Source organism: Delphinapterus leucas, chromosome 6 (assembly GCF_059928025.1).
Source record: "Delphinapterus leucas isolate spDelLeu-1000000601 "Yukka" chromosome 6, BTC_Dleu_Yukka2, whole genome shotgun sequence".
NCBI lineage: Eukaryota > Metazoa > Chordata > Mammalia > Artiodactyla > Monodontidae > Delphinapterus > Delphinapterus leucas.
Window position 1 is genome coordinate 87254773 of NC_143134.1, and position 72089 is coordinate 87326861.

The window sequence follows — 72089 nt, forward strand, 5'->3', positions numbered from 1 at the left end:
CACTTTTGCTACAATTCACTTGCATTCAATCTGGTGGGAGCTCTAATCAAGCAAATTATCTGGGTGAAGCAATTTATGAAACAAGAAATAACTTACAGTCAAACTCCACTTCTTCCTTATTTCTATTTATCTTTCCCTCATGGACTGATGCAATTATCGCTCAGCTAGGGACTAACATAAATATTGATCAAAACAGCAACACTACCAGATTACTGCTTGGTGCGGCTTCAGTTCAACTTACATCTCCTTACTGCCTTTCCTCATGCAAAGGTTAACTTTTCTCTCATTTCTAAGTTCCTTTTTGCTTCAGTTTTTCTCTCAGGACAATCTAATTTACAATTGACCCAATTGGATTGATCCAAAGCCACATAATTTTCCCTCCAGCGTCACAAAATCTATTGTTGAAAGTAGACATTTATACACTGTTATACACTATGTAAACCAAAGGAGCTGACTTAATTAAGGAAAATCAGGAGGAGCTAATTTTTCAAAATGTGGGCTGAGCACATGCATTTGTCTTCTCTCTTTTCTCTAAATCTGCAATGGCAACTCCTAAAAGTGACAGAAGCCAGCATGGAGACGTCTGCCGACGAGAGATTAAAGAAATTCTTGGCATGTGGGACCTCTAGAAATGTGAAATAGATTGGCATCAAATTTTTCATCAGAATAAATACAAGCTGAAGGCAGCAATTCTGTCCCTCAGACTTTGAAAGTAAAATGATTTAGAACCTGTAATTCTAAACCCAGCCAATTTTTAGATGGATTCTGAGAGCAAAATGGAGTTCTTTTCAATAAGACATCATCTTAAAATGTTACTTCTCTGGCTCACTCATCTCTGCCCTGACAGGCGCCCACTCACACGCTGCCTGCTGTGCTGCTCTGCCCGGCCTCAGCGCTGCCCGGGCTCAGCCACCACCTTCAATATCTCTGTATGCCCATTATGTAAGTTTAAGAAGCATATTGGGAGACCTTCAAGATGGTGGAGGAGTAAGACATGGTGATCACCTTCCTCCCCACAAATATATCAAAAATACATCTACATGTAGAACAACTCCTACAGAACACCTACTGAACGCTGGCAGAAGACCTCAGACCTCCCAAAAGGCAAAGAACTCCCCATGTACCTGGGTAGGGCAAAAGAAAAAACAGAGACAAAACAATAGGTACGGGACCTGCACCTCTGGGAGGGAGCTGTGAAGGAGGAAAAGTTTCCACACACTAGGAAGCCCCTTCACTGGTGGGGACGGGGGGGTGGATGGGGGGAAGCTTCAGAGCCATAGAGGAGAGTGCAGCAACAGGGATGCAGAGGGCAAAGCGGAGAGATTCCCACACAGAGGATCGGTGCCAACCAGCACTCACCAGCCTGAGAGGCTTGCCTGCTCACCCGCTGGGGCAGGTGGGGGCTGGGAGCTGAGGCTCAGGCTTTGGAGGTCAGATCCCAGGGAGAGGACTGGGGTTGGCTGCATGAAGACAGCTTGAAGGGGGCTAGTGCACCACAGCTAGCTGGGAGAGAGTCCGGGGAAATGTCTGGACCTGCTGGAGAGGCAAGAGACCATTGTTTCGGGGTGCATAAGGAGAGGGGATTCCTTCCCTGTGTGCCCACAGAAGGTAAAGCACCGCCTAAGCGAGCTCCAGAGATGGGCGTGAGCCACAGCTATCAGCTTGGACCACAGAGATGGGCCTGAAATGCTAACGCTGTCACCACTGCCACCAAGAATCCTGTGTGCAAGCACAAGTCACTACCCCCACACACCACCACCACCACCCCCAGGAGCCTGTGCAGCACACCACTGCCAGGGTCCCGCGATCCAGGGACAACTTCCCCAGGAGAACACACGGCGAGCCTCGGGCTGTTGCAGTGTCACGCCAGCCTTTGCCACTGCAGGCTCGCCCTGCATTCCAATTATGACTACCGTACCCCTCCCTCTCCCCGGCCCGAGTGAGCAAAGGAGCCCTAATCAGCCACTGCTTTAACCCCCTCCTGCCTGGGCGGGAACAGATGCCTGACAGCAGCTGACATACAGAGGCGGAGCCAAAAGCAAAGTTGAACCCCAAGAACTGTGCAAACAAAGAATAGAAAAGGAAATTTCTCCGTGCAGCCTCAGGAGCAGAGGATTAAATCTCCATAATCAACTTGATGAACCCTGCATCTGTAGAATGCCTGAAAAGATAATGAAGGCTCCCAAAATTCGGGTGGTGGAGACTTTGGGAGCAACTGTACACTTGGGGTTAGCTTTCTGCATCTGATTTGTTTTTCGTTTTTATGTTAATCTAGTTTAGTTTTTAGTCCTTATTAACATTGGTGGATTTATCGTTTGGTTGCCCTCTTCTTTTTTTTTTTAATCTTTTATTTTTTTATTTTATTATTTTTTATTTTTTTCCTTTTCCCTCTTTTTGTGAGTGTGTATGTGTATGCTTCTTTGTCTGATTTTGTCTGCTTAGTTTTACTTTTACCATTTGGTTTGGGGTTCTATATGTTATTTTTTTCTTTGTTTGTTTCTTTGGTTGGTTTTTGTTGCATTTTTTCCTTTTCCTTCTTCCTCTCCTTTCAAGGCATGTGGCTGGCAGGGTCTTAGTACTCCGGCCAGGGGAGTTTCAACAGTCAGTCCAAAGACAAAATCACCAAAGGGTTAATTTGCTGAACATTTAGGAACTTTTTTGAAGCTTTTTTTTTAATGTTTTTTCAACTTTTCTGAGGTATACTTAACATAAAAATTTGCATATATTTAATGTTTACATTTTGATGAGTTTGGACATATGCATATATCATCACCACAAACAAGGTAATAAGGGGGGGAGGGGAAATAACACTTAGCATGACATCTACCCTCTTAACAAGTTTTTAGGTGCACAGCACCCTGTTGTCAACTATGGGCACCATGTTATACATCAGATCTCTAGAGCTCATTCATCTTGTATAACTGTACCTTTAAGCCCTGTTTTCCCCACTCCTCACCCCCTGGAAACCACCATTCTATTTCCTGCTTCTCTAATTTTATATTTTCTCATATAAGTGAAATCAGGCAGTTATTTGTCCTTCTGTGACTTAGCATAATATCTTCCTGCCCTATTCATGATGTTGCAAATGGTAGGATTTGCTCTTTCGAAGCCTTTATTTTGCTCTAACTACTCACCCTTTATTTGATTTGGTGAGCTTTCTTTTAAATGCAACCCCCTGGGGTGTTTTGCTGACTGAAGCTCTTCCCTTCTACTGTCTTGGTCTGAAATACTTTGCCATAGCAGTTTTGCCATAGCAGGGGCAAGGACAGGACATGAGTTGGAACAAATAGAAAAGCCAGTAAACAGTGTTAATGGGAAGCCCATTTATTTGTTCCTTTATAAAATGCTAAGAGTGAAAGCAGGAGCAGGATAGGGGCAAAAAAAAAAAGAGCAAATATTAAGCTTTCATAAGGGGAACAAAAATTCCCTGAAAGTCAACTGTTTAATGATTTCAGCATTTGGCAAGTTGATCATCACATTAGATCAGTAAGTCAGTAGGCTCCAACTAAAATATCTTCAAGAAAAAGAAAAGGATTTTAGGAAAATACAAAATGAGTAAGAAATGAGGTTATTTAGGGATATGATGAGAAAGGTGTATGTATCATCTTCCAAGAAAAAAAGCAAAGCAATCAGAAACTCCATGGGAGGAAAATGCCATACAGAAAAACTATAGAGCCAATATGAATCTGAAATTCAGCATGGCTTTAAACGATGTATAAAGTTAGAAAAAAAAGGAAAAGAAAATCCATTTGATCTGCACATAAGGAACATTCTTGGTTGATTGGCATGAGGTGAGGGATGGCGTGGCACTGGAACCATTAGAAAAGGAAATTTGATAATAGCACACCATTAGAAAATACAAAAAGCAGAGGGGGTGAGCTTCAAGTATGATCAGGACATGCCTCCACTTTTCTGTAATTCTTGCTGCTTTTCCTTCCTCTGTCAGCTGAACTTTAATGCTGGTTTCCTCCTCAACTGCAAGATGTTTGCCTGTATCAATGGAGCCTCATGCTTCTTGTTCCTAATTGCGGGAGGGCAAGAGGGGCTTCCTACAGTCAATGAGCTTTGCGCTCACTGGACCATCTCTGGACCAGTCCTCATGACCAGATGCCGTGTGTTGATTGTTTTTGGTATGAATTATCTGAATAGAACAGAAGTTACTTGAGTGAGGACAAGTCTACCCAAACAACAGGCTGCTGTGCCATGAGGGAGGGGCAGGATGGGTTTGGAGGAGGCAAGCACAACATGCAACAAACCCTATTACTTTCATAGCTTTAAAGCTTTGTAGAGACTTGCCTTTTCCTTCAGTTTACCTTTAGGGTTTAGAGCTGCACTGTGCAACACAGTAGCCACCATCCATGTGTGGCTATTCACATTCACATTTTAATTAATGGAAATTAAATGCAATTAAAACTGGTTTCTCAGCTGCATTAGCCATATTTCAAGTGCTAAAGAGCAAAGCTTAACTAAAGCTACCATATAGGACAATACATATTTTAGAGATTTCCATCAGCACACGAAGTTCTAGTGGACAGGCTGGAACATGAAGTGCTCTGTCTTGAGGATGCATATTTTCTATGGAGTATCCTCCTTAGATATGCTTTAGCCATGACTACAATGTTTGTTTCCTCCCAAAACTTTGTAGCATCAATGAGACACAGGTTTTTCAGCTTTGGTTAATATTTCTTTCTTTTGTACTTACTTCTTCAAGGGAAAGCTTCCATGGATGACTAGACAGAGATTAAGAAGTAGACTAAGTATTTAGCCTTTCAGCACCCCTTTCTTGGTTCTCCCCTTATCCAAATCTCTCCTTACATGCCCCTTCCTCTAGACTGTGCTCCACTCCACGATTTCCTCCTCAAGCAGTAGCTGATACTCCATGAGGCAGCTACCATATAACTTAGATTTTATGGTGCATATCCTCTTTATAGTGAAATTGATCTTAATGTATTTATGTGTCTGAGTAGTGGTTGGAGGCTTGGCTCAAGCATGGTGCAAAACTCAGTTTTTAACAAAGAGTAATAGGGGGTGGGGGGTGGAGTGATTTAAAGGTTTGCCAGGTGTTAAATCCTCTAAGAATTAATGAGGTAATAACTATCATTTACTGAGCACTTAATATGTGCTAGGTACTTCTTTAACTTTTTACCTATAATATTCCATTTATTATTCCCCCAAATTCTTTGAGATGATTACTATTATTTTCCCATTTCACTGATAAGGAAGTTGAAGGGCTGAGAGGTTAATGAGTTTTCTATAGGGTCACAAGGCTATGAGATGACCCTATATAAATGGGCCAGAATTTTGATTCAAACCCAGGCAGGCAGCCTCTGTGGCTTTATCACCTTGCACTGGCTTGAGGAAGTCATCCAAAATTCACAGCACCAGCAGCTGCATTGCATCCCAGTCTAGGCTTTAAATCTTTGCTCTACCTGTTTATTACAAAGCAAACACAGACAGGGGGGTTCTCAGGTTAGTTGGTTGGTCTTATGAATCCCCCAAAGCCGAAAAGATCCTAAATAGTAAAAGTTTGCTTAAGAGTAGGAAGTCAGAGTTAAGCAGGAACTGATAAAGCAGAATTAGTGGTAAAAATCTGTTCAACATTTATTTAAACTTCTTTATTAATTTAAATCTTGCCCTATATTGACAAATTTGTTCTACAACAATAATTAGAGATTGTCAGTCGTTTTCAAAGAGTCTTATTTTTCTAGAAGAAAAAAAATTGACTGGATCATACGCTTGTACTGGAGTTTACTAACATAGTGATTCTCAACCTTGGCTTCCCAGTAGAATCCCTTGGAGAAGCTTAAAAATTTCTACTGCTTCAGATTCTGTGTGTGTGCGTGTTTGTGTGTGTGTGTGTACATGTGTGTGTGTAGCATTTCTCATAACTGACTGAGCTTAACATCTAAGCTGAGAGACTAAGCTTAGGTGGGATCTCCATTCTTGTCTTTGTTTGAATGGGATGTGAACTGCTTTTGGTAAATTAGACATTCAGCACTGCATGAGCCACGTCATGCAATGACGTACCTTGGTGAAAGTAAAGCCATGTTTGTGAGCCTGTGCATAGCTTACATCCCTGCCACCACGGCCACTTTCGTCCATTGAGCAAGCACTGGGTGACTATGACAAAAGGTTGACTGATATCCACTGAGAATATCATATTATCTACCCGGTTATAATCCTCTCTACAGTGATTGCCTTTTGGTGGACATTCATATGGAGCACAAATACCTTCAAAATCTGTGCCCATTTTATAAGATCATGACTGTCCACAGATCAGGTTTTTGGCTTTGAGAGCTAGCATTTTCCTCTTACATGCATCCAGCAATACTCTAATAGGCTGCTCATCTAGTTGTTTCTGGAAACACTGTTATCAATTATCGTCTTCCAAATATCTCTGTAGGTTAAAAAAATTGTGATTACTCACATGTGTTTGCTGCCCCTCGTGGTATATGTGCCACCTTCTCTTTGGTGATTAGGTACTGCTGTTGGCCTCTGCTACTCTGGGTTCTCCTCATCCCCATTGAAATCAAGGAGCCTGCATAGAGGGGTATACCTAGCCTGCAAAAGAGAGTAGACATAGAGCCTTTCAAGGATCCAGCTGCTCCTTCCACTAATGCATTTCCGAATGCTTTAGTGAAGGGAGTGCCTTCTGGACTTTCTCAGGGATCATACTTGGGAGGGGGTAGGGTGCAGATCACACATGACAGAGTCAGACTACTGTTTGGATTCTCTCCAAAGCCTTTGGATTTTCTCTTCTATAACATGATAGGGAAGCTCTGGAATCTCAGTTTCTTTAACCATAGGTTTATCATGAAATCCAACTTTCTGTCTACCAACCAATTAGCTATTAGAGCTGCCCAGTGTTGTATCCTGTCATTCTTGGTCTAAGACCCTTAGACTCCATTTCTGCACATTTTCTACAGGTTTCTGCTGATACATACTAAGAAAGTCTTTCAATTCTTTTGATACGTAAACTGTCTTCTCCTGGGCCATAGTGTGTTCCTGCCTCCTGTAGCGTGGTGATATTTGACTCTGGCTGTAGGTCTGGTAGCAACAGGAAGTGGTTGTGGTGTATCTTGAGGAGAACAAGACATCTTTCCCCAGTGAGATTGCCAGAGGCTTTTCATGCAAAGGAAGGCTAGTTTCCTCAGACGTTGGAAAGCTGGTAAGAAAAGCTCAGAATAAACTTGGGGGTCAAAATTACCAGTTTTTTCTGAACCCAACAATATAGGCTCATTCTAAGATTCAGGATCTCATTATTTTCCAATCCACATTCTAACTTTCATATAAGAAACCTTACAAGATTCTGAATAAAATTGTTGTTGTAATTCAACAACCTGTGCAACTAAATTATGTGTTTGATTTTCAGCAATATTAACTCTGAGTCTACAAGAAATTAGAGAATGTTTAGGGCTATCGTAGAAACTCTCTGGCTCTCACACTGTGACTTGAGCTGACTGTTAAGGGACCTGAGATTCTCAGGTTCTTTCTGGTGTATTCAAGTGCACTTAAAAATATCCACCCCACACCGCAGTCCTTGCAGTTGTCATTACTGTCGTAATTGTTATGTGGACCAACCTCTTGGGCTTTCAAGGCATTTGCTGCAGTGCACACTTCATCACGATCTAACACTGCTGATGGTTTTATTTATTATGATATCCCTGCATGCCATGGGTTACTGGTGTCCCATTTCCTTCTGGCAAAAAGCTCAGCACTGTACTCAAGCCAAAGGGCACAAACAAGCCTAATCCCCAAATCACATCTTTCCAAGTCTGCATCCTGGGATCACTCTCCTTACCAACTCTGTATCATTCAAAGTCCAAACAAGATAGAAATCACACAGTAACTTGAACATGGAAAGTTTAATACAAATAACTGTTACTTGTAACAGGGGTGTAACTATAAAGGGGTAAAGAAAACTAAAAAACGCCCTAGGCTGAGCAAGAGTACCCAAGGAAAGAACAAACTCTGAAGGGGGATGATCCTCTTCAAGTCTGGCATTCAGACCTTGTTGAGAAGGAATTGTTGCAGGTAATGGACAGATGGACCAAGACTGGTAGCTGGATATGTGGATGGAGTTATGGCATTGGCATCTTCCTTACCTGCAAGATGGTGTGAGACTGTGCACACATTGTCTGTGTCACAAGGGCCATGAGAAACAACCTTCCAGGGTACAGGTTGGCTGAGGCAGAGGACTGTGCCCACAGAGGGAGTTGAGGCATCAGGAGCCTCCTTATTGTCTGGGTGGCATGAAGTCTGGGGCACACAGTGTCCACCTTGGTAGAGTCTCAGCCTGGAAATCACCGGGCCAGGGATGGTGTCGCAAATTCATCTCAGGTACACAGTTGGGTAGAGCATGCTGGCTGTCTCCATCAAACATGCCACTGGAAACCGTGCAGGAGAACTAAGAAGAGTCCCTTTCTCCTTCACTGTCTCTCCACTGCCCTCTACTGGCAAAGCTTATCGTCATGCCCACTGTAAAGGAGGGATGTTTAAGGGGTAAAGCTCCATTATCACACAGCAGGTAACAAAGGCTGATTTTGAAGCTGAAAGACAATAAATTAGTAGGTGGCCCAACTAGTTATATACCATTTGCTGAAAAGAAGAATGACAATTATAATTGTTTAATTCAAGAAAACACTTGAAACCTAACTGAGAGAAGTTAAACCCAGAATCCTCCCAAATTTTCTAACAAGCTGTTTGCAAAATTCTAATTGTAAAATTTCAGCTGATGAAATAGCCGGATAAATTTACTTTTTCTTTATTTAAGAGAAAATTGTCTATGTTTCAAAATAGTTGCAACAGTCTCTTAATTCTCATGTCGTGGCATTGCAAAATCTGAAGTTTTTTTTTTATGATTGTATATGATTGCATTTCACACAGAGAAAGCAATAGGACCTGATTATAGACAATGAAGCCTTTGATTACAGGCTAATTATCAATGTGGCCTGGTCACTTGCCAAACCCTGTCGCTCCAGGACTGATATGCCTCTCAACTTCATGTTTATAGTGGTATACAATGCATTTCACAAATTATGGGAAATGAGATTTCTATGACTAGCGGTGAAGGAGATTTTTTGCTACTCTCTTAGCAAATCTCAATTACACAATACAGTGTTATCAACTATATTCACCATGTTATACATTAGATACTCAGACCTTATTCATCTTATAACAGAAAGTTTGTACCCCCTTAACAACCTCTCCCCATTTCTCTCACCCCCTAGCTCTGGCAACCACCATTCTACTCTCTGTTTCCAAGTTCAAACTTTTTTTTTTTTTTTAAGATTTCACATATAAGTGGTAGCATACAGTATTTGTCTTCCTCTCTCTGGCTTAATTCATTTAGCATAATGCCCTCCAGGTTCATTCACTTCATTGCAAACGGCAAGCTTTCCTTCTATTTTTAAGGTTGAATTCCATTGTACATACACACCATATTTTCTTTATCCATTCATCCATTGACAAACACTTAGGTTGTTTCCATACCTGGTTATTGTGAATAAATATGCAGTGAACATAGGAACACAGATATCTCTTTGAGATAATAATTTTGTTTCCTTTGGAGGTATACTCAGAAGTGGCATTGCTGGGTCATATGATAGTTCTATTTTTAGTTTCTTGAGGAAACACCATACTGTTTTCAATAGTGGCTGTATCAATTTACATTCCCAGCAACAATATACAAGGGTTCCCTTTTCTCCAAATTCATGCCAACATTTATTATCTGTTGTATTTTTGATAATAGACATCCTAACAGGTGTTAAGGTGATATCTTCTTGTGGTTTTGAATCATATTTCCCTGGTGATTACTGATGTTGAGCACATTTTTGGTTGGCGATTTTTATGTCTTCTTTGGAAAAACATCTATTCAGGTCCTTTGTCCATTTTTTAATTGGGTTGGTTTTTTTGCTTTTGAGTTGTATGAGTTCCTTATATATTTTGTATATTAATCCCTTATTGGATATTTGGTTTGCAAACATTTTCACTCATTCTATAGATTGCCTTTTCATTTCATTAATGGTTTTCTTTGCTGTACTGAAGCTTTTTAGTTTTATGTAGTCCCACTTGTCTGTTTTTGCTTTTGCTGCCTTTGTTTTTGGTGTCAAATCCAATCAGTTATTGCCAAGACCAATGTCAAGGAGTTTACTTCTTACGTTTTCTTCTAGGACTTTTATGATTTCAGGTCTATGTTTAATCCATTTTGAATTGATTTTTGTTTATGGTATAAGATAAGGGTGCAGTTTCATTCTTTTGCATATGCATATCCAATTTTCCTAGTATCATTTATTGAAGGAACTATCCTTTCCCCAATTGTATATTCTTTGTGTCTTTGTTAAAAATTAATTGACCATATATGCATGGGTTTATTTCTGGGCTCTCTATTCTGTTTCATTGACCTATGATGTCTACAGCTTTGTTCTTTCTCAGGATTGCTTTGGCTATTTGGGGTTTTTTGTGTGTGATTTTATATCAATTTTAGGATTATTTTTCCTATCTGTGAAATATTCCTTTGGAATTCTGATAAGGAATGTATTGAATCTGTAGATTACATTTGGTAGTATGGACATTTTAACACTATTAATTTTCTAATGTATGAATGTGAATAGCATTCCATTTATTTGTCTTCTTCAATTTCTTTTACAAATGTTTTATAATTTCAGTGTACAGATCTTTCACCTCCTTAGTTAAATTTACTTCTAAGTATTTTATTCTTTTTTGAAGCTATTGAAAATGGTATTATTTTCTTAATTTCTCTTTCTGATAGTTTGTCATTAATGTGTAGAAATGCAACTGATTTTTGTATCTTGATTTTGTATCCTGTAAACTTTACTGAATTCACTTATCATTCCTAACAAATTTTGGTGGAGTCCTTAGGGTTTTCTATACATAATATCACGTCATCAGCAAACAGATAATTTTGGTTCTCCCTGTCTGTTTCAGATTTCTTTTGTTTCTTATTCCTGTCTGATTGCTCTGGCTAGGACTTCCATCATTATATTGAATAAAAGTGATGAGAGTGGGTGTCCTTATCTTGTTTCTGATCATAAAGGAAAAGCTTTCAGTTTTTCATCATTATGATGTCAGCTGTGGGTTTGTCACATATGCCCTTTATTATATAACATTTCTTGTATATCCAAGTTGTTGAGAGTTTTTATTATAAATGGGTACTGAATTTTGTCAAATGCTTTTCTGCATCTATTTAGATGATTATATGTTTTTTTACAGTCTTCATTTTGTTCATATGGTGTATCACATTTATTGATTTGCATATATTGAACCTTTCTTGTGTCTGAGGAATAAATCTCACTTAATCATGGTGTGTTTTCCTTTGAATGAATTGTTGAATTTGGTTTTCTAATACTTTGTTGAGAATTTTTGCATCTATATTCATCAGGAATATTCGCCTGTAGTTTTCTTCTAGTATCCTTTGTCTGGCTTGTATCAGGGTAATACTGACCTTGTAAAATGAGTTTGGAAGTGTTCCCTCCTGTTCTGTTTTTTGGAAGAGTTTGAGATTAGTTTTAATTCTTAATTAAATGTTTAGCTGAATTTACCAGTGAACCCATATGGTCCTGGACTTTTCTTTGTTTGGATGTTTTTGATTACTGATATAATCCCCTTACTAGTAATTGCTCTATTCAGATTTTCTATTTCTTCATGACTTAGTCTTTGTAGGTTGTATGTTTCTAGGAATTTATCAGTTTCTTAAAGGCTATCTACTTTGTTAGCATATAATTTTCATAGTAGTTTCTTATGATCCTTAGTATTTCTGTGGTATCAGTTGTAATGTTTCCTCTTTCATTTCTGATTTTATTTTTTTGAGTCTTCTTTCGTTTTCCTTTATTAGTCTAGCTAAAAGATTGTCAATTTTATTTATCTTTTCAATAAAAAGCTCTTTTATTGATATTTTCCATCGTCTTTCTAGTCTCTACTCATTTATTTCATTTTATTTACTTTCTTCCAATAACTTTGGACTTAGTTTGTTCTTCTTTTTCTAATTCTTTGAGCTGTAGAGTTAGGTTGTTTATTTGAAATCCATCTTTTTTCTTAATGTAGGAGTTCATCACTGTAACATTTCCTCTTAGAATGGCTTTTGCTGCATCCTTTAAGTTTTGGTGTTTTGTGTATCCATTTTTATTTGTCTCAAGATACTTTATTTCACTTTTGATTTCTTCCTTGACCCATTTGGTTGATCAAGAATATGTTGTTTAACCCCCACATATTTGTGAATTTTCCAGTTTTCTCCTTGTAATTGACTTCTAGTTTTCTGGCAGAAAAGATGATTGATGTGATTTCAATGTTACTAAGTTTTTAAGGCTTGTTTTGTGGCTTAACGTATGATCTATCCTGGAAGCTGTTCCATGTGTATTCTTAGAAGAATGTGTATTGTGCTGCTATTGTATAGGATTTTATATGTATATATGTATGGTATAGAATAATATAAAACTATAATATATAATTATAATATATAATATAATTATAATATATTGTAATATAGATATCTGTTAGGTCCACGTGGTACCTTTAGCCACCCACTTGTGAAGCATGCAGTCACATCCCTACCAGGGAAAGACTGGGAGATAAGTGTTTTTGCCAGTTCTCACTCTACTGAACCCTGGGACCATAGCTGTGCCAAGCACTTATGTGCCCTTTAACAGCTGTTTCTTTGTTTGTTGTAGTCCTTTGGGACTTGTAAATGCAAGCCGCATTCACTTTCAGAGCTAGGTGATTTGGGTGCTTGTCCCTTAGGTGGTAGCCTTAAAAGTTGGTACACAGAGGAAATTGTGCTGCAAATCCTTCACTCTGCAGGAAGAAGCTGGGAGTGGAGGTTCCCTCCTGATTATATGGCAGTGTGCCAGGGGTGGCTTTTATGGTGAGAGTGTGTCTCAGCATTTACTACCTTTTTACCTTTTTTGATATGGGGATTTTCTATCACCTGATGTGTAAGAGTCACTCAACTCCGGATTTCTCTCAGAGGGAATTGCTTCATGTGGCTGTACTCAGTGCATCCATGGGAGGAGGGAAATTCAGCAGCCTCCTGTGTCACTATCTTGTCTGGATCCCCCAGGTTACCTCAAATACCTTAAAGGACTAGAAACCTAAGAAGCAACATGTGAGAAATGATTTCATCAAATGCAAAAATTAATATCAACATATTAGTTGTAAGGGCTATCACTTGTATTGTGTCCTTTAATCCTGATGACTCCCCAGAAACATAAGTATTATCACTCCCATTTTAGAGATAAGAAAACTGAGATACAGGAAGGATAAATAACTTGCCCAGGTTACTAAGTCACAGAACCCAGTTGAAAAGCCAATTTACCTCCTTTGATGCATATATTTTTTTTACTTTGTTGCCTCTTAATAACAATTAAAACATGTTAAAATACTTACTTAACACCTAAATAAAATGTCATCACAGGCTACATAGGGAAATTACATCAAATGCCCATGCAACTGGAACAAATAAGATTTTGGTATGAGAGGAGTATATAATTATATGAGCAATTAACTTATTACCTATTTTATTCAGTGTGCTGTAACAACCCCCCATTTCTTTCTTTCTTTTTCCTTTTCCTTCTTCCTTTTTTTTTTACTGGCTCAGAAAGTCTAAGTACATAATGAACAAAATATAATTTCTCTCACGTTATTCATGGGCTCCTTCCTTCCGTGTAGTTTTCTAATTGTAACAGGGTCAGCTTCAATTTGCCATATGGAAACTTAATTGAAAATGAATGGATAATCCAGACCACTAAAAGGTCAATCCTATAAGGAGAGAAAATAGGGCAAGTTAATAATTTAACATCATATAGGATTTACTGCCTTTTAATTTTCTACACATGTATACTAGCCTTTCATAAGCACTAGCTCTGGTTTGAGAATTGCAAAGATCTTGCCTTTAAAGTGTTCTGTAAAGTAAACCACCGAAGAACTCTGAGGCTGTCTGCTCTTCTTCTAGGAAAGTGTTAATTAGATTTGATAGTATTATTTAAAATATTTGCTGAAACAGTGCATGTCAAGCATAATTCCAACAATAAAAAGTGTTAATGAAATAGATAGTTTTGTGAGTTTGCCCCCTTTTTGAGCTGTGCAACGTTGGGCTAGGAGGAATCAAGTCCTGTGATTTACAACTTTAAAAAAATGTTTTTCTAACAATAGGAAAAGTTGCAGAATCACCTTTCCTGCAGAATGAAACATGTTGACTCGAGGTCCACCTGTTCAGGACCAGAAAGCAGCTATGTATTCTTCAAAACTTGCTCCCTCTCCTATAGCACTACCCTTCTCCATCCTACCTGCCACATATGTAGATATAATTTAGTTGAAGCTTCAAAGTAGTTGTTTTACTAAAGAGTCCTATTAATTTGAGTGGGAGATGTATCAACCAAATTTATAACTCACTTTAAAATTCAACTTTATTAAAAAATAATTTACTTACAATAAACTGCATCCATTTAAAGAATAAAATTTGATGAGTTTTGACAGTTACACCGGTGAACCGCCACATTATCATGATACAAAACCTTTCTATCACCTCCAAAAGATTCCTCAGGCTCACTTATAATTCATCTTTCCCTTAGCTCACAGCTCCAGGAAATACTTGGTCTACCCTTTGTTACTTGAGATTAATTTGCATTTTCTAGATTTTCATATACTCTGAAGACTTTTGTTTCTGACTTTTTCCATCCATATGGACAGGTTTTTTTCCTACTGAGTAGTATTCCATTGTATGAATATACTACATTTGGTTTATCCGTTTGATTGTTGATGGGAATTTGGTTTGTTTATAATTGGGCCCATTATTAATAAAGCTTCCATGAATATTCACATACAAGTATTTGTGTAAACAAAAATTATATTACTCTTCTGTAAACACCTAGGAGTAGAATGGTTGGGTTGTATGGTAGATGTATACTTATTTTTTTAAGAAATGTCAAAATTTTTTCCAAAGTGGTTTTCCATTTTATATTCCATCAGTGGTATATGAGCATTTCAGCTGCTCCACATCTTTGCCAACACTTGGTATTATCAGTCTTTTAAATTTTAAGAAGTTTAATGATTATATATTGGTATTATATGGTCTTATTTCCTCAGTGATTAATAATGTTGAGCATATTTTTATGTATTTGTTGGCCATTTGTACATCTCCATTTTTATGTGTCTGTTCAAATTATTGAGTTGATTGTCTTCTTATTAATGAGTTGTAAAAGTTCTTTGTAAATTCAGGATACAACTTCTTTTTTTAGGTGTCTTCTTTGTGAATATTTTCTCCCAGTTAAGAGTTCTCACTGTTGACACCATGGAACCATTAATGGTTCCTATAACCCATTTTTGAGGCATATTATATGGCTGGCAAAGCAAAAGAAAAAAGTTAACAATGCGTTATTCAATAACATAATTTTAAAATATACATTATTCACTAATTAGCAGTGATTATCTTCTTCTCAGCCTAGGCTATAAACTATATACTTCATGGTCTGATTCTTCTTCTCTGAAAATAGTACATTATAGTTAATGCACAGGGATTTTCTTGACACTAATATCCTTGCTATTTTAATGTCTAGTTTAACACACACAGACCTGCACACACATAAACACAAACACACACACAATGCAATTAAATGACCCCAAACCATAATTTCCTGTTAAGTATTTGTCTTCTTATGTAAATGGACCTTTTTCCAAATGTGGAAATACCTGCTTAACAAGTGTCTTGCCATTAGCCCACAAAACAGGCATAGACATTTATTAGAAAAACAAAGTGGACTCGGCACTCATTCCCAGCCTGAGATGCTGAGCGTTAAGCTTGAACTCAGAAGAGCTTTTACAGCCAATTGACACAGCTCTGAAAATGGAGTTTTCCACTGGTAATGCCCGAGACCCTTGAGTACAGAACTAGGCTCTGTGGTAATAAGCATCTGACATTTTCATTTGCAAGTATTCATGTTTCGTTTTAGATAATGTTCCCCCTATTTACTTCTTCAGCAGTAATGCATCAAATATCCTACAGTGTAATCTTTCTCTCAGCACTTATCAATGAACTATGAAATAGTATTAAATAGAATTAATTAGAAGTTTTAATGAATCATGTCTGTCCTCATTTATTATACAATGTAATTTTCAAGGAGTGATTAATTACAAGTTACAGATGAGTGAATGGTTAATGTAGTTTGTTAACCTTACTAAGGAGTGACTGTACACAGCAAGCTGCTTCTCCTCTGTTTATTAGCACTTGGCTTGTACTACCATCAGTTGAAGTGAATGAAAAGGTTTTAGTGACTTTGCAATTAATATGCACTGTCAGCTAATAATTTACTCCCTTATTTTCTTTCCTGTACATTATATGAACATTGTTGAGATTCAAAGGCAGAATTTAGCTACCCTTATTTTGAAGTGTTTCTATGTAACTATTAATATGCCCATATCATGGCCATCTGAACTGCATGATTATTTTAAGTAGACCCTATTTAATACAAGGTAGCTTGTTTGAAATGAGTCTTCCTGTATATTTCCTTGAAGAATATACCAATTTACCACATTATTATTGTCATTATCTAAAAAGTGGTAGCTGGCTGCCTTTCATTTTCAGTTGTCTTACATGCACCCTTCAGAAGCAGAATAATGCCTAAGCTGACAAAAATATAGTAGCTAAATACAAAATACTTTTGTGGACAAGAAGTAATTGAGACTGGTGTATGGGAATGCCATAAGGGTTTTTGCCTTCCCAACAGCCACTCTAACATAAGACCATGGCATCCTTGGGGATGAGCCACCATCTTACAACATTCTAGTCTGTTTTTCCTTTAAAGGACTCATTAACAACTATGGTTGTATGGAGGTGGAAAGACGTCATGGCATGCCTCCCACAATACCTCCATTTGGTGGCTGAAGTGTAGAAACTCATTTTTGCTGTGCGAAGCAGACACTGGTGTTTTCTGTTCTGAATCTAAGGAAGTTTGATAGCTCTTTGGAGGCCCAGCTAACCTCAGTAGGAAAAATAACAATATTTAATTACATCCCTGTGATATTTAACAACTTTCATTATTTTCTCATAGGCATTATCATATTAAATCTAGGTAAAAATCTCATGAATGAGGAAACTATGATTAAAAGATGTTAACTGACTTATCCAGCACCCCTCAAGAAGTGAATGGATGAACGAAACATTCATTAATTTAACAACCATTTACTGAGCACCTAATATGAGATACCTACTACTCTTTTGTGGCCTGGATAAGACAAAGCCCTTTTCATCATAGACCTTAGATACCAATAGGGGAGACAAGAAATAAATGAATAAAGATAGTGATAAGTCCTGTGAAGAAAATTAAAAAGGAAAAAGGTTAGAGAGAAACAAGGCATGAGGAAGGTTATTTTAGAAAAGGCAGTCGGAGAAAGGCTCCTTGAAGAAATGTTATATTAGAACAAAACTGATGAAAAAGTCAGTTGTATGAAGAAAAATTCCAGGCAGCAAGAACAGCCAATTCAAAGGTCATGAGCCCTTTGGTATGTTTGAGGTAGATCAAGAGACCAGTGTGGCTGAAGACAGATATAGCTAGGAAGAGATGAAGTTAGAGAGATAGACAGGCAAGAGATCTTCTAGTTAGTTCCCTCGGGGGCACTGGCAAAGATTTTGGATTTAAACTCAAGAGAATGGGTGCTGAAAGGAACTTTCCAATTCAATTTTGCCCAGAATTTTTAGGACATGAGAAATGGAAGACAATGTTCTAGAACATCAGGTAGCATTTTAATCTCCATTTCTTGTTATAAGGAAGAAAAGTAGAAAAAGGAGTTTCCCCATGAGCCTAGAATTTGAAGCTATTAATATAAAAGTATACCAGCAATGTCCTGTCTTCCTTAGAGAACTGAACTTTCAGACAAGCAATGCTCTTTGAAGTCAGGGACTGTGTCTTACGCACTTTTCATTCTGTTTGGCACACAAATCAATGTCTCATGTTTCCAATCAGTGCTCTCTGAAATGAACTGAATGGCCTGATACGTATTGTTCTGCCCAACCTATGTCTGAAAAATCGTGATAGAATAGGCCATGTTATTTGAAATCGCTGTAACAGAACAGAAGGATCCAGAAAGCAGTCCTCACTTAGCACTTGGCTTCACAGTATATGCTATTGATCCAGGCATCCAGTTTGTCTGTAGTGGGGTATTGCTAATCCCTGAAGCAAGTGTATAATAATGCACTTATTTTGAAAACATTTTCTTTGCTTAAATCTACATTTTCTCACCTACCTCCCCAAGTAAAATTGTGACGATTCACTAACGTTAATTCTCAAAGGAATGCTATGGAAAATCTCTTCCTTCTACCACTCTCCACAGACTCTGAGAGGTGATGGGCTCAGATGAAGGAGCAATACCATTTTATGTTACAGCAATAGGATTTTACTCCGGAATCTCAATACCATAAACTTTTAAGAGTCAAATTTTTTTATCGATCCACTTTAAAGTGCATGCCTTTATAATCACAAAAGCAAGTGTAAGAGAGGAAAAAACTTTCCCCACTACTCTCTTAGGTTCAGTGACTGGAGCCTGCAAGGTTTATTACCCTGATGTGGTGATGGTTTTAAAGGTATACGTGTATGTCCATTCTGTTCTACTATTAGTAGACTGGAAGGTAAATTTCAATGTAATAAGCACACTATATGAACACAGGACTATGAAACAAGGGTCCAGCTTTTGCCAAGTTCTATTATATAGTAATTGACATAACTAAAGGGAAGAGAAAAATTGTTTTTAATTACAAGATATTATGCAAGTGCTAAACTGTATGCTGCCTTATGTAAACATATATTAAGTTTCTGAGAAGAGATATAAGTTAGAATGAAAGTTTGAGGAGAAAATTCACTAGTCAGTTCATAATTTGATCTTTGATAGACTTTATTTTTTAGAGGAGCTTTGGTTCACAGAAGAATTGAGCAGAAAGTAGAGAGTTCTCATAGACCCCCTGTTGTCTCCCCGCACATAAAACCTCCCCCACTATCAATATCTGGCACCAGAGTGGGACATTTGTCACCAGTCAGATGAACCAACATTGACAACTAATTATAACCCAAAGTTCATAATTTACATTAGGGATCACTCCGGATGATGTACATTCTATGGGTTTTGACAGATGTGTAATGGCATGTCTCCATCATTATATTATCATATGGAATAGCTTCACTGCCTTAAATCTCCTTTGTGCCCTGCCTATTCATCCCTCCTTCCCTTCAGCCCCTTGCAACCACTGATCTTTTTACTCTCTCCACATGAATCTGCTTTTCCAAGTCTAAATTTTATGAGTTTACAGATCAAGTAGTTCAATGAAAATTTAGCGTTCAGTTTGAGATGTGTTTTAACTGTAAAATACAGGTCAGATTTTAAAGGCTTAGTATGAAAACAAGGTAAAGTGTCCCAATTTTTCGTACTGATTACATGTTGAAATAATAACAGTTTGGCTACATTGAGTGAAATAATACATGTCCTTAAAGTTAATTTTGTCTATTTATTCTTACATTTTTAATGTGGCTACAAACATTTTAAAAACAATATGTGGCTTACATTATATAACTGGACAGTGTTCCTTTAGACTTATGATAGCTGAACTCCAGAAATATCATTAACTGGGAGATCAAGCATTTCTCAGACATTATGAGTAACCTGCCTTCCACTCTATTTCATTAAGTTAATATTAGAGAACAATTTAAGAAATTTGCCTGAGTAAATATGATCACCTATAGACTAAGATTAAATCATCATGGGTTGATATGTGGATTTAGTGAAACAATATAAATAAGTTAAACATTTTAACCATAAACATGGAACATGAGTCCCTGTTTTTATATGATACCCATGGGTCTTATAACCACATGACCCCATTTTGCCTATAAACATCACCCCTCACATTCCCTTCAGCTTTTTAGTGAACATCTTTTCCATGTGGGGTATTGATCTAAGAACAAATGCCAGAATTTTCCCAAGAAAATGGAAGTAGCCAGGTAGATCTAGTTTATTTTTATCATGAGTTGACAGCCTTCTCTCTTCTTTCTACCTCATCATACATTAAATATGAAATCAGAAAGAAGGAGGGAGAAACTGGAACTGCAAAGGGTTTTTGGAGAGAGAACAAGTGGAAGGTTGCACACCTGTACTCTCAGCTTTTCTTAGCTCTTAAATTCACTGATGCTTAAAGGGGGAAATAGCACTTAAAACTGCTATACTGGTACTCACGCTCAATCCGTAAGTCTGCTCTCATCTGTGCTTCTACGATGCTGGGGGTGGGGGCCGGTGGAGGAAAAGTGTTCTTTTCATGCTCACTCAACTCTCTCCCAGTTCTTGCCAGCATGTGACATGCAGGAGGACATGAGAGCATGAAAATCTTTGACTGAATTCTGAATGGCGCCTTACTGTTTCTACTTCAGCACACGTTCTTAGAGCACCTTTGTTTTGGTCTCTAAGTTAGATGATTTTCATTAGCTATTTGGGCTCATCTACAATAAAATAACAAACCCACTTGTAAATGGGTGCCAGGGTTTGGCTGTCCATAAAAGGAGAGCTAGGACTTATACCTCACAGTTTTTAAAAGAGCTGAGAAGGATATCTGACAAGTATCATTTAACATCTGTTACCTCCTTTCCTATCTGAGTAGAAGGATGGCATAGTATTCTTTACTTATAAGTTCTACTTTAAAGAAATTAAAGATTTAAAGAATTGTAAAGAGCACTTGAAGAGTGAAGTAAATGCAGCTCTGATTTTAAAGTTCTATCAAATTGAGAAGTCACTTCCTGTTTATCCACATACCATGTTCATTCTCACTTCATGATGCTTCCTTCTGTCTGGAATCCTCTTCCTACTGCATGCCTATGACTTGTCAACCACCTCCTCTTCATCCTCCATATTTCGAATGAAATGCCATTATCTCATGGAGGCTGGGTATAGTTTAAAGTCAAAATTAAAATAATGATTAGAATTCTTATTTCTTAAAACCAGTGAAAGCAGTAAGATGCTGGGAGAAAGTGATAAAAGTTTAATCATCTCTAAAATCCATGACCTTCAGGGTAACTTGGAGGTACCCCTTTATTACACTTGCAAATTACCCTACACTTCTTCATAGCACACAGCACAATTATAATTAACTTTTCAATACCTGTCTCAGTGACTAGACTACAGATAAAAGTAAAGAGGCTGTCAGCTCAGAATAAAAATAAGCTCCATGAGGGAAAATGTTGTTCTGGACTTTATTCCCAATACCCAACCTAGTTCCTGGAATATAGTAGGCACTGAATAAAGATTTATTGAGTGAATTAATAAATAAATGCAAGAATGAAGAGGTTATACTTCATGTTCATAACTAATGCTTTACCAGAAAGGATATTTTGGGAAATAGACCACAAGCCCGTACATATGGAATGATTGAAATCAATGAATAGAATATTTCCTTCACTTTTCAATATAAAGTGCTTCAATATCAAAAGTCTGTACATGTTCTTTAACCAACGGCTGAAATGTGCTCTTGTAAATGAGCTAGGTCATCATCTATATAGCAAGATGTAATAAACAAAACTCTGAAGTTAATAAATCAATCGTGTGTATGTTTAGGATATACTATTAACATCAAAAGAAAAAAAGAAGGATAGAGACCTTCAAGATGGCAGAGGAGTAAGACGTGGAGATCACCTTCCTCCCCACAAATACCTCAGAAATATATCTACATGCGGAACAACTCCTACAGAACACCTACTGAACGCTGGCAGAAGACCTCAGACCTCCCAAAAGGCAAGAAACTCCCCACGTACCTGGGTAGGGCAAAAGAAGAAACAAAGTCAAAAGAATAGGGACAGGACCTGCACCTCTGGGAGGGAGCTGTGAAGGAAGAGAAGTTTCCACACACTAGAAGTCCCTTCACTGGCGGAGACGGGGGTGGTGGTGGGGAAGCTTCAGAGCCACGGAGGAGAGCGCAGCAACAGGGGTGCAGAGGGCAAAGCGGAGAGATTCCCACACAGAGGATTGGTGCCGACCAGCACTCACCAGCCCAGGAGGCTTCTCTGCTCACCTGCTGGGGCGGGTGGGGGCTGGGAGCTGAGGCTCAGGCTTCAGAGGTCAGATCTCAGGGAGAGGACTGGGGTTGGTTTCATGAACACAGCCTGAGGAGGGCTAGTGCTCCACAGCTAGACAGGAGGGAGTCCGGAAAAAAGTCTGAAACTGCCGAAGAGGGGTGCACAAGGAGAGGGGATTCAGAGCACCGCCTAAACGAGTTCCAGAGATGGGCGCGAGCCGTTGCTATCAGCGCAGACACCAGGGACGGGCACGAAACGCTAAGGCTGCTGCTGCAGCCACCAAGAAGCCTGCATGCAAGCACAGGTCACTATCCACACCTCCCTTCCCAGGAGCCTGTGCAGCCCGCCACTGCCAGGGTCCCGGGATCCAGGGACAACTTCCCTGGGAGAACACACAGTGCGCCTCAGGATGTTGCAATGTCACACCGGCCTCTGCCACCGCAGGCTCACCCCGCATACCGTACGTCTCCCTCCCCGCTACCTGAGTGAGCCAGAGGCCCCTAATCAGCGGCTCCTTTAACCCTGTCCTGTCTGACCAAAGAACAGACGCCCTCAGGTGACCTACACGCAGAGGCAGGGCCAAATCCGAAGCTGAACCCCGGGAGCTCTACGAACAAAGAAGAGAAAGGGAAATCTCTCCCAGCAGCCTCAGGAGCAGCGGATTAAATCTCCACAATCAACCTGATGTACCCTGCATCTCTGGAATACCTGAATAGACAAAGAATCATCCCAAATTGAGGCAGTGGACTTTGAGAGCAACTGTAGACTTGGGGTTTGCTTTCTGCATCTAATTTCTTTCTGGTATTATGTTTATCTTAGTTTAGTATTTCGAGTTTATTATCATTGGTAGATTTGTTTATTGATTTGCTTGCTCTCTTCCTTTTTTCCTTTAATATATAGATATATGTGTTCTTTTTCTCTTTCTGTGAGTGTGTATGCATATGTTTATTTGTGTGATTTTTTTCTGTATAGCTTTGCTTTTACCATTTGTTCTAGGGCTCTGTCTGTCTTTTTTTTTTTTTTTAGCATACTTTTTAGTCCTTGTTATCATTGGTGGATTTGTTTTTTGGTTAGGTTGCTCTCTTCTTTATTTCTTTCCTTTTTTATTACTTTTTAATTTTTAATAATTTAAAAAAAATTTTATTTTAATAACTTTATTTTATTTCATTTTTTCCTTTCTTTCATTCCTTTTTTCTCCCTTTTCTTCTGAGCCACGTGGCTGACAGGGTCTTGGTGCTCTGGCTGGGTGTCCAGCGTGAGCCTCTGAGGTGGGAGAGCTGAGTTCAGGACATTGGTCCACCAGAGACCTCCTAGCTCCATGTAATATCAAACAGCGAAAGATCTCCCAGAGATCTCCATCTCAACGCTAAGACCCAGCTCCACTCAACGACCAGCAAGCTACAGTGCTGCACACCCTATGGCAAACAACTAGCAAGACAGGAACACGACCTCACCCATTGGCAGAGAGGCTGCCTAAAATCATAATAAGGTCGCAGACACCCCAAAACACACCACCGGACATGGTCCTGCCCACCAGAAAGGCAACTTCCAACCTCATCCACCAGAACACAAGCACCAGTCCCCTCCACCAGAAAGCCTACACAACCCACTGAACCAAACTTAGCCACTGGGGGCAGACACCAAAAACAACGGGAACTGCAAACCTGCAGCCTGTGAAAAGGACAGCCCAAACAAACACAGTAAGTTAAGCAAAATGAGAAGACAGAAAAATACACAGCAGATGAAGGAGCAAGGTAAAACCCCACCAGACCAAACAAATGAAGAGCAAAGAAGCAGTCTACCTGAAAAGGAATTCAGAGTAATGATAGTAAAGATGATCCAAAATCTTGGAAATAGAATGGAGAAAATACATAAAACGTTTAACAAGGACTTAGAAGACCGAAAGAGCAATAAAACAATGATGAACAACACAATAAATTAAATTAAAAATTCTCTAGAAGGAAACAATAGCAGAATAACTGAGGCAGAACGGACAAGTGACCTGGAAGATAAAATAGTAGAAATAACTACCACAGAGCAGAATAAAGAAAAAAGAATGAAAAGAGTTCAGGACAGTCTCAGAGACTTCTGGAACAACACTAAACACACCAACATTTGAATAATAGGGGTCCCAGAAGAAGAGAAAAAGAAAGGGACTGAGAAAATATGTGAAGAGATTATACTTGAAAGCTTCCCTAATATGAGAGGGAAATAGTTAATCAAGTCCAGGAAGTGAAGAGAGTCCCATACAGGATCAATCCAAGGAAAAACATGCCAAGAAACATATTAATCAAACTATCAAAAAGTAAATACAAATAAAAAATAAAATACCTAGGAATAAACCTACTTAAGGAGACAAAAGACCTGTATGCAGAAAACTATAAGACACTGATGAAGGAAATTAAAGACGACACAATCAGATCGAGAGGTATACCATATTCTTGGATTGGAAGAATCAACATTGTGAAAATGACTATACTACCCAAAGCATTCTACAGATTCAATGCAATCCCTATCAAACTACCAATGGCATTTTTCACACAACTAGAACAAAAAATTTCACAATTTGTATGGAAACACAAAAGACCCCAAATAGCCAAAGCAATCTTGAGAAAGAAAAACAGAGCTAGAGGAATCAGGCTCCCAGACTTCAGACTACACTACAAAGGTACAGTAATCAAGACAGTATGGTACTGGCACAAAAACAGAAATATAGGGCTTCCCTGGTGGCGCAGTGGTTGAGAGTCCACCTGCCAATGCAGGGGATATGGGTTCATGCCCCGGTCCGGGAAGACCCCACATGCCGCAGAGCGGCTAGGCCCGTGAGCCATGGACGCTGAGCCTGTGCGTCTGGAAGCTGTTGCTCTGCAACGGAAGAGGCCACAACAGTGAGAGGTCCGCGTACCACCAAAAAAAAAAAAAAAACAGAAATATAGATCAATGGAACAGGATAGAAAGCCCAGAGATAAACCCACGCATATATGGTCACCTTATCTTTGATAAAGGAGGCAAGAATATACAATGGAAAAAAGACAGCCTTTTCAATAAGTGGTGCTGGGAAAATTGGACAGCTACATGTAAAAGAATGAAATTAGAACACTTCCTTACACCATATACAAAAATAAACTCCAGATGGATTAAAGACCTAAATGTAAGGCCAGACACTATAAAACTCTCAGAGGAAAACATAGGCAGAACATTCTATGACATAAATCACAGCAAGATCCTTTTTGACCCACCTCCTAGAGAAGTGGAAATAAAAACTAAGATAAACGGGACCAAATGAAACTTAAAAGCTTTTGCACAGCATAGGAAACCATAAATAAGATGAAAAGACACTTCTCAGAATGGGAGAATATATTTGCAAATGAAACAACTTACAAAGGATTCATCTCCAAAATATACAAGCAGCTCATGCAGCTCAATATCAAGAAAACAAACAACCCAATCCAAAAACGGGCAGAAGCCCTAAATAGACATTTCTCCAAAGAAGATATACAGATTGCCAACAAACACATGAGCGGATAGTCAACATTACTAATCATTAGAGAAATGCAAATCAAAACTACAATGAGATATCACCTCACACCACAGAATGGCCATCATCAAAAACTCTACAAACAATAAATGCTGGAGAGGGTATGGAGAAAAGGGAACACTCTTGCACTGTTGTTGGGAAGGTGAATTGATACAGCCACTATAGAGAACAGTATGGTAAAAAACTAGAAATAGAAGTACCGTATGACCCAGTAATCCCACTACTGGGCATATACCCTGAGAAAACCATAATTCAAAAAGAGACATGTACCACCGCGTTCATTGCAGCTCTATTTACTATAGCTAGGACATGGAAGCAACCTATGTATCCATCGACAGATGAATGGATAAAGAAGATGTGGCACATATATACAATGGAATATTATTCAGCCATAAAAAAATGAAATTGAGTTATTTGTAGTGAGGTGGATGGTCCTAGAGTCTGTCATACAGATTGAAGTAAATCAGAAAGAGAAAAACAAATACCGTATGCTAACACATATTTATGGAATCTAAAAAATAAAAATGGTTCTGAAGAACGTAGGGGCAGGATAGGAATAAAGATGCAGACGTAGAGAATGAACTTGAGGACACAGGGAGGGGGAAGGGTAAGCTGGGATGAAGTGAGAGAGTGGCATGGACATATATACACTACCAAACGTAAAATAGATAGCTAGTGGGAAGCAGCCACATAGCACAGGGAGATCAGCTCGGTGCTTTGTGACCACCTAGAGGGGTGGGATAGGGAGTGTGGGAGGCAAGAAGGTGGGGATATGGGGATATATGTATATAGCTGATTCCCTTTGTTATAAAGCAGAAACTAACACATCACTGTAAACCAGTTATACTCCAATAAATATGCTTAAAAAAAGTAAAAAAGAAGGAGAAATGATTAAAAGCAGTTGCCTCTGGGGAGTGGATCTCAGGGTACTTCAGAGTGACTTCCTTTGTTTGGAAGTCCTTCTTTATTATTTTTAACCATATTTTGTATTTATTTGATGAAAAAAACAAAAGTCCTTATCCATTTTCTAATAACTCAGCCTCAATAATCAGTCACTCATTTCCCACTTAGTATCCTTTGCTTTATGGTACTAAATTTCATATTTTCCGTACTAAATTACAAGGTTATTGACACCACATTCATGTCATACACATCTTTATACTCCTCATGATATATACTGCAACATGTTCTACATAATATATATTAATATCTGTTGACTGACTAATGAAGATTGAAGGTTATCATTTTAATTCAAGTGAGTCATGTTTCTAATTTAATTTTCATTTATTTTCACACTCCCTAAAGAAGCTCATTTTTGTAAATGACCTCACAACTTTCGATATAGTCATACCTATTTTCCCATTAAATGAATATTGTAAGAACATATCATGAAGATAAAGGGGTTAATATATGACTTTCCATGTAGGAACACCTAAACATGTTGGTGTTCCAGGCCAGCAACATGATGACATTTCCAGGTGAACATCTAATGACCCTACATGATAACCCAATGTCAATAATAATAACAATGCTATAGAGCTTTTGAAGATATCTCAATGATTATCCATGAAATGGTTTACTATAGAATAGTACAAAGTTAAAATTAAAATAATGACTGGGGCTCTTATCATTTTTAAATCTAGTGAAAGCAGCAAAAGACTGGGAGAAGGTGATAAAGGTTTAATCATCTATAAGTACAAAGAAATGTGTCTATAGTCATGCTACTTGTTGCCTTTTAGAATCGTAGTTATCATGCAATCATAAAATCCCAGGGTTGAAGAGACCAGAAATGGTCATTTTTCCAATTTCTCATCCAGTGTGTCTTAACTTTTTGCTACAACATTCCAATAAATAGTCACCCTGCATAGCTAAACATTCTCTCCCAAAGAGACTGATGTTGATTCTAAATTGTTTTAACTTTTGGAAATTTTTCCCTTATACTGAGGCAAAAAAAAAAATCTCTATGTATAACTTTAATGGGTTGGTATTGACCTATTAAGGCCATCCAGAATGAATCCAACACGCACTTCCTGTTAGACACTTTCAGACATTTGAAGAACAGTTTTTGTGCTTCTGAGTCTTCTCTTTCCTTGTCAACTAAATAGAATATGAATCCCCACCCACTGCTGAAGCCTGCCCTTAGAAATCACATCCACCTGTCTGTATTCCCTAAATTACCGTTGCATTTCTGTCTTCAGGAATCTCTGTTACTTTGGGTTAAATTTTAGAGAGAAACATGAAAAGACCTGGAAAACATTAAGATCCTGGTAATAGCAGGAAGTATATTAGAAAGAAATCTAAACATTTGTTCTTGGGAGGAATTCCCAATGTGAGGCAATGATTTCCAAGGTCAAGAGTTTGGAACAAACCCAAGAAAACATTTACCCTTCTTCCACCTACTAGTTTGTCTGGAGGTTGGAGTTAATTTTTAAGTCCAACATCATAGCAGCTCTGAATCGCCCTCCAGAACTAAGGATACAGGACCCACAGCAGCAGGAGGCAGAATGAACAGGCTCTGTTTACACCTTTTCTTTTTTTTTTTTTAAGTCTTTGCCATTTTAACAGCTTAATTGTTGTTTCCCCTATTACAAGACTTAATTTTAAGGTATTCTTCATGGATAAAATTGTTGACCTTCAATGTCTGTTCCCCAGACTTTGAAAGCCAATGACCTTGTCCTTTGCCCCCTGTCTAACTGACACCTTTGCAAATGCACTGGGCCAGGGGTCTTATTAATAAATTTTCTTTCCATTACTTCATTGATAGCTGAATTTCATTAAACCACTCTTTTCACTTCAAGACAAAGGGATTTCTCATTGAAATAACAATATTTTGAGTGCTCATAGAAAACTGAATTTAAGAGTTCCATGCAATTACATTTTTTTTTTTACTCAACTCATATCATTATTCTTACCCTGAAGGTAATCAGTATGAAAACTGTCAAAATCTTTGCTTTTCTAGCTTCTAGCCTTCCAAAATTTTGGTCTTCCATTCAGGAGGTTTTAAAGCAAGGGATTCAAATTTAGGGAATTTAGAGAATGCAAAGGATTATATGGAAAATTCAGTTGTTCCTTGGACTTCCGTTTCTTATTTTGTTGGAAGCATCTCAGCTGTGGTCTCAGAACTGAAAGCATACAGGTTACTAAAATGGGTAAGAAAGAAGATGTGAGCGCTCATGGAAACCTTGGGCTAAACCAAAAGTGGGAGTCAAATTGAAAAGTGACATTGATGTCTTTCTTGCATGACTAAATTAAGCTCTAAAATTTTATTATTCCCAAGTCATCATCTATGTTCACATCCATTGTATTACAGCCACATTCTAGGTAATTGTCAAATTTCAGTTTGGCTTAATTTTTAAGCTGCAGGGGAGTTATATCAGATTTCAACCTAAGAGCAGGTACTTGGGAAAGGCAGAGCTGTCTTTGCCTGTGACAAGGAGAAAAATGTGGAGGGTTTAGAAACACTCCTATACTACTGCCCTGCTTAGTGCTGTGACAGCAAGCAGTGCTAACCATCAAGAAAGTCATCACAGATCTCAGGTCTGCGTCTCAGAATGTGCCCCCAAAAGTCTGCACCCATTCACTGGGGAAGCTTGTTATAAAATGCAAATACCTAAGTCCATTCAGATAAAAAAAAAAACTCAAAATCTTCAAATGGCTGACATCATGCAAAATTTCACCATGAAATCCCAGTCTTACAAGTCCCTTTATAGACTTAATCATCTACTAAATCTTTCCTTCTTTATATTTTATTTTCAATATTTCAGGAAATGATTTATCCCCACTCCCCTCACATACACGTTTCAAAGTCCCCACACAGGTTGCTATGCAGATAACAATGCAGATGTCAGTAGCTTCCTTTAAGAGATCTCAGAATGCAATCTATCAAAAGGCACATGCCCTGGGTTTTAGAGAGGGTGTTTCATTTCATGCTGATGAAATCATATACTGTAAATTCCTGACCTGGATAAGCATCACACAGTCTATAATGTATTCCTTCCTACTCTCATCTTCTGCACGTTCAAGTGTCTTCCACATACTTTGCAATCTGCAATCCAGCCCCTTTTCACCTACTTTGCAATCTGCAATCCAGTCCCTTTCCACCTACTTTGCAATCTGCAATCCAGTCCCTTTTCATTGCTTCTTATTGTCGTTTGCTTCTTTCTTTTTCTTGGAAATAAAAAAAAAACAATTGTTGATTAAAGTAATAAAGCTCCCATAAAATAGAAACTTCTGAATGATCTTCAACATCAGCATTGTAATTCTGACTTGTGATTCAACACTACTGCTTAAGTCACGTCTGTCGGTTTCTAAGTTAGCACAATTCAGCATTTGAGTTCCCAAGAAGTCATAAAATATCCAGAAGAACTTAACATCTGTAGATCTGTATGGTGTCTGAAATTGTGCTTCTGCAGACTGATCAAAAAGAACTAAACCTCCCCACTTCCTCAAGCCCCAGTCATCCTACCCTGCAACTTAGTCTGCCCTGCATATAAGCAGTGAAGTCAGAATTTGCACAAAAATATCTGCCCACAAGCCTGACACCCCTTTAGAGGCATTCCTTGGAATTAAGACACTATCACAAGTTATTCAGTTTCCTTTTACACTGCAGATAAAGAGAGGACATGGCAGGAAGGTCACACGTTAAGTTAGCAGGTTAACTGATTAGCTTGTTGTCACCTTGAGCTAGAAGAAGTGAGGCAGAGGATCGGTCAATTTTAATAGGGTACCAAAACCGGACATGGTTTATAAACTCTTCAAAGAAGTGAATACTTACCTTTGAAATTCTCAACACATCTAGCTTATCATTGGTCTTTGTATTTGTTGAAAAATACTTGGTGCAGAGAGCACCAAGAAGCAAACTGAGGTTATTTAATGTGTTTGCCAAAGGCTGGCTCTTCTTACCTTGGCTTCTTCTGCTTAGTTACCTTTGACCTCAGCTTACTGCCTATTGATGTGTTGCTTATTGTCTTGACATATCCTCCTTGTATTCTATGTGGGTGAGTTTAGATTTCCTAAAGTTTTGTTTCTGACCATCTTATCCAGGAGATAAGGAAAGAAGAGCAGATATCAGCCTCTGTGTGTTTGTGACAGTGGTGGTAGGGAGGAGAGAGCTCTGAAAATATTATTTATGATCATCTCACCTTGAAAAAAGAAATAAAAATCATTCCCAATAAGCTTAGGTTTACATATTGAGTGTCTTTGATTTAGTGTGTGTGGTACTTAATAGAGGCAAAAATAATTTTGTCCAGATCAGTACACCACAATTTGGCTTTTTTTAAAAAATCTAATATTATTTAATCTTTACTACTTAATCTTTTAATAGTCAATCTAATATGATTTAATCAAGTTAAAGCAGCTGGTCCATTAATGAGGTGCCAACACTTTACAGGGGCTTCGGGAGTAAATAAGCCAATAAAAAGGAAGCATCATTTTCAGTGTTCCAATAGACAGCTGATTGTGTTTTGACTGGAGGAGTGAGATGTGGGTGCAGAAGGAGAGAGAAGAGTAGGACATTATTTAACATTAAGTAAGGACTACACCTTATATCAGGGGATGGAAGGAACTGCTACAGCCAGCAAGTCCCTTTCAGAGGATGTGCTAAGACCCCACTAACCCATTTGGCTTTGTATTTTTGTTTTTTTGCAAGCATTGTAATAGTTTATTTTTCTTTAAGGCTAAGTTACTTTTATTTTTTTCCAGGATGATTGAGATATAATTGGCAAAAAGTGTATATATTTAAGGTGTGCAACGTGATGGTTTGATAGACATATACATTGTGAAATGACTATGATCAAGTTAATGCATGCATCACCTCACATAGTTACCTTTTTCTTTGGTGTGATGAGAGCAGTTATGATTTACTGTCTCAGCAAATTTCAGTTATACCATACAGCTTATCAACTAGAGTCACCGTGTGATGCATTAGACCCTCAGACCTTATTCATTTTATAACTGAAAGTTTGTAACCGTTTAACAGCCTCTCCCCATTTCCCCCACCTCCCCAGACCCTGATAACCACCATTCTACTGTCTGTTTCTATGAATTGATTTTCTTTTTTTTAGATTCCATGTATAAGCAATGCAGTATTTGTTTTTATCTGTCTGGCTTAATTTACTTAGCATTATTTACTTATAAGTTTTACCTTATAAACTACAGGTTTATCCATGGTGTCGCAAATGGCAGCATTTCCTTCTTTTTTAAAGTTGAATAATTATCTATCTATCTATCTACCTATCACATTTTCTTTATCCATTCATCCATTGATCGAAACTTAGGTTGTTTGCATACCTTGGCTACTGTGAATAATGCTGTAATGAACATGGGAGTGCAGATACCTCTTTGAGATAATGATTTTGGGTTTTTTTTGCATATATATCCAGAAGTGGCATTGCTAAATCATACACTAGTTCTATTTTTAATTTATTGAGGAAATGCCATACTGTTTTCCTAGTCGCTGTGCCAGTTTACATTCCCACCAACAGTGTACAGAAGTTCCTTTTTCTCCATATCCTCACCAGCATTTATTATCTCTTGTATTTTTGATCAAAGATATCAAAACAGATATGAGGTAATATGTCACTGTGGTTTTGATGTGCATTTCTCTGATGATTGGGCACCTTTCATGTACCTGTTGACTATTGTATGTCTTCTTTAGAAAAATGTTTATTCAGGTCCTTTGCCCATTATTTTGTTTTTATGCTATTGAGTTATATGAGTTCCTTGCATATTCTGGATATTAACCCCTTATTGAATATGTAGTTTGCACATATTTTCTCCCATTCCATAGGTTGCCTTTTCATTTCATTGATGGTTTCTTTTCTTGTTCAGAAGCTTTTTAGTTTGATGCAGTCCCACTTGTCTATTTTTGCTTTTGTTGCCTATCCTTTGGGTGTCACATCCAAAAAATCATTGCCAAGACCAACGTCAAAGAGCTTTTCCCTATGTTTTATTCTAGGAATTTTATCGTTTCAGGTCTAACATTTAAGTCTTTAATCCATTTTGAGTTTGTTTGTGGTATATTATAGGGGTCCGATTTCATTCTTTTGCATATGGATATGCAGTTTTACCAGCACCGTTTATTGAAGAGACTGTCCTTTCCCCATTGTGTGTTCTTGGCTCTCTTGTTACAGATTAGTTGACCATATATTCTTGGGTTTCTTTCTGGGCTCTCTATTCTGTTTAATTGATGGATGTGTCTTTTTTTATGCTAGTACCACACTGTTTTGATTATTATAGCTTTGTAATATAGTTTGAAACCAGCATTTGTGCTGTCTCTAGCTTTGTTCTTCTTTCTCAAGATCGCTTTGGCTTTTCGGGGCTTTTTGTGGCTCCATACAAATTTTAGGATTGTTTTTCCTATTTCTGTGAAAAATGCGATTATAATTTTGATAGGGGTTGCATTGAATCTGTAGATCATTTTGTAGCTCACTTTTCTTTGGGATTGAATAAAGCTAGTCAAGAAACAGAGGAGAGGAATTGGATAAAGCTAGTCAAGAAATGGCTAGAGAGACATCTCCCAAAGTAGTTCCACTGCTATCCACATTTGTTCTAGGGAAGAAAATGCCAGGATCCTGAGATTATCTCATCTGCTTAAAATTCTTCCTGGGTTAGAATGTGAGAGAAGAGAAATTTGGCCAGCTGTCCCATGTCCTTCTTTGCCCACAGCAACAATAACAATAATAAACAAATGTTTATTATAGGGATTGTGATAACATTTATCTGAAATATCTCTTTTACTCTCCCACATGTTGTAAAGGAGTTACTATTTTTACCCCATACAGTCAAAGAAACTGAGTCTTAAAGGGAGGTTAAGTATCTTACACTTGGTAACATAGCTGCTAAATGCTGAGGCTAAGATATGAATTCATGTACTGCTGAATCCAGAGGTTGCATGCTTAATCCCTGCACAGCACCACTTTTCAATAGACCCTCCTCCTCCATTTTTTAAATTCCAGGTCTCATGTGCTTTATTTGGTTCATCTGCAGAAATGGAACAGAGAGAGCTAGAATGGGCTGTTCATTTCTGAAGTTGCCTTAGCAGCCATGTGGAATCAATATGTCCTGCAGGAGGGTATCTCTCAATCTATAGATCTTAGAGGGGAGGGGCTAGTCCACTAGCAGTCTTGGACACAACAGACTTTGAGAATGGGAGTAGAGTATAGCCCATCCCAGGTCTCATCAATGCACCTCAGTTTCTACACATGAGAGAGAAATCATTAACAGCCAGTCCATTTAACTAGATAAGGGGTAGGTAGAGATTGGAGACCGAAAAGGCATGCTTGTTATGTTATCCTTCTTAGCTTTGCCTGGGTCTAGATCAGCTATCCCTGGATAGTTTTTGATTAGTCCTAGAAAACAGTCAACATCACAACATTGTAAATCAACTATATACTCCAATAAAAAAATGAATATAAAAAAATAAGGAGTACCTATCAATTGTGGGGTTTGTTTTTTTTTAAGTGTCTCTGAACTGTTGGCAACTTGGATGAACTTGGAAAGTTTTGTTTGTTTGTTTTGGTTTTTTTATTGGGGTATAGTTGTTTTTCAACGTTGTTACTTTCTACTGTACAGCGAAATGAAGTAGAGTTCCCTGTGCTATACGGCACGTTGTTATTAGTTATCTATTTTATACATATTAGTGTATATATGTCAATCGCAGTCTCCCAATCCATCCCATCCCCCAACGTTCCCCCCTTGGTGTCCATCCGTTTGTTCTCCACATCTGTGTCTCTATTTCTGCCTTGCAAACTGGTTGATCTGTACCATTTCCCTAGATTCCAAATATATACGTTAATATACGATATTTGTTTTTCTCTTTCTGACTTACTTCACTCTGAATAACAGACTCCAGGTCCATCCACACCTCTACAAATGACCCAATTTTGTTCCTTTTTATGTCTGAGTAATGTCCCATTGTATATATGTACCACATCTTCTTTATCCATTCACCTGTCGATGGACATTTAGGTTGCTTCCATGGCTATTGTAAATAGTGCTGCAGTGAATATTGGGGTGCATGTGTCTTTTTGAATCATGGTTTTCTCTGGGTATATGCCCAGGAATGGGATGGCTGGGTCATATAGTAATTCTACTTTTAGTTTTTTAAGGAACCTCCATACTGTTCTCCATAGTGGCTGTATCAATTTACATTCCCACCAACAGTGCAAGAGGATTCCCATTTCTCCACACCCTCTGCAACGTTTATTATTTGTAGATTTTCGGATGATGTGCATTCAAAAAAAAAACCAAGTAAATGGGAAATTGAGTTATTTAATGAGATTTTAAAATTACGGGGTTTTACATTAACATTCAACCTATATAGTATTGAATCCTTGCCAGAAAATAGCAGGTAATAATTTTACTTTTGTTTATGGAGTTCTTGCTCCAAGATCACTGCCCTGCATATATCACCAGAGAACCCTTTCTAAAGAATGTTAGCTCTCATTTGCTTAAAAGCCTTTCATGCCTTCTGATATTTTTTATTTAAAAGTAGCATTTTATTATATGTAAATTATCCTTTAAATTTATTTATTTATTCATAATTTTAATTTTTAAAAAATCTTTATTGGAGTATAATTGCTTTACAGTATTGTGTTAGTTTCTGCTGTATAACAAGTGAATCAGCTATACATACAGATATATCCCCGTATCCCCTTCCTCTTGTGTCCCCCTCCCACCCTCCCAATCCTACCCCTCTAGGTGGTCACAAAGCACCGAGCTGATCTCCCTGTGCTATGCGGCTGCTTCCCACTAGCTATCTATTTTATGTTTGGTAGTGTATATATGTCCATGCCACCCTCTCACTTTGCCCAGCTTACCCTTCCCCCTTCCCCTTGTCTTTCTGGTGGGCAGGACCACATCTGGTGGTGTGTTTTGGGGTGTCTGTGAACTTATGATTTTAGGCAGCCTCTCTGCCAATGGGTGGGGTTGTGTTCCTCTCTTGCTAGTTGTTTGTCAAGGGGTGTCCATTCCTGGACCTTGCTGGTCGTTGAGTGGAGCTGGGTTTTTGCATTGAGACGGAGATCTCTGGGAGAGTTCTCACTGATTAATATTACATGTATGGGGCCAGGAGTTCTCTGGTGGTCCAATGTCCTGAACTCGGCTGTCCCACCTCAGAGGCTCAGGCCTGATACCTGGCCGGAGCACCAATACCCTGTCAGCCACGTACAGCCAGGTACGTGGGGAGTTTCTTGCCTTTTGGGAAGTCTGAGGTCTTCTGCCAGCGTTCAGTAGGTGTTCTGTAGGAGTTGTTCCACATGTAGATGTATTTTTGATGTATTTGTGGGAGGAAGGTGATCTCCATGTCTTTTTCCTCTGCCTTCTTGAAGCTCCTCCTCCATGCCTTCTGATTTTAGATAAAACTCTTTGCCAAGGCTCACAAAGCCTTCCTCTCACCGGTCCTGTACACAACTCCATACTGTGTATCATGTATTACTACTTGCAAATTCCAAAACATGACTTACTCTCTCAACCCTTATGGCCTGCCTTCCATACTGATCCTTCTGCCCCCAAAGTGGTCCCTCAATTGTTCACCTGGTCAGTTCCATTCAACTCAACCTAAAATGTCGATTTGCATCTCCTTTCTCTGGGTCACTTCTCCAAATCATCTTACCCAGACTGAATGAAAAGTATGGGCTAGTGTTCTCACCATTGACTACAGCCCAGCAGGTGGTCAAGAGCTCAATTCTGCAGTCACACAGCAGGGTTTAAGCTGTCCTTTAGCCACTAAATAGCTGAGTCCACTTAAAGTATTTGTTGACCTCCCTATACCTCAGTTTCCTCATCTATAAGATGGATGTTAATCGTACCACACTCAAAGATTACTATAAAGGTTAAGTGGAACAATATAAGTAAAAAACTTAGCACAGCACCCAAATCATTCTAAGTTCTCCATAGATGTTAGCTAATAATCACCAGTTAGTAACACTCCAGTGTTTTGGCATATTTACTGTCATACCTCGCACTAAACTGTGAGCAAGTTGAGGCCGGGAGCCAATCTTTTGTTTCTATGTTCCCTTGTGCTTTGCACATAGTAGGTGCTTCATAAATATCTGTTAAATGAGTGAAAATTAAAGATCATAAAGCTGATCGATGAATGAATAAGATGCTCATGCTTAAATATACCAATTATTTAATTATTGTGTTAAATATGTCTAGGGTTCTTTAAAATTCTCCAAAGGAGGGTTCACCTGTTTCAAGTTTGACTTGTTACACTGAGCAGAGATCACATCCATAACATGGAAGTATGAGAGAGTGGCCTCTTTATTAAAACAGTATAAATTCATCTGAAGCTGAAGAGAACAGCTTCAGGATTAGAGCTTCTAGGTAAAAAGAAATCACTGTGAACCTGGTCCTCAATTCTTTCACCCTCTTTTCTGCTCCATGTGAGATTGTTTATGCTGTCACCAACCAGCATGTAAGGCCTCCAAAAAAAATTCTACTGCCTCTTGTAAACCCTACCTTAGATATGGACTGAAATCTCCTTCTTGGCACACTCTCACAATAGTTGTCCAAAACTACAAAGAACGTAAAAATAACCAAGTTTCTCAAGTACAGGTTTATGATGGCAAGACTAAGAAGTCCTAATGTCCTGGTACCCTTTCACCACCCCATAGAAACTATGGTCGATTGGTTCACTTGTTCAATATCCGCTCTCATTTCCGTCTACACTGCAGAAGTTAGAAAGATACAAGCGAAATTCCCCAAATGCTTTTGCAGCTGGGTTGCAAATGGGAAATAGGTTCTCCAGTCACTAGCACTGAATTTAGTGGGGAGAAGGTGGAGAGAGAGGGAATGGTTTGGGCAGTGTCTATTTTGTCAGCAAGGCTAACGTTCTCTCAGGCACATGTGGCCCTCCTCAGCCCTAGACCACAGCTGGAGTACTGTGGTCCTAGAGCCGGCACTGGGGCCAGTGGTGATCTAGGTCCCTGGCTGTCTTATGGCAGCAAAGGCAGCTACTACTTGGGTGTGTTATTTCTACAAAATTGTATTGAAAATCATTACTAGGAGGCCCAGTCTGGAGCCCACTCGCTCTAGCCCAACCACAATTTTGTAAAAACCTAAGTCCTGGTATTAAATTCTTTTCTGCTTAAAATAGCTAGAATAATACTGATACAATCCCCTTGGAATCCTTTTCTTGCAGCTTTGTTGTTGCCGTGGTCATTTTATTCTCTATCCAACATCTTCTCCTGGCTCCCCATCCTTCTTCCTCCAACCCTACCCATCCTGTACTAGACACTGATTTAATAATGTTGCCTTTCTCAATATGGGAGTTAAGAGTCCAGGGCCATACCTCTTGCTTCTCAATTCCCTCAAGGTTATAAACCACCCCACTCAGTTTGCTTTCCAGCCCAAAGATTCCGTTTCTCATTAGGAAGGACACTGTTCTTTACGAATGATTTACAGACACTCACTGAGCCCCAGTGAATAACTGAGCCCAGTGAGAGCTTTTGCATCTACTCACTTTGGGAAAAACATCCCCCTTTTTCCCAGTGTCAAATAGTCCCACCAACTACAAATCCCGCAAAGAAGAATACCCCAAGAACACAAACCTGAAGAATTTCCCAAGAACACAAACTCAGTAACAGATAATGAGAATTAGCACACATAAAACTGCAGGATGGACACAGGAACAGAGCCTCAGCTTTCACAGTTTACAATGAGTTTACTCATAAACACTAAAAACAAGGGCCTTTTGCTTCCTCTTTACGTTCCACTCCTCTCACTCCCTTCTTAAAAGATGAGGTTCACCCTCTTATGCTGAAATCACATTTTGATCTTATTAAACAGTTACACAACCAGGTTGTGAGCACCTTGACATCAAGAACTGCCTTACGCATCTTTCCATCCTCAGCACCTAGCACTGGGCCTGGCCCAAGTTACCATGTGCATTCTAGCAACAATTCTGTGACATCAACTGGATGTCTTACAACTCAATTATATTCTTTTTTAATTGAAATATAGTGGATACAACTCAATTATATTCTGACATTAGGTACCAGAGTTATTACAGACCTCACAGGTTAAGGTCTCAGTCCCATAAGACTGTCCCCACTTCAGAGGCCAGCCACAAGTCTTTGGTGTCCCCAGACTACTTGCACTTCTTCCCAGATGGCTACAAATTTGAGGGTTGTTACAATACCCTTTAAGTTTCATAATTCAGTAGAATGACTTACAGAACTCACTGAAAGCACTACACTTACAACTACCATTTTATTATAAAAGTTATAGCTTAAGAACAACTAAATGGAAGAGGTGAACAGGACAAGGCCTGGGGAAGAGAGATCCAGAGCTTCCATCCCTGTGGACTAAAGGGTGTGCCATCCTCCTGGTACATTGATTGATATGTTCATAAGCTTGGAAGCTCTCTGAGCCTCATTTTTCAGAGTTTTTATTGAGGTTTCACTAGATGGACATGAGTGATTAAATCACTGGTCACATGTTTGAATTGAATCTTCAGTCCCCCTTCTCTCCATGGAGGTTGGCAGGGGGGCAGTGCTGAAAATTCCAACCCTGTAATAATGAGCTTGGTCTTTCTAGCATGGTTAGCCCCTCCCTGGAAACTATGTAGAGCCCCACCATGAATCACCTTATTAGCAGAAACTCAGGTACGGTGGGAAGGGGCTTGTAAGGAATTAAAACAGACACTCCTATCAGGAAAATTCCAAGAGTTTTTGAAGCTCTGTGCCAGGAAGCAGGGACAAAGACTGGATATATGCTTTATTATATCACAACATCTGAGACGCATTTGTCAAATTGAGTTCCGTTGGCTACCTCCAGCTTCCTGTTAGCCACTTTGTAAAAATTAAATGCCAGGGTCTTCAATTCTAGGATCAAAATTCTCCCACTGGAAGTAATGATCTTTAAGCTCTTCCTTGACTATTCATTTAAAACACAGCTTAAATAATTCCCAGTTAAAACCTTGAATTTGTCTCTTTTAACTACAGATGATAGGAAATGAATTCCACCACCCCAGATGGGCATTTGGGGCTTTAGTATATTAACTATTAACATTTTTATATCACCTTTGAAGTTGCTATTGTGGGGATATCAGATACTCTTATGGCCCAGAGTCTAGGTGAATATACTTCCCTGCCAGCCAGAGTAAATATCAAGCGTGTTGAGTTTTATCAAAGTGTGCACTCAGTAGAATAAGACATTGCCTTGTGCATTGAAGCAGTTTTAACTACAAAAGTGGAATAAGAGGTTAGAGATGTATAGTTACTATGCTTCAGGGCTTATATTACTTTGATTAGAAGAAATAAAAGCTACAGGAAAGATTTACTTAGGTATGGAAGGAAAATATTAGCTACGTAGATTAGATAAGTAGGTAGATAGGTGGGTAGATAGATGATTTACACTTATATATACACATATATGGGCACATATAAATGCATGTATTTGAATATACAGGGAGTCAGTGAGCTTTTTTCTGCAAAGGGGTAAATAGTAAATATTTTAGGCTTTAAAGGCCACGTGGTCTCTGTCACAATAACTCAACTCTGCCATTATAGGAAAGCATCTATAGACATTACATAAAGGAATGGCTGTGGCTGTGTTCTAATAAAATTTTATGAACACTGAAAGTTGAGTGTTATGTAATTTTCATGTCACAAAATAATATTCTTTGTTTGATTTTTTTCAACTATTTAAAAATGTAAAAACATTTTTTGCTCTCAGACCATACAAAAGTAAGCAGTGGCCATAGGCTGCTGGCCCTTGTTGTAGACAACAAAGGTTAATCTAGTGATGATATCTCTTTTCTCAGGTCGCATGATCCGAGTGAAACTGCATCAGCTTGGGACTCTAACAGGTGAGTTATTTGAATTCCACTGGACGTTAAAAGAAACCCTCATAAATAATATTATCCCTCGATCTCTCTAGCCCACTCTCACACGCTGCTCCCCTCTCTCCCTCCTCTATCTCTATCTCATTCTTGAAAGACAACATGGGTTTAATGGCACATGTGCCCCAGATACTTCCAACATTGATTGTTCATGCTATTAATATCAAGGTAACATAGCTGGTGACAGCTTCTTTCATTGATTCATAATTCATGTCCCTGTTAAACGGTATCTGATCCAATGAGTTATACATATTTCACTCTGAATATGCTAATGTTGTCAGTTGATATCAAAAGAAAAACCACAACTTAGTTCTTTCTTTACTGAGGAATTAAGGGAGAAAATGCCTCTGTTGTGGGTGCGTAGGAAATCCCAAGGCCTGGAAAATACCTCTGACTCTGAAAGATCAAATCCTGTTCAAGCTGAAGTCAAACTGCCTCTTAGAGATTCTGCCCAAGTCAATGGTGGTTGTCCTATGGCAACATGGCAGTATTTCTTATGTACTAGCTTCACAGAGTTTCAAGAGATAGCTTTCCTTTACAAATATATTTCAGGAAGTGGTTGTATTTTTTAAAGCAATTTTAAAAACTCTGTTTAAGTGAATAGGTTCATCAATCAGAAAGCCCAAAGGAAGGTGGCGAACAAAAGGGCAAAGTTTTTTTTCATTGTTATTAAAGCAGAGAAATAATATCTGAGGCCTGAGGCTCAATTTGTGAAGAGCATGAACCACGGGACTCCTGTTCAAGGTAGGCAGCTGCTGAGACACTTCAAAAGATCATCTTTATTGCAGAACAATTGCCTGACCCAGTTTCCTGGTCAGCAACATGCTTTTGTAGAAACTTCAGGAACTGATGAAAAAGCTCAGCCAAGTTAGCATGTGTACTTTCATCTGGGGCTATCGGGAGGAGAAATATGGAAAGGTTTCCAGGTCCCTTGGATTTAACACTTGCAGGTGTAGTGACACAGAAGCAAAGAATAAAACAAAAGATATGAGCATGTTTTAAAAGGCAGTATCTGACTTCTTGGCAAATGTGCTTGATATTAGGATTTGTAGAACAGAGAGGTCTTTCTGTATTCATAGTCTTTTGCCTATCAAAATATTTTGATATCATAATAAAATCCTACTGTAAAGTACACTTGGACCATTGACTAAGGATTCACTGCCTTGATATAGAAAGATATTCTTCCGCCCAGTCTTGTGTCTCATTGCAAAGCAACAACCTTAGTGCATAAGCATCTAAACAATATTTTATTTGGAATTCCAACATGCATCATAAAACTAACATAAAGAGAAACAATGTATGTTTTAATGATTTCGAAAGGGAAAACACATTTCCACAAATGGCTCTAAGTTAAGTTCCATTCATTGAGTGCTGGAAAATATGACATCTTTTAGCAAAAATCTCTTCAGCTTTTTATTTTAAGCATCTATATACTTATATTTATCAGTAAAAAGAATCTTTCAAAAGAGCTATTCAATTTTAGAATCTCCTTATCCAGTTTTTTCGTTCTTTAGGGTAATTTTGGAAAATTTCATCTTAATTCATTTTTAGCCTTACTTGTTGTATTAGTTTCCTAAGGCTGCTATAAAAAAGTACCAAAACCAAAGTGACTGAAAACAACAGAAACCTATAGTCTCACAGTCCTAGAGGCTAGAAATCTGAAATCAAACGGTCCACAGAGCCAAACTCTCTCTGGTGGTTCTAGGGGAGAATCCTCCCTTGTGTCCTCCAGCTTCTAGTATTTTCCAATAATCCTTGGTGTTTCTTGATTTATAGATAGATCACTATAGTCACATGGCTGTCTTTCTCCCTGTGTTTCTTTACATGGTCTTACCTCTGTGCACATCTGTCTCTGTGGCCAAATTTCCCCTTCTTTAAGGACACTGGTCATGTTGGATTCACCTTAATGACCTCATTTTAACTTGATTACCTTGGTAAACACCCTGATTCCAAATAAGGTCACATTGTGAGATACAGAGGCTTAGGGCTTCAACACATCTTTTGGAGGGGGACACAATCAACCCATGATATATTTATTGTTATGTATTTAATATAGTAATAACATTTTTGTAGTTTATATATAGAGTGTGGCTACAAAAATTCAACAGCAGCAAAGAAAGTGACACTTAGTGATCCCTAAGTCATTTCCAGTTGCCTTAGGCCTTCACAGCTTGGAATGTCTGCCCACAAATGTAGCTTGGTCCAGCCCATGCCAGGCAAGCTTCAGGACAGAAGCAGGTCTGGATCTCTTTCTGGAAGGACTTTTCCTGAAGTTCCTAATAAAATATCTGGGCACTTATTCTGACCCTCTGTTAGAATTCACTTCTAGGCCCTCCAGGTCCCAACAGCCATAGTGATTCTACAAATGAGCTAGCACCAATGGAGCAGAGAAGTCCAGATTGCAATTACTCTACAACTCCTCTGATGACACATCACTCCTGGCTGGCACTGTGGCATTGGGAGACGATACGGCTCACTGACCTATTAAGGCTTCGGCATTTGAGTGTTTGAAAAATTTTGTTTCAAACAGATAAATGTTAGAGCCTAAAGCAGTGGCTCAATTTGAATCATCTGCTAAGATCTAAGATCTAAACAATCCTGGTTGCTGGTCCTCACTCCTATGGGTGTAACTGAATCAGGTTTCTGTGCAGTCAGAGCACCAGCATTTTTAAAGCTTCCCATGCATTTCTAGTGTACAGCCAAAGGTGAGAACAGATGATATAGCTCAGCGCTCCTCAGACATTAACGTATCTAGGAATCATGAAAATGCGGATTCCGATTCCACAGGTCTGGGGTGGGGCTCGAGATTCTGCTTTTCTAACAGGCTCCCAAGGGACGGTGGTCCACTGACCACACTTTAGCAGCCAGGATCTAGAGAGCTAATTCTCAAAGGGGATGCACGATGGAGTAACCAGCAGAGCTATATAAAAAATACCGATGCCTGGGTTTTACCTCCAGTGCTTCTGATTGAATTGGTCAGGAGTGCTGGCAGCATCAGGGCTTTTAAAAGCTTCGCATGTGATTCTGAAGTGCAGCCCAGGTTGAGAACCACTGCTGTTGAGAAAAGGCAGAAACAGTCTTGTTTCCACAAATCTAACAACGTGGGCAAGTGGGCTGCACTGGGCATCATCTTCAGTGGTGGCTACTGAGTCTGACTTTGGAGTTTGTGCAGCATCAAAACAAAAGCTGCCCAAGGAACCAGGTACATGTGCATCACAGATTTTTAAGGACAGGTGGTAGGGGATCAGCAGGCAGAAGTGAGAAAGCAGACATGGCCAGTTCTGGGGGATGGTGTTCAAAGAGGTTAATTAAATCTTTTTTCATGTCAGTCAGCCGAGGCATTTCTTAGTTCAGCCTGAGAGCTGAAACAAGCTTTTGTAACAGCCATCAGAACTGTTGGAGCAGACCCTGATCCAGAGTGAGGAAGGCTAAATATCCCACTTCCCCACCACCAGGAGGGCATGGCCATATATCCAGTATTAGTTTCTGCAGGTTGTCCCAGAATCTGATGTGCGTTGGCATTTTAGCACTCTCAGTGTGTCTGGGTTTGAACAAAAAACGGCCACTCTAGTCAAATGGTAACCTGTGTGTTATAGGTTAAATCATGTCCCCCAGAATTCATGTGTTGAAGCCTTTACCCCCAGTACCCCAAAATGTGACTGTATTGGAGAGAGGGCCTTTACAGAAGTTAAAATGAGGCTGTCAGACTAATCCAGTCTGACTGGTATCTATATAAGGGGACATTTGGACACACTAAGAAATACAAGAAATGTACGGGCGCAGAAGAAAGACATGAAAACACATTTTAAACCTCTGCTTGAGTCACATCCACTAACATCCCATCGGTCAAAGCAGTCCACAAGGTCAAGCTCAAAGTCACAGGTGGGTATATATACTCTACCCACCACTAAGCCATGGTAACGGCATGAATGTACCATTCTATTTAAAGGGAAGTGAAGAATTAGATTAATTTTTTGATCTACCACACTAGGTTCCATCAGTGAATTTTTAGCATTCGAGTGGCCATGGAATTGGTCTTAATAAATGAACTTTAGACTAGCGTCTTACCATCAATCATATCTAGAATACTTGTCTCTGACAGTTTTCTGTGAAGCAGTCACTTCTCATTGCTGAGCCTCAGTTTCTTTAAAACTTAGGAGTCCGTTAACTCGATTGGCAGTTACAACACAGCATCCGCTTGTTTGTTTGTTTAATTAGCTGCACATATTTTAAAGGATTTTATGTTAAAATCCAGTTACTCCTAACAAATTGGAGAATCTGACTACAGTGAACATCAAAGCAACAATCACCAGAAGTAGAGTTGCATCTGCCCCTTTAGATGTCAGCCCTCTCCTGACGCCACGGTTCCCACCAGGCAGCTTCTCTCGTCAAGAATATGTGCTTGTCTCCTACTGGTATTTGAGTTTAGACCCCTCACTCTAGAGTATCCAGCTACAACATTCTGAGGTTCTAAATTTAGAAAGGATAACTCCCAATACGGACTCATTCCCAATATCGCTCTTCACATAGTCGCTGTGTTTGTCAGTGTTTGGGGACAATTTCTAACCAGAACTTTTGCCCTGCACATAAGAATCTATTCTTCACCCTCTTTATTCACAATCAGAAGGGAATGCCTTCTGGTCACAAATGCTCCAGGTTTCCATGTTCTCTTAAGGTTTGAAAGTGATGTGGTGCTTAAGCTAACTTGTTCTGGGGATGGTTAAGAGCTCACCCTGAAGAGAAAGAAACACAGGGAGAAAAGCAGGTTGAAGAAAGAATCGCTCTTTCTTTCTTTCTTTGACCCATTTGAACCCTGACTATGACCCTTATGTGAGGGTACCCTTCCGGGAGCTAGAAATAACATTTTCAAAATCGTTTTGTGGTGAAATATATTCATAGATTTGTATCTCATTTAATCTTTTGTAATGTCTGATCTTGTTAATTTGTTACTCTTAGGAAATCATGTTTTTACTGGACTCAGACTTAGAGATAGAAGCTCGCAGCAGGTACAGCCTCTGTCTCTCGGCAGTCTGTTCCTGGCATTTTCCTTTGGCCTCTTTCATTCCCTTGGCCAAAAGTGTATCATATTCTGCTGGCTCGTCCTTAGTTTGCTTAGTACGCAGTTTCTTCAGAGCAATACACTGATGTTTGTGTCACAGGAAACGTGGAGTAACAGGACACTGAATCCTGAGCACTTTGGTCCTGGGTTTCTTACCTTCTTTGTTCAAGGGCTTCCTTACAATACACTAGTAGGCATCATCTCCAGAGAGATTGAAAATTTGCAATTCTGATAGTTCTTTTGGGCCCCAGGTGACAAGCTTCAGTAGTATTAGTTCAGGAATATCCTTCTCCCTTTTTTTAAAAAAATAATAACCAAGTTGAGAACACTCAGACTGGCATCTACAATGAAACCTTGAACAGATTTGTGCTCCTTTCTCCAGTTCTCCTTGGTCTATAACAGGAATGCCCCTTACCCAGTGGCAGGCAAACACAATCGTTTACTGTGCATCGTCATCCCATTTTATATATGAAAAACAGAAGCAGAAAGAGAGATTCATTCCATAAATATTAGGTGCAAGATTTGAAACTATGTCTCTGCTGCCCCAGACCATGCTTCTTCCCCTACGTGAAACAGCTGTCTTTAGATAAATATGTAGGGCTGGAACTAAGGTCTAAAACTCTGTTACACAGCTACAAAATAGCAAAGCTAGGATTTGAAACCAGTCTTTCTGACCCTAGGTCCTAAATTCTTAAGCACCTGGATGACTAGGATTTCTAAATCTTCTCATGTAGTTGGGTATCAATCTGGAGCTTAAATATATCCTGGGAAGGGGATTACATAAATTTATAACTATTGAGGAAAGTAAAGGAAGAATTATTGATCTTCCCAATTAAAATGAATCCTGTTGGCATACATGGCTCCCAGTATGCAGGTATAGATTAGGCAAAGAACCGGGAGTCTCTGTGATCAGTTCAGCCTGTGTGTGGGCACGGAGGACTGGTACTCTGATAGAGACTGGGATACTGAGCTTAGGAGAAACATCTGTGTCTGATACCTGGTGAATGGACACAGGCAAGTCATCCCAATGCAGTGGAGTAGAGGGTTCAGGGTCCAGTAAGATCAGAAACCAAGAATTAGAGTGAAAATAAAGCAAAAGTGATGACAGTAACCAAAGTTGGAGAGAATTATCTCTGTACTGTTTTGTAAACATTGTGTCTCCTACTTCGTGGGTGAAGAAATTGGGGTTGAGAAAATTTAGACACCTCGCCCACTGCCAGAGTCAGAACGTGGCTGAACCAAGATTCAAACCCCAAAATGCCTGGCTCCTCAAGTAGCAAGATGAGGGCAAGGAGCTTTCAGGAGCAGTAGGGTTCAGGTTCATCTGGGCTATTAGGAAATTTACCAACACTCAGTGAAAGCAGAGGGCCAGTTGCCCTCAGCATGGCCTTAAGAGGAAGTGCTCAAAAGCCAGCATCCCACAACGGGCACATTCTGAGAGAGGAGAGAACACTTGTTTTTAAATAAAGCCATTTAACCTCGTGATGTGAAGACAGGAGAACAAAGCAGTAGATTCTTTACTATCTTGGGGGAAATGCTCAAATAAACTATTCAGGCAAAGGGAAGAAGGAAGAAAGGAAGGGAGAGAGGGGAAAAGGGAGGAAGAGAGGAAAGGAGGGAGCAGAAGAGAAAGAAGTGAGGGAGGTGAAAGGGAGAATGAAAGGGGAGAAATGAAGGCAGAAAGGAAGAGATGGAAGGAGAGAGAAAAGAAAGGATAGAGGAATAAAGGAATTAAAGCAAAAAAGAGACTTTTAAAAGACTTGGAATCTACCACAAGCTATCTATAGATAGCTGTCACTGAAGGTTATTTTTAGATAATGAAATTAAATACACCTTTTTATCTTCTGTGCCCCTGTAGATCATGAGTTCTGGAGATCATGGTCTACAATACATATGCAATCTTGATAATTCTCCAAGGACTTAGAACAATACTGTGCATACAGTGGCTGTTGAATAAATAAAAGGTTGACATTGATTGATAGTCTCTTCCCCAAAGGAAATTGATCTCCAATTCAAATCTCCAACATAACACTGAGCAAGGTTAATCTTCATATCCCCACAGATGGAGACTAATGGGATAGGCCTAAGTAGGCAGAAGTGCATCAGGAAACCAAATTGGGAAATGATAGCTATTGTCACCCAGGGAATTGCCAAAAGTGAATGTCACTCATGGCCCCCAGCTCCAACGTCTGAACATTTTTTATTCCCCAGAGATATCAACAGACTGGTGAAAGAACACTTATACAAATGAAACACGCATATAAATAAAGTTTTAATAAATTCTTGAAAACTGACTTTAGCAAGTTGGTCACGAACAACTCTTAGTTATTTGCTTTTGAAAAATGGTAGCTGCTAAAATGTTGAAGGTGAGTGAAGGACAGTTCCTCCTCTTCATTCTTAAACCGAATCTCAGATGAAACGCTGCCATATACACAGACAAGTATTTTAAAAACATACCTCAGCAAAGTGGCCCAGGACTTTGTAAACAAACATCCATTAGCAAGCTGACACTAAGTAGTTCATGCAATGGGCCCAGTAAATTTAAAGAAGTCCTAACTTTTGTCCTTTCAGGTGCTCCTCAATATCTTAGCCAGTCCACATATCTTAAATACCATTCATTTCACCAATGAGAGCCCATTTCTAATATCCAGTGGCCAGTTTCTCCAGTAAGAATCTATGTCAAGTATTCACTATGCTGGTTAACAAAACTACGGGTGTGGATAAGCGATAAGGATAAAAAACATGCCTTTAATAGTTACCTCTGAAGTGTGGCCTTTGTTATTTAATGTTAGATAACCACCCAGGAAATGTGGATTCCTATTTATAACAACTGCCCCTTGGGTAGAAAAGTCAGCACACACATTTATATTATACTAGCGTTGTGTTGAGTATTTTAAAGTATATAACAAGCAACATAACAAATGATAAACCATATTTAAATATTTTCCTTTTCTCTTTAAAAACAATGATTTTAATAATTGGCAAATGAAGTACCTTCCAATATAGACCCTAAATATATTCAATATTCTCTTCTTGAATGTGAGAAAATATAAAAGCAAAATTGCCTATTATTTATATAAACACAAGAAAACCCAGCCACTCCCAGATAATTTCATACCCTGCAATATGACCAATATCCTATTCTGAGCAGCAACTTTTTTTTTTTTTTTGCAATACGTGGGCCTCTCAGTGTTGTGGCGTCTCCCGTTGCGGAGCAGAGGCTCCGGACGCTCAGGCTCAGCGGCCATGGCTCACGGGCCTAACCGCTCCGCGGCATGTGGGATCTTCCCAGGCCGGGGCACGAACCCGTGTCCCCTGCATCGGAAGGCGGACTCTCAACCACTGCGCCACCAGGGAAGCCCTTGAGCAGCAACTTTTATGCTTGCCTTTTCAGCTGAGAAAGCACACATCAGCTGGAGTCACTCTGCTTCCTAGTTTCTAGGTGTTTGGCTCAAACCCTGATTCCAAAGGCAACTCTGTTGTCCCGCGTAAGACTGCAGTAAATACCAGGAGACGTTCAGTCTGAGGTCCCCTCAGGCTCTGGCAGGTACAAGAAGCTCCATGCCTGGACTCAGTGTAGTTCAGCTCCCAATATGTCCCAAACATTTTTCTCAGCATCTTGACCCTAATATGGAAATTAGCTCCTTTCAACTGATTTTCAGAATATGCACACCTGCACTCTCCCTCCCTCACTCATTCACTCCCTTATTCAGTGTCTTTACTAAATGTTTGGCAAAGTTGAGGGCTTTATACCTCAAAATACAAAAATTTTAAATTTAACAGAAAACTACTTATTTTGGCTATTCTTCCACAGAGACTGAGGTCCCACATCTAGTTGCTTACTCGTCCCTGCCACAGTGGCATTATTGGTTTCATGACATAGTAGTTACATTATTTGGTAGAGCAGGGTTAATTACTTTCCTTCAAAGTCTCTCTTCCCTCACCCCCCGTGCTTTCAAATTTTGCACCATTGGGTGATTTGATTTTCAGAAATGGGAGGAGCAACAAACGGCATTATAGTCACCATAATGGCCATTTTAAAGCCGTATTATGTGTAAGAAAGAAATATCAGGAGCACTCAGATCATAGGACAATTATCTAGAAATTTACTTTATTACTTTTTTGGCCGCGTTGGGTCTTTGTTGCTGCACACAGGCTTTCTCTAGTTGCAGCTAGAGGGGGCTACTCTTCGTTGCGGTGCGCGGGCTTCTCATTGCAGAGCACGGGCTCTAGGCAGGTGGGCTTCAGTAGTTGTGGTGCGCGGGCTCTAGAGCGCAGGCTCAGTAGCTGTGGCGCACTGGCTTAGTTGCTCGGTGGCGTGTGGGATCTTCCTGGACCAGGGCTCGAACCCGTGTCCCCTGCATTGGCAGGTGGATTCTTAACCACTGTGCCACCAGGGAAGACCTTTTTTTCTTTTTCTTTTGGCTAGAAATTTCTAATACAACTTTTCTAACTTTCATTCTGTGAATCATTAACACAAGAACTGTTAGCCAGCAAGGGTCATTTCTCCATTCTTCTCTGCTCATGGAACCATACATTATTATGTTTCCCACATCTAGTTTTATGATATATAACCTTGCTTTAGTTTTCTACAGAAGAAAATATTGTTTTATTTCCTACATGAACGAGATCTTACTCTCCCAGAGACAACTTTTCTCATTCTATTTGACTCTCTGAAGATGAAACTCTCTGAAGATGAAAAACTGACCCTTTGAGATTATAAACATAATCCACGGATATGTTTATATTCCCCCTGAGGTCTGAATTGTAAGGTGATAGAGAAGGAGGCTGACGTATTTATTCCGGATAAACTTCTCATGTTTGTTCCCTTTATTGTTATAAAAAGATAAATCTGGGGCTTCCCTGGTGGTGCAGTGGTTGAGAGTCCGCCTGCCAACGCAGGGGACGTGGGTTTGTGCCCTGGTCCGGGAAGATCCCACATGCCACAGAGCGGCTGGGCCCGTGAGCCATGGCCGCTGAGCCTGCGCGTCTGGAGCCTGTGCTCCACAACGGAGAGGCCCCAACAGTGAGAGGCTCGCGTACCGCAAAAAAAAAAAAGATAAATCGGGGCTCTATTTGCCTATTCAAATGCAAGTTAGGGAATGTGGGCCCCAGTGTCTTCTGATGCCTGAGTATGTGGAGATCAGAGAGTTTGAACTAAGGTAGCATGGGCAGGTATGTTTGCTTCCAGAGCAGTCCTGTCCAGGTGCCTGTGACAAGTTTGGGGCATGTGGGCTGCCAAGAACTGCACTTTTGTCCATGGAGAAATATATGTTTTGTGAAGGATAAGCAGCAGTGAAATAGCAAATCCATATGAGCAGTACTTCTCAAACTTTAATGTGGAAAGGAATTACCTGAGCTCTTACTAAGATACAGTTTCTGACTCAGCATGTCTAGGGTGGGGCTGAGATTCTTTCTAACCAGGTCTCCAGCAATGTCAATGCTACTGGTCCAAGTAGCAAGATGTAAGAGGGACTTCCCTGGTGGTGCAGTGGTTAGGAATCCGCCTGCCAGTGCAGGGGACACGGGTTCGAGCCCTGGTCCAGGAAGATCCCACAGGCCGCAGAGCAGCTAAGCCCATGCACCACAACTACCGAGCCCGTGAACCACAACTAGTGAGACCATGTGCCACAACTACTAAAGCCCACATGCCTAGAGCCCGTGCTCCGCAGCAAGAGAAGCCACTGCCATGAGAAGCCCACATACCAAAACGAAGAGTAGCCCTAGCTCTGCACAACTAGAGAAAGTCTGTGCGCAGCAACAAAGACCCAATGCAGCCAAAATTAAATAAATTCGAAAAAAAAAGATGTTAGAGACAGTGAAGTCCTCATACGAACTCCAGAGGACATTCTAAATACAAGATTTGAATTTTATTTCAGTGGTACTAAGGACCTCATAAGTATATATTCTTTTAAATGTCTGAATAAAGTCATACTATTTTAAATTTCCTTTTTGTGGAAGTATTGGGCTGGCCAAAAAGTTCGTTCAGGTTTTGCCGTACGATGTTACAGAAAAACCTGAACGAACTTTTTGGCCAACCCAATAACTAGCATACATAATAAGTGAGTAGATTATGCTTCATGGGTTTTTCACAAAGCCATTTAACCACCATCCAGACCAAGAAAGAGAATATTACCAGCATCCCAGAAGCCTCCCCACACCCGTGTGTAAATCACTATTTTCCCCATCCTCCTTCTCAAACCAACCTTACTCTTACAAGCAGAGATTAGTTTTATCTGCTATAAACTTTACATAAACGAAAATAGTGTAAATCACTATTTTCCCCATCCTCCTTCTCAAACCAACCTTACTCTTACAAGCAGAGATTAGTTTTATCTGCTATAAACTTTACATAAACGAAATCGTGCAGTAAGTACTCTTTTGTTTCTAACTTTATTCACCCTTATTTTTGTGATATTCATCTACATTATTATATGTAGTTAGTTGTTTCTCATTCCTCTCTACCAGAGTCAACAAACTTTTTCTTTAAAGAGCCAGAGAGTAAATATTTTCAGCTTTGGCTGCCATATGGGCTCTGGTAAAGCTACTCCACGCTGCTGCTGTAGCATGAAAGCAGCCCCAGATGATACACAGACGAATAGACCTGGCTCTGTTCCAATTAAACTTTATTTTCAAAAGGAAGCATAGGTCAGATTTGGCCTGTGGGTCATAGTTTACTGACCCCTGCTCTATTGCAGTCCATTGTAAGTATTTATTACAATTTATCTCTCCATTTTCTTCTTAACGAGTATACTAGTTTTCTATTGCTGCTATAATAAATTATCACAAATTTAGCAGCTTAAAACAATACAAATTTATTATCTCCCAGTTCCGTAGGCCAGAAGTCCAGGTGGGCTCAACTAGTTCCTTTCTTTCAGGTCCTATAAGGCTGAAATCAAAGTGTTGGCTGGCCTGGGATCTTATCCAGAGGCTCTGGGAAAGAAATTGCTTCCTACTCATTCTGGTGGTTGATAAAGATTGTCCCTTGTCATTGTATGACTGAGGTCCCTGTTTCCTGGCTGGCTGTCAACTGGAAGCTTCCTTTAGTTCTTCCAGGTCACTCTTTAGTCCTTGCACATGGCCCCCTCAATCTCAGAGCCAGCAACAACACATCACATCCTTCTCACACTTGGAATATCTCTTCTAGAAGCTGCATTGTTTTACGTTCCACATTTAAATGTACAGTTTTCCTCAGCTGATTTAGGATATGGTATAAGGGAGTGCTGAAGAATCATTCTTTTTTCCATGTGGCTATCCAATGACCCAGCACTATTTAGTGATAGTACTGCCCTTTCTCCACTGCTCTGTGGTGTCAAATTGTCATCAGTCAGTGGCCATGTATATGTGAGTTTATGTTTGGACCACTCGTTCCATTGATCTGGTTCTCTATCCTTACACTGCGAATGACTATAGCTTTATTACAAGTGATATGATAGTGTAAGTCTTTGCATTTTGTTCTTCAAGATCATGAGTCTGACTGAGTTTGATCTGAGACTGATTTTGATTGGCATGTGCTACCTGGTAGGGAGTTTGTAAGGGTGGCCCCCATCTGCCTCTAACCACTGAAACTACCAATGCTTACTGTAAAGAACTAGTATTCACTGTATGAATTACTTGGCCATGGTCAGTTTCCTATGCATTGCTAGGTAATTTTGTACTTTATCCTAAAGGCAAAAGGACGCAGTAAAACAACTTAAGCGAGCAGTTAAGAGTTTTTATTGCTTTTTAATAAAGAAGTTAGATGAGACCATGAGTTTCATGGTTAAATCTTGTTTTAAACAAATATAATAACAATCGTAAAGAAGATGGGTGGTGAATCTGGAGTTTATTGAAGTGGTCAGAGCTAGAGATGACAGGGCCCTGAGATAGGCCGGTGACAATGGTTGTATAGAGAAATGGTAGATGTGAGAAAGATTTAATGGATGCTACTTGGAGATCAGTTACATCTAGGGTGTTGACTCCATTGATAAGGGACATAATACCTAGCAGCTACTGACAAAGGATTCTGGAGAAATTATGTATAAGGATAATGGGTTGAGTATTGAGCATGTTGAGATTAAGTTAAGCAACCTATCTAAATGGAAACATTTATCAGAGAGAAATAGGGGCTGGTGCTTGGCAGAGAAATCAAAGCTGGAAATAGATTTGGGGGAGTTTTCTGTATTTAGATGGTAATTGGAGCCATGATTGAATCAGACCATCCAGAGAATGTGTACAAAACAAGAATAAAAGAGTATTATGGATAGAATCTTGGTGATTGCACCATCTATAAGGCATACTAAAAAAGGGAAGGGGGGAATGATTTGTTGTAAAAATAGGAAGAGAATCGGGAACAAATAATAATGTTAGCTCTACCTCATGTTACAACTAACTCTTCAATCACAGAATTATTTCCATCTCAGAATAATAGAGACACAGATGTAGAGAACAAACCTATGGACACCAAGGGGAGAAAGCGGGGGTTAGGGGTGGTGGTGGTGGGATGAACTGGGAGATTGGGATTGACATATATACACTAATGTGTATAAAATAGATAACTAATAAGAACCTGCTGTATAAAAAATAAATGAAATTCAAAAAAATATATATATATTGCACAGAAAAATATTGATCTTATCTTTGTCCTTTTCTGTAAGAATCCATCAAAATAGTGTTTTCTATAGTTGAAGCATTAACTATAATGTTAATCAAATTATATGACTATATCAGAGATTAAACTGAGGAAGTCATTCATAAATAATAATTTTCATGATGCAGCGGGGTAGCCTCATTTTAATTAAAAACAAGTAATGACAGAGAAGTGGAAGGGAAAAAGTCTCAGCTGGAATCAAGTGCTTAGGATTACAAAGAATAAAGGAAATTTTCCTTGGAGCATGGAGATGGTTACGGTGAGGTGATTAAAATGGGAGGAATTTGGTGTGTCCCTATCTTCAATCCAGGGTTCTGTCTGCATGCACTGGTTAGACATTGGATATGTCCAGCTTCTGATGATGAGGTTGGGAGTTCCTAGTCATCTCTCTGAAGTTCCTAGCAGGGCCCATACAATGAGATACCTGAGATGTGGGTAATACTGAAAAACAAGGCATGCTGGGATAGGAAAGCCACTCTCCCAGGCCAGCTGTCCTCAACCTGTGAAGAGTCTGTTGCCCTCGGGGCTCTTGAACGCAACAACCAAAGGCCATCGGTTCACAGGTTCCATGTTCATTTCATCCAGTAAAGGAGCTGCTTCATCCACAGGGCAGGAAAACAATATAAAATTAGAGGAGGGAATCAAATCAATAGTCAGTCCAGCAGGAGACAGTGTGTGTTCTCATTTGAGCTGTTAGCAGGTGCACTGGGTGAATACAGAGAAGTTGATAAATGGCTGATTCGATAGACTGGTAGCAAACATGCTTTGCCAGAGATGACTTTTTAAGTCACCATACATCAAACAGACAGTGTCAGCCTTTGAGGATAAACCTGTGAAGCCTTGTTGTGCTCTTTGAACTACCTCTGAGACCGGAGACTGAAAAGGGGCTTGAGTATTCCTCTGAATCCACTGGGAGGATTGAAAGCTTCAAAGAGGAGAGCCATCATATCCAAGGGGAAATATACTGATTGAAGGAACCAGTGTGAAATAGTCTTTAATAATTACCAGAAAGCTGGAATCGACTAGTGTTTTGCTGAGCTATATTTTATCTTTATTGGATTAACTGTGACACAGTAGGTTATGTCAAAGGGAATCTGCATGAATATTAAAAGTAAATGTGGTGTGAATAATAGATAACTTACATTAGATGCACCAGCATGCAGTAATTTTTATTCACCTACATAATTAGATTAAAACAAATCTGCTGAATAAAATACATTGTCTTGCTATAATCTGGTTTGAAAACATCCAAAAGTTATGGCCATAAGGATGTTTGCTGGTATTTTACATATAAATACATAATTCACCCTAAGAAGTGTTTTCCAAAAGGTTCCTGGTAGTTAGTTACAAGAGTAGGTGATTGTGAACATCAATATTCTTACTGGTCTAGTAAGAAATGCCCTTATGGTCAAATTAAGACTCCTACAATGTTGATACCAGAATAAAACAGCCAACATGCAAGTTTTATGTTCACCTCTGGGAAATGAGCTGTATTTCTCTTTTGGGCTGGGAAAACTGGCATTAAGATTTTTCTGGTAGATCTCAATCCTCCTGGTCTTCACACTGGTATCTTCTCATCTCCCACCCTCACCTGCCCAGATGCTGCTTGCCATTGCTGAAGAAATTCAGCTAGAATCTGTTGTAACAGGAGGTGGGTTACAACACTATCTAATTCCACCCAACTATGGATGCTGGGGACTCCCTCATCCACCTCTCTCTGCTCCTTGAGGCTTCTGAATATCCTGGGCTATTGAAAAAGAGAGTGTCCATGTAGGGACGTTTGAATGTGGCTCAGCAAAGTCTATGGGAGGCATGGGCATCACTTCTGCGGGATGATGCACAGGTAATATGCTGGCAGATACAGGCAGAAGGCCCTCCCTAGAGGGCCATGTGGCTCATCAGGCAGGTGACAAGTGCGGTTTACTCTTATGTTGATGAATGGGCTGCCGGTCCTAGCTGGTTCCTTACAGCTCTGTGGTACTGGCAAGAGATGATGTTGGGCTCTTTCTGCTGATGCTGCTTTCTCAGGTGCCACTTCCCTCCCTCATCCAGCTCCTCTTCCCCTTTCTCAGTCCAGCGCACCTTGGCTAAGGTGGCCACAGTCCCTGATTTGCCTGGGTAGTGTCCCGACTTGCTCATTTGGTGCAAGCATAATGAATAATAATGCCCCTTTTCATTCTCAACAGTGACCCATTTGGACATTAAGTTATGTGGTCACCCTAGTCTCGTCCAGTCTTGCTCGGGAGGTCATTGTCTGAGTCCCCCAGTCTTCTCTTGCAATCTGTTGTTACAGCACAAACTTGATTCCTTGCCTCCTTCAGGGCATTGTGCTTGGCTTCTTAAAAGCCTCTTTCTATCTCCACAAAATCAGCTCTTGCAAACAAAAAGTTTGGCTGTGCAAGTAGGTTTCTGGGGCTGGCTCCACAAGCTTATTTTGAAGTCCAAGATGGAACATTAACTGCTTTGTTTCCTCTTTATATTCCTGCCACTCTAATTCTCCTTGAGGCAATGTAGATGGCTGATGACTGAAAGTGTCATATACAGAAAAGTCCAGAAAAGAAACCCCAAGGGTTTATATGAAAAGTTATTTTCTCACCATCCTCCCACTTCCAAGTCCCCAGTTGCAACTTGCAATCTCGAGATATTCTTGTCACACCTTCTGTGCCTGGTGTAAGTTTTGTGGAAAAAATAATAATCGCTATTAATTATTGAGTATGTACTAGCATCCAGCACACAGGTGCATGCACTTGCAACAATCCCCTAAGGAGGTTATTATTATCATTATCCCATTTAACAGAGAAGTTAACTCACCTGAACAAGGCTATACAGCTCGTAAGTGGTTGAGCCAGAGGTTAAGCCTGGGCAATTTGACTCCAGAGCTCAGGCACTTAAAACAAAAAGCGCTCCTAACGACCCAAAGCTTGCAGATCTATAACTTGGCAGATTAATTAAAATACAGTATAAACTTCTATTCCTAAGAAAGAGGAGGGTATGGTAAATGCTGTCAGAAACCCGTTTTCAATTGTGTAGTTTCCCCCAAATGACCCCCAAATCCTCCCAATAGCAGCTTCCAAAGGGACCTTTGCCGATCTTATTCTGACAGGATGGGCCAAAATTCTTCCCTTAAGAATTGCTCTCCTCATAATTATTCACATCTGTGTGCCTTTCAGCTCAGAGACAAGTTCCCTGCACGGAAAGGGTCAATGGAGGCGCTGTTTGGTTAAAAGCAACAGCAAGTCCCTCCCTCCAAAGGCAGGGTGTCCGTGTATAACGTGGCACCTGAGCTCCACCTACCGTGCTTCTCAAGAAGCTAAACACCAGAGCCCAGCTGGCCCAGAACTGAGACCCGCTCAGCTCCCAGGTGCCTGCAGTCAGCTCTGAGGACCCTACTCCCTAAACAGCCATCAGAGAGGCTGCCAAGATCACACAGGCTGCATTCTCCCACAGCTTCTCCCAGGAAGTGAGAGACGAAGGGAATCATGACAGAGGTAGAATCTGCAAATGTACCTAGATGCATGGATTTAAAAGGATGACTAATAACAGATGAATATGGTCTAGAAATCTAATTTACCATGTATATGTGTCAGAGCAGAAATCATTTAAGCTAGTCTCTCATAAGAGTTGATATAGTACATAAATAGAATAACTAGCCGTTATAAATGTCGAGTGCTTTGGGATTGTCAAAGCACTCACACTGAAATTACCCCAGCGATACCTAATCTCCACTATGTAGTCAATATGCACGTGGACCTATATTGATAAGACGGAATTAATCTCTCAAACGCAAGGCTGTTTTTACCCTGTTTGAGTTAGGTGTTTTTCAGTGATGGAAGAGGTCAAACCAAGACCGGCAGAATTTGTCAGAATTAACACAGGTGTTCCTGCGTGTGGTGTTTGGGTTGTGATTCTCATTTGTGGCTTTTATTGTTCCCTTCTCAACACTTCAGCACAGTGGCAGATGTTTCCTGAGTGTGCACCCCTTGTATTGCTTTACATCCCTTTGCAGAATGATACTGGGTCAGGGCCTCTCATGAGGCAACAGCCAGTGAATCTGTTTTAAATTTTTTTCCCTTGATCAATGTAATGTATGCAAGTAGTAGGAAATCAAATAGAAGAGACTGGCTTATAAAACACAGCCAGAGTCTATCACCTCACAGCTTCCCACTGCACTCTCCAAGGGCAGTAACGTTTATTTCTGTTTCTAGGTTTTTTGAGCATTAGACATGGGTCTGAATAATTTGTTTTTAGGGCTAATTTTTGATGTACAAACTTTACATCAATTTAACTTCCTGATATGATTGAAAAGGGTACTCTTTAATATGATCTTCCACACCCTCTTTCCCTTCTCTCAATTTTTAATGGTTATCTCACTATTTTTTAGTGCTGCTAATAGTTACTTTTGAAACTGCAAATGAAATTCGTAGCCCCTGATTTCATGCTCCGTACATTTGTGAAAATGCAGATTGAATCCCCAAAATTGTAAAATAAGAATTTTTAGTGCATGTATCCTTCCCACTCCCTCACCCCATCCTTCCACCTCCCAATATTTTTTAAACATTTAACTGCGGCTCTTATTTTGACAAGTTGATTTCAATAGTTTACAACCACTTGTAAATATACAGATATTGCTCATCGTGAAGTCAAGAGCATGCTAGAGTTAAATTTCATCGTCTGCACTTCCTATAACATCACACCTCCCTGCATCATTTGAATCACAATGATCCTGGTGAAATATCTCCTTTCTTTCCCTCTAACAGTAAATCAAAACCATGCCATATTTTGGGTTGTTTTATATTTGGGCGACGAGTGGACTTTTTTCCTGTCATTTCTTATTGCCTTTCTTTTTTTTATAGTTGAAAGAAATATATCCCTTCATTATGTGCCAAATGTTTTGCAGGCTCTCATTCTTTTACTTGATATATACATCCCTATCTTTTGAAGATAGTTTACTTGGCTCCCACTAACCCCACGTTCTAATTTGCACTTGCTGCTTTGTATACCAACTACTTTAGCTACTGTCTTAGTATTTTTTTTTATTGGATTCATGATTGCAACAAGTTCCTTCCTTTGGGTGCTAGAGTATATCCTCAAGTAGTTTTCTTAGATATGGTGAATACGAAGTAAACTTCCTGAGTTCTTGCATGTTTGGAACGCTTTGGTTTTGCTCAGAATGTGACTCATTGTGGGTTAGGGTTTTTTTGCTCATTTGTGTTTTGGGGTTTTTCTATTCATGCTGCTTATTGGTTACTGGACTCCATAGCTTTGGGACTTTTTGTCCTCTTATTTCTTTAATACTTTCCTCTATATTCTCTCTGCTTTCTCTCTGGATATCCTATTAGAGGCTTGAACTCCTGGACTGATCCTCCACATCTTTTATTATTCCCATAGTATTTTCTTTCTCTTTGTCTTTTTACTCTACATTCTGGAATCTTCCGATTTTTCTGTTAAATGTGTTATTATAGCAATCATGTTTCAATTTCCAAGAGTATTGTGTCTTCTCTTATTGTTCATTTCTTAGCAACCTGTTCATGTTTTATAGGTGACATCCCACGTTGACTCTCTGAGAATCCCAATCACATTTTATTCAAGAAGTTTTTTTTTAATTGAAATGTTTATTGAGATAACTGGGATTCATATGCAGTTATAAAATACACAGAAATCCCAAGCACACTTTACCCAGTTTCCACTCCCCCCCCAAATTTGCAGAACTGCAGTATATCACAATCAGAATATTGACAATACACTCATCTTATTCAGATTTCCCCGGTTTTGATTGAACTCATATATGCGTGTGTATGTGTATTTAGTTCTATCATTTGTGAACATTTGTGTATTCTTTACCACAGTCAAGGTACTAAGCATATGCTGCCTTTTTATAACCGCCCACCTCCCTCGCAGCTCCCTTCATCTCTACTTGTCAACCATTCATCTGTTCTCTATTTCAATAATTTTGTCATTTTAAAATGCTATATAAATTAAATAATATATTATGTAACTTTTGGGGATTTGCATTTTTCACTCAGCATGAATTACCTGGAAATTCATCCAAGTTGTTACGTGTATTGATATTTTGCTCTTTTTTATTTTTGAGTAGTATTCCATGATGTGCATGTAACACAGTTTAACCACTTACCAGCTAGAGGACATCTGCGATGTTTCCAGCTTTTGGCTATTATGAGTAAAACAGCTGTGAACGTTCATGTACAGGTTTTGTGTGAACATGTATAAATACCCAAGAGTGCAATTTCTGGGTCATATGGGAGATGCATATTTAGTTTCATAAGGAACTATTGCCACTATTGCAAAGTAGCTATGCCATTGAACATTACCAGCAATAATGTACAAGTGATCTGGTTTTCTCCATATCTTCACCAGCATTCTAGGTTATCACTACTTTCTTATTTTAGCCACTCTGATAGGTGTGTAGTGATATCTCATTGTACTTTTAATTGGCATTTTCTTCATGGCTAATGATGAATATCTTTTCATGTACTTATTTACTACCTGTATATTCATGTCAGTGGAGTGTCTCTACATATCTTTTGCCCATTTTCTCACTGGGTTCTTTGGGTTTTTTGGGGTGGGAGTTCTTCATATATTCTAGATATTAGTTCTTTATTGGATATGTGATTTGCAAAAATTTCCCCCAGTGTGTAGTTTGCCTTTCCAGCCTCTTTACATGGGCTTTTGCGGAGCAAAAGTTTTAAGTTTTAATGAAGTCGAATTTATGGTTTTCCTTTTCCCTCCCTTTTTTCATGCTTTTGGTGTCAAGTGTGAGAAATTTCTGCCTATCCCTAGATCCCAAAGATTATTACGTATGTTTTCATTTTTTAAAAGTTTTATAGACTTACATTTTACATGTAAGTCTATGATTAATTTTGAGTTAATTTTTGTAAAAGATATGAGGTTTTAGTTGAGGTTTAGTTTGTTGTCTATGAATGTCCAATTGCTCCAGTACCATTTGTTGAAAAGGCCATCCTTCCTTTAGTGAATTGCTTTTGGTTCATTGCCAGAATCAATTGGGCATATTTGTGTGGTGCTCTTTTCTGTTCCATTGATCTATGTGTCTATCCCTTTGTCAATACCATGCTCTCTTGGTTATGTAGCTATATATAGCAAGCCTTAATATGTGATAGTGACTCCGCCCACTTTTTCCTTCTTTGTCAAGGTCGTTTTAGCTATCCTGGGGCTTGTGCCTTTCCATATAAATTTTAGAACAAGCTTGTCTGTGTATATAGAAAGCCTAGCTGGGATTTTTATATAAATTGCATTAAACTGACAGATTAATTTGGGGAGAATTGACATCTTTACTGTGTCAAGTCTTCCAGTTCATGAACACTGCATGCCTCTCCATTTTTTTAGGTCTTCCCTGATTTCTTTTACCAGGATTTTGTAATTTTCAGCATACAGATCCTATATGTGTTTTGTTACATGTATACCTAAATATTTTAATTTCTTTGCAGTGATTGTAAGTGGTATTGTCCTTTTCATTTAGGTTTCTATATGCTCATTGTAGTATATAGAAATAGGATTGATCTTGGTGTGTGTTGATCTTGTATACTGTGACCTTGCTGAACTTATTAGTTCTAGGTGTTCTTTTATAGATTCTTTGAAATTTTACATATAGACTATCATGTCATCTGCAAAAAAAGACAATTTTATCTCTTCCTTTCCAACCTAAATGCCTTTTACTTTATTTTCTTGCTTCATTTCAGTAGCTAGAACTTCCAGTACTATGTTGAATAAGAGTGGTAAGAAAGAACATCCTTGCCTTATTCTTTATCTTAGAAGGCAAACATTCTATCTCTCGTCATGATACTAATTGTAGGTTTCTTGGTAGATGCTCTTTATCAAGCTGAGGTAATTTCCCTCTATTCCTAACTTGCTGAAATTTTTATATCATTAACATGTTTTGAATTTTGTTAAATGTTTTTTTCTGCCTTAATTGAGATGATCATATGCATTTTCTTATTTAGCTTGTTGATACGGTAGATTACATTGATTAATTTTTGAATGTTGAATCACACTTGCATACCTGGAATATATCCAACTTGGTCATGGTGCATAATTCTTTTTATATATAGTTAGATTCAACTTGCTAATAAGTTGTTGAGGATATTTGCATCTCAGTTCAGAAGAGATATCAGTCTATCCGTTTATATCGGTCTTCAGTCATATTTTTTTTAAGTTCTATTCTGTTACCTGTAAATTTTCTGTTTTATAACTACTTATTTATTTTTGTCTTTCCTCGTCCATGCTTCAGGATTTCTTAAATGTCTAGTAATTCTTAATTTTCCATTCATTAAAGTATGGGTATCAGGAAGCCAATAAGAACTTCCATGTAAGTAGGTGGGGCTCCTCTACCTCACTTTACAATGTACAGGCAGAGAGCGAGTCATCAGTACACAAAATATTATTAAAAACTTCCTCAAGGACAGAAGGCTATTGAAAAACTCAAAAACAAAGCAGAGCAGAGATGCTCGCCCTAGACTACACACAAGGAGATCTGCTTGCTGACTAGAAGGAAGATGATAGCAGCAGCAAAAACTCTGAGAGGTGTAAGCTACTAGTGAAATGGAAAGGACAGGTGAGAAGTGGTAATGAACACACAGGATTATTTCAAGTTCTATATTTGGAATTGTCCAATTATTCTACCTCTTTCCTTGTTGTCTTCTGGGGTTTCTGGTTTTACTGACAGATAAGGTCTTTTCTAAGTAAGCTGAAAATATGATTGGCAGAAGTTAGGGCCACTATCTTAGTACCAGGGCTCAAGAAAAAAAATCTTGCTTCATTACAGATTTTGTAGATATCGAGATATTAAATGATTGTCTCCTAGATCAGTGGTCCCTAACCTTTTAGGCACCAGGGACCGGTTTTGTGAAAGACAGTTTTTCCATGGACGGAGTGATGGTTCAGGCGGTAATGTGAGCGATGGGGAACAGGAGATGAAGCTTCGTTCACTCGCTGGCCCACTGGCCACTTACCTCCTGCTATGCGGCCCCGTTGTCAACAGGCTGCAGACCAGTACGGGTCCACGGCCCGGGGGGTTGGGGACCCCTGTCCTAGATTATACACTCATGTTTTCAGGTTGTTATTCTGAATCAAAATCTAGTAGAATATGTTATAAAATTTATTTTAGGAAATATGAATCTACCCCAATGCTTGAAGAGAATGGTAGAATTTTTATCCAGTTTTTCTCTTTATAGAGAGAGTAAGAAACATCTCTCTGATTTTGAAAACACGAACCAGTTGGTAAACTCTTCCACTTCCTCATCTATAAAGAACATGATTCTTAAAACTTTAGCTTTAATCTCAGATATGAAGTCCCCCCCTTCCATTCTCACCTTTGTGGATCTAGCTCCATAAGGCTGGGTACTGCCTGGGATAGACAGCTAGGGCAATCCAAGCTTCAGCCAAAGGTAGAAGGGGAACTCAGGTGAGGAATGTAATGAAACTTGAAAAAAGCCAGCAACAAGGTTATCAAGCACCAAAAACCTCATCCCTCAGGTAGGTTCACAGGGCAGGCAGGAGACAAAGATGCAATGCCTTTTTTTAGATGAAAAGTTTCTCTACGGCCAAGCAAAACCCTGTAATGGCTTTGGGTATGTTTCAAAGAGCAGTGCTCTCGGAGATTAGAAGGGGGTCCCGAGATGTCATCACTATCATTGCTGACAGATAATCTGATTGAGTACTTCCAATGGCAGGGAAGTCAGTACAGTAGGAGGTTGCTCATACTACCAGAAAATACGTCTTCCATAAATAGTTCAACACATATAACTCCCTAAAATAAAAGTGGCTGTGTGCCTTGGTTTGCCCAGAGCAATTCTAGGTCATACCTACCATCCCAATACGACTATTAAGTGTGTACCCTTTCATTCTCAAAAGTCTCCTAGTCACCTACCTACAATTGCTATATTTTAGTTCTAGTTTTGTCCCTGAAACTACAAGAGGTTCTCCATATATGAGGATAATCAGTACCCAAGAAAGAAGACCACTTAGAGGAAATCCACTTAAAGTGGAAACCAAAATCTCATGGTGAAAAGTGAAAAAAGTGTTTTGATTGGGCCAGCACTTTGAAAATGAAACTTAAAAATATAGAAAAAAGTGTATTTATCTTATACCTCTAATAAAATTTAGCTGAGAATTGTATCTATAAGCTAGAATTAGTTTTTCTCAAGAGGTAAAAAAAAAATGTTTAGAGATACGAAGTATTGATAGAATGTTTATAACGTCATATCTTACTTTTACAATATTACTATAATTTTTATAAACATACATACTCATTTTCAAGGGTTTCTCTTAATCCTTTATCATACTAATTATTCTTGTTTGAAGTACCAATAGAGCCATCTTTGCAGACTTATCTTCTTTACTCTTCATTTGGACAGCCACGTTTTTCAATGACTTTGAATGGAGTCTAGTAGTTCTCCAAAATCACTTTCACCAACTCTATGAAATCCTGCATGGTCTGCAAGATAATTTGCAGTTTCCCCATGCAGTAAATTTACATTGATTTCCATTGTATTGTTAACAATTTATCAACATCAGACAGTGTGGGAAAATAAAAATATTTTGATGTGATAGGTATGGTTATACATCCATATGGAGCGGTAAGGTGTTTTATATCTGTGCTTTTAAAATGGTGGGAACTTGATTAATTAAGATTCAGATGTGTGTTCTGTCTCTAACAAAAACAATAATATTAAATACCATTTTTGAACATTAACTATGTATTAGGCTCTGTGTTAGGCAGTGTGGATACAGAACTGAATATATATTCCTTGATATCAACAAACAACTTAAAAAGCAAAAAAAATGAATTAAAAGACAAAGATCTAGATAAGCAAAATGCAGTGGGATCTACAGGTTAATCAGAAATGTCCTAGTGGGTGGGATATTTGTCAAATGAGTAGAGTTGGTCATGCAAAAATGTGGGTGGGGAAGGAAGCACCAGGCAGAGAGAGCAAATGACCTGTGTGAAGTTTTTCAAAGATGAAAATAGCAGGGCACTTTGTGAAAACTGTATTGAAATTTTTTCAAAAATGGACGGAGCACTGCATGCAAAGGAACAGTGCCAAGGAATGGCACTAGTGAGTGTGTCAAGACCAGACACTGATTGACCCAGTAAGTTCAGCAGAATAAAACCAAGCTATTGTGGCTGAAATTCAACTGAGAAGAATTGCATTGAAAATAATTAAGAAGGAGCAGCCCACCCAATCAGTATCACCCTAATCACCCTAATTACCAACCCTAAACTGAGACACTTTCTTAAAATCCTCTAACCCAGTGTTTTTACTTGGTATATATTATGCTGCTTTCATACCTGTAATATGTTGGCTTAACAAAAAGAGCTTTTGTGGGTATAAATTCATGCAAAACAAGACAGATAGACAGATACAGATGGACAAAAAAGGTAGACAGAAAGATAGTCTTTTTTTTTGCACACAAAAGATTTCCAAATACTCCATTTTGTATTTCTTTATTTTCTAACACCTGCAGAGTGCATTCATAGTCCTTGATTATTTCCAAATCTTTTTAAAAATAAATATTGAGAATGTACTAATTTCTATGAACTATGCTAGGTTGGGAATACTAAGATGAATATGATAAGCTCCCCTTTCTACTGAAAGCCTTTTTAAAAACTTTTATTGACATATAGTTGATATACAATGTTGTGTTAGTTTCAGATGTACAGCAAAGTGATTCAGTTATACATATATATATACGTATACATATTCTTGTTTGACATTCTCTTCCATTATAGGTTATTAAAAGTTATTGATTATAGTTTCCTGTGCTATATAGTAGGTCCTTATTGGTAATCTATTTTATATATATAGTAGTGTGTATATTTTAATCCCAAACTCCTAATTTATCTCTCCTTCCCTGCTTTGGTAACCATAAGTTTCTTTTCTATGTCTGTGGGTCTATTTCTGTTTTGTAAATAAATTCATTTGTATCATTTTTTTACATCCCACATATAAGCGATATCATATGATATTTGTCTTTCTCTGTCTGACTTACTTCACTCAGTATGATAATCTCTAGGTCCATCCATGTTGCTGCAAATGGCATTATTTCAGTCTTTTTTATGGCTGAGTAACATTCCATTGTATATATGTACCATGTCTTCTTTATCCATTCATCTGTCGATGGACATTTAGGTTGTTTACATGTCTCGGCTATTGTAAATAGTGCTGCAGTGAACATTAGGGTGCCTGTATCTTTTCAGGTTATTGTTTTTCTGGATATATGACAGGAGTGGGATTGCAGGATCATATGGTAGCTCTGTTTTTACTTTCTTGAGGAACCTCCATACTGTTCTCCACAGTGGCTGTACCAGTTTACATTCCCACCAACAGCGTAGGAGGGTTCCCTTTTCTCCACACCCTCTCCAGCATTTATTATTTGTAGACTTCTTTAAATTTTTATTTTATATTAGAGTATAGTTGATTAACAATGTGTTAGTTTCAGGTGTACACCAATTTCAGTTATACATACACATGTGTCTGTTCTTTTTCAAATTCTTTTCCCATTTAGGTTATTATAGAATACTGAGCAGAGTTCCCTGTGCTCGACAGTAGGTCCTTGCTGGTTATCTATTTTAAATGTAGCAGTGTGTACATGTCAATCCCAAACTCCCAATCTATCTCTCCCTCTCATTCTTTCCCCCGGTAACGATAAGTTTGTTCTCTAAGTCTGTGGCTCTGTTTCTGTTTTGTAAATAAGTTGATTTATATCATTTTTTTTTAGATTCTGCATGTAAGTGATATCATATGGAATTTGTCTTTCTCTTTCTGACTTACTTCACTTAATACGATAATCTCTAGTTGCATCCATGATGCTGCAAAAGGCATTATTTCATTCTTCTTTATGGCTGAGTAATATTCCATTGTATATATGGAGCACACCTTCTTTATCCATTCATCTGTCGATGGATATTTAGGTTGCTTCCATGTCTTGGCTATTGTAAACAGCACTGCAATGAACATTGGGGTGCATGTATCCTTTTGAACTATATTTTTCTCTGGATGTATGCCCAGGAGTGGGATTACTGGAACATATGGTAGCTGTATTTTCAGTTTTTTAATGAACCTCCATACTGTTCTCCACAGTGGCTGTACCAATTACATTCCCACCAACAGTGTAGGAGGGTTCCCTCTTCTCCACACCCTCACCAGAATTTATTGTTTGTAGATTTTTTGATGATGGCCATTCTGACCGGTGTGAGGTGATACCTCATTGTAGTTTGGATTTGCATTTCTCTAATAATTAGTGATGTTGAGCATCTTTTCATGTGCCTCTTGACCATCTGTATGTCTTCTTTGGAGAAACGTCTATTTAGGTCTTCTGTCCATTTTTTGATTGGGTTATTTGTTTTTTTGATATTGAGCCACATGCACTGTTTGTAAATTTTGGAGACTAATCCCTTGTCAGTTGCATCATTTGCAGATATTTTCTCCCATTCTGTGGGTTGTCTTTTCGTTCTGTTTATGGTTTCATTTGCTGTGCAAAAGCTTTTAAGTTTAATTAGGTCCCGTTTATTTTTCTTTTTATTTCCATTACTCTAGGAGATGGCTCAAAAAAGATATTGCTGCAATTCATGTAAAAGAGTGTTCTACCTATGTTTTCCTCTAAGAGTTTTATAGTGTCCAGTCTTACATTTATATATTTAATCCATTTTGAGTTTATTTTTGTGTATGGTATTAGGGAGTGTTCTAATTTCATTCTTTTACATGTAGCTATCCAGTTTTCCCAGCACCACTCAATTGAAGAGACTGTCTTTTCTCCAGGGTATATTCTTGCCTCCTTTGTCATAGATTAGGTGATCATATGTGCGTGGATTTATCTCTGGGCTTTCTATCCTGTACCATTGATCTATATGTCTCTTTTTGTGCCAGTACCATACTGTCTTGACCACTGTAGCTTTGTAATATAGTATGAAGTCAGGCAGCCTGATTCCTCCAGCTCTGTTTTTCTTTCTCAAGATTACTTTGGCTATTCGGGGTCCTTTGTGTTTCCATACATACTGTGAAATTTTTTGTTCTAATTCTGTGAAAAATGTCATTGGTAATTTGATAGGGATCGCATTGAAACTGTAGATTGCTTTGGGAAGTATAGTCAATTTCACAGTATTGATTCTTCCAATCCAAGAACATGGTATATCTCTCCATCTCCATTTGTGTCATCTTTTATTTCTTTCATCAGTGTCTTATAGTTTTCTGAGTGCAGGTCTTTTGTCTCCTTAGGTAGGTTTATTCCTAGGTATTTTATTCTTTTTGTTGCAGTGGTAAATTGGATTGTTTCTTTAATTTCTCTTTCTGATCTTTCGTTGTTAGTGTATAGGAATGCAAGAGATTACTTTTTTTCGATTTTTTAATCAGTTATCTATTTTATACATATTAGCGTATATATGTCAACCCCAATCTCCCAATTCATCCCACAACCACCACCCACTTTGCCCCTTGGTGTCCATATGTTTGTTCTCTACATCTGTGTCTGCAAGAGATTTCTGTGCATGAATTTTGTATCCTGCTACTTTACCATATTCATTGATTAGCTCTAGTTTTCTGGTGGCATCTTTAGGATTCTCTATGTATAGTATCATGTCATCTGCAAACAGTGACAGTTTTACTTCTTCTTTTCCAATTTGTATTCCTTTTATTTCTTTTTCTCCTCTGATTGCCATGGCTATGACTTGCAAAGCTATGTTGAATAATAAAGCTATGTTGAATAATAATGGTGAGAGTGGACATCCTTGTGTTGTTCCTGATCTTCGAGGATATGCTTTCAGTTTTTCACCATTGAAAATGATGTTTGCTTTGCATGTGTCGTATATGGCCTTTATTATGGTGAGGTAGGTTCCCTCTGTGCCCACTTTCTGGAGCGTTTTTATCATAAATGGATGTTGAATTATGTCAAAAGCTTTTTCTGCATCTACTGAGATGATCATATGGGTTTTATTCTTTCATTTGTTAACATGGTGTATCACATTGATTTGCATATATTGAAGAATCCTTGCATACCTGGGATAAATCCCACTTGATCATGGTGTATGATCCTTTTAATGTGTTGGACTCTGTTTGCTAGTATTTTGTTGAGGATTTGTGCATCTATGTTCATCAGTGATATTGGTCTGTAGTTTTTTTGTGACATCTTTGTCTGGTTTTGGTATCAGGGTGATGGTGGCCTTGTAGAATGAGTTTGGGTATGTTTCTCCCGCTGCAATTTTTTGGACGAATTTAAGAAGGATAGGTGTTAACTCTTTTCTAAATGTTTGATAGAATTCTCCTGTGAAGCCATCTGGTCCTGGGCTTTTGTTTGTTGGAAGATTTTTAATTACAGTTTCAATTTCAGTGCTTGTGTTTGGTCTGTTCGTACTTTTTATTTCTTCCCGGTTCCATCTTGGAACGTTATACCTTTCTAAGAATTTGTCCATTTCTTCCAGGTTGTCCATTTTATTGGCATAGAGTTGCTTGTAGTAATCGCTTATGGCCCTTTGTATTTCTGTGGTGTGAGTTGTAATTTCTCCTTTATCATTTCTCATTTTATTGGTTTGAATCCTCTTCCTTTTTTTCTTGATGAGTCTGGCTAAAGGCTTATCTATTTTGTTTATCATCTCAAGGAAGCAACCTTTAGTTTTATTGATCTTTATTGTTTTCTTCATTTCTATTTCATTCATTTCTGCTCTGATCTTTATGATTTCTTTCCTTCTACTAACTTTGGGGGTTTTTTGTTCTTCTTTCTCTAGCTGCTTTAGGTATAAGGTTAGATTGTTTATTTGACATTTTTCTTGTTTCTTGAGGTGAGATTGAATTGCTCTAAACTTCCCTCTTAGAATTGCTTTTGCTGCATTCTATAGGTCCTGGGTCGTCATGTTTTCATTGTCATTTGTTTCTATGTATTTCTTGATTTCCTCTTTAATTTCTTCAGTGGTCACTTGGTTATTTAGTAACGTATTGTTTAGCCTCCATGTGTTTGTGTTTTTTTTCCTGTACTTAATTTCTAATCTCATAATGTTATGGTTGGAAAAGATGCTTGATATGATTTCAATTTTCATAAATTTACCAAGACTTGATTTGTGACCCAAGATGTGATCTATCCTGGATAATGTTCCATGCGCACATGAGAAGAAAGTGTATTCTGCCACTTTCAGGTGGAATGTCCTATAAATATCACTTAAGTCTGTCTGGTCTGTTGTGTCTTTTAAAGCTTGTGTTTTCTTATTAACTTTCTGTCTGCATGATCTGTCCATTGGTGTAAGTGAGCTGTTAAAGTCCCCCACTATTATTGTGTTTCCCCTTTTATGGCTGTTAGCATTTGCCTTATGCATTGAGGTGCTCCTATGTTGGGTGCAAAAATATTTATAATTGTCATGTCTTCTTCTTGGATTGATCCCTTGATCATTATGTAGTGTCCTTCCTTGTCTCTTGTAACATTCTTTATTTTAAAGTCTATTTTATCTAAAATGAGTATTGCTACTCCAGATTTCTTGTGATTTCCATTTGCATGGAATATCTTTTGCCATCCCCTCACTTTCAGTCTGTATGTGTCCCTAGATCTGAAGTCGGTCTATTGTAGACAGCATATATATGGGTCTTGTTTTTGTATCCGTTCAGCCAGTCTCTGTCTTTTGGTTGGCACATTTAATCCATTTACATTCAAAGTGATTATCGATATGTATGTTCCTATTATCATTTTCTTAATTGACTTGGGTTTGTTTTTGTGGGTCTTTCTCTTCTCTTGTGTTTCCCACTTAGAGATGTTCCTTTAGCATTTGTTGTACAGCTGGTTTGGTGGTGCTGAATTCTCGTAGCTTTTGCTTGTCTGTAAAGCTTTTGATCTCTCCATCGAATCTGAATGAGATCCTTGCTGGGTAGAATAATCTTGGTTGTAGGTTTTTCCCTTTCATCACTTGAAATATATCCTGCCACTCCCTTCTGGCCTGCAGGGTTTCTGCTGAAAAATCCACTGATAACATACAAGGGAATCCCCATAAGGTTATTTGTTGCTTTGCCCTTGCTGCTTTTAATAGTTTTTCTTTGAATTTAATTTTTGTTAGGTTGATTACTATGTGTTTCAGTGTGTTTCTCCTTGGGTTTATCCTGTGTGGGACTCTCTGCACTTCCTGCACTTGGGTGGCTATTTCCTTTTCCATGTTAGGGAAGTTTTCTGCTATAATCTTTTCAAATATTTTCTCACACCTTTCTGTTTCTCTTTTTCTTCTGGTACCCCTATAACTCGAATGTTGGTGCGTTTAATGTTGTCCCAGAGGTCTGTAAGACTGTCCCCATTGCTTTTCATTATTTATTCTTCTCCTCTGCAGTTATTTCCACCTTTCTCTCTTCCAGCTCACTTATTCGTTCTTCTGCTTCAGTTATTCTGCTATGGAGTCCTTCTAGTGTAGTTTTCATTTCAGTTATTCTGTTGTTCATCACTGTTTGTTCTTTAGTTTTTCTAGGCCCTTGTTAAACATTTCTTATATTTTCTCAATCCATGCCTCCATTCTGTTTCTGAGTTTTTGGATCATCTTTACTATAATTACTCTGAATTCTTTATCAGGTAGGTTGCCTATTTCCTCTTCATTTATTTGATCTTGTAGGATTTTACCTTACTCCTTCATCTGTGACATATTTTTTTGTCATCTCATTTTTTTTGTTGGGTGGGGCTGTGTTCCTGTCTTGTTGGTTGTTTGGCCTGAGGCATCCAGCACTGAAGTTTGCAGGCAGCTGGGTGCAGCTGGGCTTTGGTGCTGAGATGACCTCTGGGAGAACTCACACTGATGAATATTCCCTGGGGTCTGAGGTTATTTGTTAGTCCAGCAGTTTGGACTTGGCACTCCCACCACAGGAGCTCAGGCCCAGCCTGGGAACCAAGACACTGCAAGCCACGTGGTACAGCACAAAAAAAGAGCAGAACAATAAAACAACAAAGAATAAAAAAATAAAATTAGAAAAACTCAA

At 38.8% G+C, this 72089-nt stretch overlaps 1 pseudogene; it reads right to left on the reverse strand.

The window, feature by feature from the left end:
* Positions 1–45119: 45119 nt before the first annotated feature.
* LOC111188034 (small ribosomal subunit protein eS6 pseudogene) lies at positions 45120–56265 on the reverse strand (annotated as a pseudogene).
* Positions 56266–72089: the final 15824 nt, after the last annotated feature.